This window comes from Nannobrachium achirus (assembly GCF_963921795.1).
Source record: "Nannobrachium achirus genome assembly, chromosome: 7".
Lineage (NCBI taxonomy): Eukaryota > Metazoa > Chordata > Actinopteri > Myctophiformes > Myctophidae > Nannobrachium > Nannobrachium achirus.
The window spans coordinates 66,704,956-66,774,504 of record NC_137816.1 but is presented as its reverse complement, the minus strand read 5'-3'; the positions used below and the strand labels follow the sequence as shown (position 1 = coordinate 66,774,504).

The 69,549-nt window shown below is 43.3% G+C and overlaps 3 protein-coding genes across 3 annotated transcripts in view; 1 reads left to right on the top strand and 2 right to left on the bottom strand.

Annotated features, from left to right (window-relative positions):
• Positions 1–9,269: 9,269 nt before the first annotated feature.
• Positions 9,270–38,315, top strand: slc7a6 (solute carrier family 7 member 6; the record flags this gene model as incomplete). Its single annotated transcript, XM_080729729.1, has 9 exons — positions 9,270–9,687; positions 12,164–12,289; positions 28,954–29,098; positions 30,280–30,403; positions 31,441–31,544; positions 34,598–34,694; positions 36,094–36,243; positions 37,249–37,432; positions 38,248–38,315. Exons 1-9 carry the CDS (start codon positions 9,279–9,281, stop codon positions 38,313–38,315), a joined length of 1,407 nt encoding a protein of 468 aa, XP_080585855.1. The 5' UTR covers positions 9,270–9,278.
• Positions 38,316–41,304: 2,989 nt separating this feature from the next.
• On the bottom strand, positions 41,305–58,262 carry slc7a6os (solute carrier family 7 member 6 opposite strand). The gene is made up of 5 exons (XM_080729720.1): positions 58,054–58,262; positions 52,834–53,175; positions 44,745–44,951; positions 43,079–43,211; positions 41,305–42,273 (listed from the first exon to the last, which is right to left on the bottom strand). The coding sequence occupies exons 1-5, from the start codon at positions 58,231–58,233 to the stop codon at positions 42,140–42,142; spliced, it is 996 nt and encodes a 331-aa protein (XP_080585846.1). The 5' UTR covers positions 58,234–58,262; the 3' UTR covers positions 41,305–42,139.
• Positions 58,263–62,765: 4,503 nt separating this feature from the next.
• LOC308288931 (adhesion G-protein coupled receptor G1-like) overlaps positions 62,766–69,549 on the bottom strand; it is a gene marked incomplete at both ends in the record, with an annotated part of 8,586 nt that continues 1,802 nt past the window's right edge. Inside the window, 9 exons of the mRNA XM_080730405.1 lie at positions 62,766–62,881; positions 63,640–63,962; positions 64,093–64,204; positions 64,425–64,705; positions 65,935–66,053; positions 66,478–66,569; positions 66,819–66,861; positions 67,994–68,161; positions 69,250–69,375. Of these exons, the coding sequence (XP_080586531.1) occupies positions 62,766–62,881; positions 63,640–63,962; positions 64,093–64,204; positions 64,425–64,705; positions 65,935–66,053; positions 66,478–66,569; positions 66,819–66,861; positions 67,994–68,161; positions 69,250–69,375 (1,380 nt within the window). The remainder of the gene's footprint in view (positions 62,882–63,639; positions 63,963–64,092; positions 64,205–64,424; positions 64,706–65,934; positions 66,054–66,477; positions 66,570–66,818; positions 66,862–67,993; positions 68,162–69,249; positions 69,376–69,549) is intronic.

Sequence of the window (69,549 nt, the reverse complement as noted above, 5' to 3'; positions counted from 1 at the left end):
GAAGATACGAGATTTCCACCCGACAACGACGATATACTAGTGTTGTTGCTGCTCTTATACCACCATTATTACTGGGGTTGGTGTGGGCCAGACAGTAGCCCCCCGCGGGCCACAAATGGCCCGCGGGCCGGGCCGCCTATTGGGGAACCCTGGTCTAGGGCTATGTCACTCTAATGACTCCTGTATGAAGTCATTATGTGACTGAGAGGTCAACTTCTAATTTGTGTTTCCTGTTTCTTCATGTTTGTCTTTCTTAAGCATGGCTACACACTGAACTGTGTTGTTCAGTCTACTAAAACAGATACTGATAGACAGACATTACAGACCAGGAACCATGAATGTGCGTGCGAGGCTGCGAGCCACGCAGCGATCACACATTCATCTCCGGCAGTTGAAAAGCACTTATAACATTCTCAGTATTCTCAGGCATGCAGGGAAAACCACAAGCATACACTAGGGTCACCCCTATCACAGGATATGTGACACCACAAGCATACACTAGGGTCACCCCTATCAGGATATGTGACACCACAAGCATACACTAGGGTCACCCCTATCAGGATATGTGACACCACAAGCATACACTAGGGTCACCCCTATCACAGGATATGTGACACCACAAGCATACACTAGGGTCACCCCTATCAGGATATGTGACACCACAAGCATACACTAGGGTCACCCCTATCAGGATATGTGACACCACAAGCATACACTAGGGTCACCCCTATCAGGATATGTGACACCACAAGCATACACTAGGGTCACCCTATCACAGGATATGTGACACCACAAGCATACACTAGGGTCACCCCTATCAGGATATGTGACACCACAAGCATACACTAGGGTCACCCCTATCACATGATATGTGACACCACAAGCATACACTAGGGTCACCCCTATCACATGATATGTGACACCACAAGCATACACTAGGGTCACCCTATCACAGGATATGTGACACCACAAGCATACACTAGGGTCACCCCTATCAGGATATGTGACACCACAAGCATACACTAGGGTCACCCCTATCAGGATATGTGACACCACAAGCATACACTAGGGTCACCCCTATCAGGATATGTGACACCACAAGCATACACTAGGGTCACCCCTATCAGGATATGTGACACCACAAGCATACACTAGGGTCACCCCTATCAGGATATGTGACACCACAAGCATACACTAGGGTCACCCCTATCACAGGATATGTGACACCACAAGCATACACTAGGGTCACCCCTATCAGGATATGTGACACCACAAGCATACACTAGGGTCACCCCTATCACAGGATATGTGACACCACAAGCATACACTAGGGTCACCCCTATCACAGGATATGTGACACCACAAGCATACACTAGGGTCACCCCTATCACAGGATATGTGACACCACAAGCATACACTAGGGTCACCCCTATCACAGGATATGTGACACCACAAGCATACACTAGGGTCACCCCTATCACAGGATATGTGACACCACAAGCATACACTAGGGTCACCCCTATCACAGGATATGTGACACCACAAGCATACACTAGGGTCACCCCTATCACAGGATATGTGACACCACAAGCATACACTAGGGTCACCCCTATCACAGGATATGTGACACCACAAGCATACACTAGGGTCACCCCTATCACAGGATATGTGACACCACAAGCATACACTAGGGTCACCCCTATCACAGGATATGTGACACCACAAGCATACACTAGGGTCACCCCTATCACAGGATATGTGACACCACAAGCATACACTAGGGTCACCCCTATCACAGGATATGTGACACCACAAGCATACACTAGGGTCACCCCTATCACAGGATATGTGACACCACAAGCATACACTAGGGTCACCCCTATCACAGGATATGTGACACCACAAGCATACACTAGGGTCACCCCTATCACAGGATATGTGACACCACAAGCATACAATAGGGTCACCCTATCACAGGATATGTGACACCACAAGCATACACTAGGGTCACCTTATCACAGGATATGTGACACCACAAGCATACACTAGGGTCACCCCTATCACAGGATATGTGACACCACAAGCATACACTAGGGTCACCCTATCACAGGATATGTGACACCACAAGCATACACTAGGGTCACCCCTATCACAGGATATGTGACACCACAAGCATACACTAGGGTCACCCTATCACAGGATATGTGACACCACAAGCATACACTAGGGTCACCCCTATCAGGATATGTGACACCACAAGCATACACTAGGGTCACCCCTATCAGGATATGTGACACCACAAGCATACACTAGGGTCACCCCTATCAGGATATGTGACACCACAAGCATACACTAGGGTCACCCCTATCACAGGATATGTGACACCACAAGCATACACTAGGGTCACCCCTATCAGGATATGTGACACCACAAGCATACACTAGGGTCACCCCTATCAGGATATGTGACACCACAAGCATACACTAGGGTCACCCCTATCAGGATATGTGACACCACAAGCATACACTAGGGTCACCCCTATCACAGGATATGTGACACCACAAGCATACACTAGGGTCACCCCTATCAGGATATGTGACACCACAAGCATACACTAGGGTCACCCCCATCACAGGATATGTGACACCACAAGCATACACTAGGGTCACCCCTATCAGGATATGTGACACCACAAGCATACACTAGGGTCACCCCTATCACAGGATATGTGACACCACAAGCATACACTAGGGTCACCCCTATCAGGATATGTGACACCACAAGCATACACTAGGGTCACCCCTATCAGGATATGTGACACCACAAGCATACACTAGGGTCACCCCTATCAGGATATGTGACACCACAAGCATACACTAGGGTCACCCCTATCACAGGATATGTGACACCACAAGCATACACTAGGGTCACCCCTATCAGGATATGTGACACCACAAGCATACACTAGGGTCACCCCTATCAGGATATGTGACACCACAAGCATACACTAGGGTCACCCCTATCACAGGATATGTGACACCACAAGCATACACTAGGGTCACCCCTATCACAGGATATGTGACACCACAAGCATACACTAGGGTCACCCCATCACAGGATATGTGACACCACAAGCATACACTAGGGTCACCCCTATCACAGGATATGTGACACCACAAGCATACACTAGGGTCACCCCTATCACAGGATATGTGACACCACAAGCATACACTAGGGTCACCCCTATCACAGGATATGTGACACCACAAGCATACACTAGGGTCACCCCTATCAGGATATGTGACACCACAAGCATACACTAGGGTCACCCCTATCACAGGATATGTGACACCACAAGCATACACTAGGGTCACCCCTATCAGGATATGTGACACCACAAGCATACACTAGGGTCACCCCTATCAGGATATGTGACACCACAAGCATACACTAGGGTCACCCCTATCAGGATATGTGACACCACAAGCATACACTAGGGTCACCCCTATCACAGGATATGTGACACCACAAGCATACACTAGGGTCACCCCTATCACAGGATATGTGACACCACAAGCATACACTAGGGTCACCCCTATCAGGATATGTGACACCACAAGCATACACTAGGGTCACCCCTATCACAGGATATGTGACACCACAAGCATACACTAGGGTCACCCCTATCACAGGATATGTGACACCACAAGCATACACTAGGGTCACCCCTATCACAGGATATGTGACACCACATTCTCCTGGAGAGGAGAGCCTGTCCATGAGTGAAGCAGGGCTGACATGGTGTGTATGGGAGGTGTGAGGAAGAAAGCCCTCAGGACAAGCTGAGCTCCGTTAGATATTAGAGCTCTACCTGTTGTCAACATCTGGTCAGAAGATTCAACACAGCAGATGGAGTATAGTGAGTGATAGCCCGGGGGAATGAATGACTAATCATTTGCGCACTGCAAACACACACACACACACACACACACACACACACACACACACACACACACACACACACACACACACACACACACACACACACACACACACACACACACACACTCATGCACAATACACATTAAAGGAGTAGTTCACCCCCAAAATGACTTTTTCTTCCCTATTGATCACTCATACCATGGAGACTTGAGTTCAACATTTTTGGGTTTTTGTCACATTCCTAAGACAATCTTTGATTACAATAAATGTACCCCCATTGATTCCAGATGGGGACCCAAATGCATTCGGGTCCCCATCCGGAATCAATGGGGGTAAATTCACTGTAATCAAAATGTAAATGTTGTCTTAGGAATGCGACAAATAGAAACACATATTATCTAACTTACGTCTCCATGGTGTGAATAATCAATAGAAAACTTTTCATTTTTGGGGTGAACTACTCCTTTAATGTGAGGGTTTTTTGGCCCCTTCCATACAATCATGATGTTCTTGTACAGTACATTGTTAACATTCCACTCACCTTATCTACCACACATAATGTTACAGTCTGCTCTCTCTCTCTCTATCGCTGCTCACCCAGGGAGATCATCCAGGTGTTTCTTTTTAACCAGAGTCAATTATATAAAGTTGGGGTCTGAGTAATTATATCTGTATTATATCCACGAGTTTCCAACGCCCCATAGTGCATTGCGCACAAGCTGTACCGAGCTTCCGGCGCCGCAGCCGAGTGTGATTTACAAGCTCACAACGGGCTGCATCTGCGACGCGACGTGAGCTTGTATGTCTACTGTTAAACCGGAAGTGTGGTCCAAACAGGTCCAAATAATCTCCAGTAAACTCCCGCGGAAACAGGTGGATACATTGCAATATGAGACTTAAAGGAGTAGTTCACCCCCAAAATGACATTTTTTCTATTGATTACTCATGCCATGGAGAGAGTTCAATAATATTTTTAGTTTTTTGTCGCATTCCTAAAACAAAAATGTGATAACAATAAATGTACCCCCATTCGTTCCGGAATCAATGGGGGGTAAATTTACTCGAATCAAATTTTTGTCTTAGGAATGTGACAAAAAACAAAGAATATTGTGAACTCTCTACTCTCCATGGCATGAGAAATCAATAGAAAAAGTCATTTTGGGGGTGAACTACTCCTTTAAGTGTTGTATTTTCCTGGTTTAAAGGATGGCTGCAATACTGTGAAGTGAGTTAAGGTTTGAGCGGTGCTCCTGGAAGGAGCTAAGCTCCAACATTTGTCTTTGTCGTAAGTTTGTTGTACGCCCAGGGTCATGTCACGGGACGCAAAGCTTGGCCTACATCTGGCCTACATCTGGCCTACATCTTTGCAGAGGCCTACATCTGGCCTACATCTGGCCTACATCTTTGCAGAGGCCTACATCTGGCCTACATCTTTGCACAAAGTGCCCAAAGTTTGTTGTACTCCCAGGGTCACATTGGCCAAGTTCGCGTGACGCTAAATGAAATTAACTCATAAATAGCACCGCTCACTTCACACTGGGCATGATTTATTTCTTACTTACCTGTCTGTTCTAGATGTTCCATTATGGGAGAGTGTTTTCTGCTGGTGATTCAGTCCGAGTGTATCAAAGGGTGCGTTCGTAAATGCGCACCGGGTGTGGTTAGGGTTAGGGGTTATGGTTAGGTTTAGGCATAGTTTTACTGAGGTTAGGGTTAGGATTAGGGTTAGGTTTAGGCACTCACTACACTGAGCACACACCCGGTGCGCATTTCCGAACGCACCCTTTGATACACTCGGACTGAAACACCAGCAGAAAACACCATCCCGTTCCATTATTTGCCTTCTTTACCCACTTAATTATTATAGAGACATGGCTGATGATGTGTAAATATAATTATTATAGAGACATGGCTGATGATGTGTAAATATAATTATTATAGAGACATGGCTGATGATGTGTAAATATAATTATTATAGAGACATGGCTGATGATGTGTAAATATAATTATTATAGAGACATGGCTGATGATGTGTAAATATATTGTGAAAGCATCAAGAGTCATCCCAACAATATCAGTCATAGTTATTTTTTGTATTGGAATGCCCACAGGCAAATCTTAGAACTTTGCTCCAGAAATAAATAAACCACCCATATGAAGCATCAACTGTAAATAAATAAACCACCCATATGAAGCATCAACTGAAAAGTGCAAATTAAACTATTCATTCATTCAAATTAAACTATTCATTCATTCATTCATGTGTTCATTCATTCATTCATTCAAAGGTAGAATACTGGATTTTGAGTCATTTCTATAATATCTATTTCTTCTGATACATTTCTTTTTCACATTGACGTGAAGTGGGCCATACAACATGCTTTGAGAATCCCTGTTTGAAGAGCTAGATTAGAACATCGTTACTCCAGAACCTGGTGTACCCTGGTTTCTTCTTGTCTTCCTCCTTACACTACCTCCTGTACATACAGGTCCTTTCCCATCTCTCTCTCTCCTGCACCTCACCCTGCTGCATGACATCACTCTTACACGCCACTCTCTGTCATATTAGAGTACGAATGTCACATCTCAAATCACAGTAGCATCAAAACCTGGGGCGGAGGAGGCACGATGATGTGGTCAAGGGAAGGGGCTGGGCTGCACAGCTGTCACTGTAAATCTACTCTCTCTTTACTCCTTTCCCTTCTTTATTGATTTTCTTTTTGTGTCTCCAAAGGGCAGGTTGCTTCGTTCCAGAGCTTGTCGGATCCGAGGCTGCAGTAGAGTGTCCACAGTAAGTATTATTACTTGTGTAATGATGAGATACTTATGTAGCAATGACTGTAAGGACACCTTTTTGGTTAGGGTCACTTTTCCTTTGTTGCTTGGCACTGCATTGATAAGTAGTTCTATAAGTATTACTATTCGTGTCATGACGTGATGACAGTGAGACACTTATGTAGCATTGACTGTTCTGGAGACTTTATTATTATTTTCTTTTCTCTTTTCTTTTCTCTTTTTTTTTTTTTTTTATGACTTTATTTTTCAATTTTCAAATTTTTCAACATCACATACAAACAACCCCTTCCACCCACCCGCCCCACCCCCCCTAGGCTAAAATGAAAACACAGAAAACAGACAATATACAAACAAAACATAAAAACAAAAACAAACGTAAGCAGTAGGACAGGATATTACACTCTTGGACAGGGACAACTCCCGCCACCTTCATACAACAGTGGCTTCAAAAAGACAGAGTAGATAAGCACAGTACAATCTGATATTTAGTTAAAGGGATGTTCCTCAGCAAAGGCAATAAGAGGGGTCCAAGCTAGGACAAAGTTCTTGCTGGCTCCCTTGACTTTATACCTGAGTTTCTCTAACGGTATGAAGGAGAGGACCTCCTTCAGCCATTGTGAGAAAGAGGGCGGCTTTTTGGATTTCCAATTAAGAAGAATTAGTCTGCGAGCCAGCAAGGAGGCAAATGCCACCGCATTCGATTGAGGAGGTGTGACTGAGCAATCGGGGGGAATTATGCCAAAAATGGCTGTGTGGAAAGAAGGAGTTATTTCTGTTCCACATATACGTGAGAGCATATCGAATATTTCTCTCCAGTAGTTCTCCAGCTTAGGGCATGTCCAGAACAAGTGGCCTAATGAGGCTGGGGTCTGGCTACATCTCGGGCAGCCAGGGTCCGGAATCTTTTCTCTTTTTTTACCTGCTAAATTTATGACTGCTCTGTATAGTTGATGTCTTTTTTTTTTCTTTTTTTTTCTTCTTTTTTTCGCTGTACACAACAGTACTTTTTTCTTTCTTTACATACTCCCCTGCAGCTTTGTACCCTTAACTCTGGGCGACTGATTTTCCCTCTTCACCCACCTTCACTTAGTGCGGCCCACAGGTTAATACTGGAATACCGATTTATTATTGATTACAATTCCAAACATGACCTGCTTTAATTCCTTCAGTCAATATTAGTAGCTTAATGACTAGTAGTATTAAAATGTATTTTGTTATGTCCAATGCATTTGTATTTAAGTTCATAAAGTTAACATGAGTATATCACTAAATGTGTTTGACATTAAATCAAAATGTTACATTCCAGGATTCCAATTAAAAAATAACTAGAAGCAGTGCTCTTCCGAGCACAGGTCTCCACCAGGTCAGGCATGTAATGTGTTTTACATAAGTCGGCCTCCTGATGGCGCTATAAAAGGCTGATGTAAAAAATGCAGGGGAGAGGTTTTACCTTGGCCTCTAAGGAGTGCGCATACAAAGTTTGACACTAATCGGTGGAGTTATAGGTGAAAACATGAATCGGCCTGTTATAGCGCCACCATGAGGCTGATTTGATTTTTCTTAAGTGGCATTTATTCCTCTGCCTATTGGGAATGTGCATGCACAATTTCACCAAAATCGCAGACTGCGTTCAGGATTTCAGGCATTTTATTCAAAACTGACCAATCCTGCAAACTTTGAAAGCCAGTTTTAGCCAATCAGGATGGAATATGGAAAATCTGACACATCCATGTCGATCACATGACTGTAGAGATACTGTCTACTGATTTACGTGATTTTTGGACAAAATCTGTAGGAGTACTGGCAAAAGTTAGTTTTGCAAAAGTCGGCCTCCTGGTGGCGCTAGAACAGGCCCATGTGAAATATTTGGGGCAGAGGTTCTGAATTGGTGTCGAGGGAGTGTGTGTGCACAGTTTGGCAGCGACCGGGCCAACGGCGCCGGAGATTAGCTGGTAACGGACAAACGGACGGACGGACGGACGCACGGACGGACGGACGCATGGACGGACGGACGGAGGGGAAAACATACTCTCCCTCAGCCTTCGGCTGGTGGAGACAACAAAAAGTTATTCAGGATTCCAATTCAAAAGAAGCAAAAAATAGCCGATCTGCGATGCGTTTTGAGCTTGTAGATCGGCTATTTTTTGCTTCTTTTGTATGAGATACTAGAATGACAAAGTAGGGCGTAGCAATATGTAATGTGGCCCTCTGGAGTGAGTGTGGAAATATAGTGGCCCTCGCCGTCATCACAGTTGCCCACCCCTGATCTACAGCATCTATCCATCTATCCACAGTCACAGCCCTGCACTCGTCGTGTTGGGGCTCCATCCAGCAGCAGACGGGCCCCTGTTCGGGCCCCTGTTCGGGCTCCATCCAGCAGCAGACGGGCCCCTGTTCGGGCCCCTGTTCGGGCTCCAGCCAGCAGCAGCCGGGCCCCTGCTGGAGGCCCCATGGAGGGCCACGGGGACACCAAGAAGCTGAGCAGCAGCTCGGACAGCTTGTCCCCGGCGCGGCCGGACGACGACCGGCCCAAGGAGAGCATGCAGCTGAAGAAGGAGATCTCCCTGCTCAACGGCGTCAGCCTGATCGTGGGCAACATGATCGGCTCGGGGATCTTCGTGTCGCCCAAGGGCGTGCTCTTCTACAGCGCCTCCTACGGCCTGTCGCTGGTCATCTGGGCGATCGGCGGCCTCTTCTCCGTGGTGGGCGCTCTGTGCTACGCCGAGCTGGGCACCACCATCACCAAGTCGGGGGCCTCCTACGCCTACATCCTGGAGTCCTTCGGCGGCTTCATAGCCTTCATCCGCCTGTGGACGTCGCTGCTGATCATCGAGCCCACCAGCCAGGCCGTCATAGCGATCACCTTCGCCAACTACCTGGTGCAGCCCCTCTTCCCCACCTGCGAGCCACCGTACGTGGCGGCCCGGCTCATTGCGGCGGCGTGCATATGTGAGTAGCAGTCAGTGGTGGGAAGATGTGCTCAGACGTTTTGTTCAAGTAAAAGAATCAATGCTGCGATTGTAGTTGTACTCTGTCACAAGTAAAAGTCTGGAATTCAAAATGTACTTGTGTAGAAGTACAAAAGCATTGGCATCAAAAGGTACTTAAAGTCCCATTCCAAGTTTTCAAATGTGTAAAAAAATCTTTTAAAATAGCACCATCCAATTTAGGGTCAGGGGTTCAATAGCTAGGTCCATTTGGAACCAGCTCCAAGTAGTTAGGATTTGGATTTGTTAAGTGTATTGGATTTAAATTCAGAATTTCAGATTCAGTGAAGTCCTTTCAACCCCCTAAGGGCTGGGAGGTTGGCCATTAGGGATGAGATAGCATGCTTTTATACAGTGTCCAGTGTAGTTAAGATCTGTGATAGGATGTTTGTTTTATGCTCATGTCACTTGATATTCAGTTTTGTCCTATTTTTTTACTGAATTATGTTCAGCACCCCCTCTGCTTCTTCTTTTTACATAATTCTACAGTTTGTCGATATTCTCATTATTTTATGCTTTAACTATTGAAAAATAGCAGATCTACAAGCTCGCAGCACCGAGTGCTGCGCTGCGAGCTTGTAGATCTGCTATTTTTGAAAAATCATGAAAATTAGAATTGTGACCCGATTCTATAAGTGTCTTTTGAATCCTTCTAAGACTTTTTGAAAAACCTGTGTTTCTATGTCAGCAATCTGGCCAGCCATCGTCAAAGAAAAGGTACTTTTCACTTAACTGGAGCTCAGTTAGTCTGTTCTTGAGAGACTACTGTGTCAGTGGCTCTCAAACCTTTTCATGTGAAGGACCCCCAAAATGATATTTATTTGGCCACGGACCACCATCTCAAAATATTAACTTCCAGGGACCACCCATAAGCAAAATTTGAGTTACAAACGTTCGCTTTGAAAATACATATATTTTGCACATAGATTTGCACACATTTTTACGACTTTTTTCAAAAATAGTGGATCTACAAGCTCGCAGCGAGCTTGTATATCTGCTATTTTTCACTGGTTAAAGCATTCAATAATTCTAACCCTAAATGGGTTAAAGTACACATTTTTCTTTTTTTTTACTGCTTTCTAGGATTTTAGCGATTTTGATTTCAGTGGGTGGGGGGCATGTTTACAAGTGGCTAAATATGTCTTTTTAGACACAATAAGCTGTAGATTTCTTTATTACTATTTACAGTAACACTACTAGCACATCTGCCCATGAACGATTGCGGTGCATCTTGGGTATGGGCTCATTGTGTGTCTAAAAATACATATTTTACGCATGTACGCATGCTACCACCCACTGAAATATAAATAATTAAAATTGCTAAAACGCTAGAAAGCAGTAAATGAAAACATTGCAACACTCATTTTTTTCTTTTCTCTAATTACAATCTAAAATATGAACCCTAAAATATGAAGTTCTTTAATGTTGGTTATTGTGCATTGTTGTCATATCAAACAAATGTACATGAAGCTGTTTGCTCACTTAACAGTGGGCTATCTGAAACACAACACTACTGAGGTTGATCGAGGTTTATCTCAATTGAACTTTGTTTTGTGTGCCTAAAATCCATATTGTGTTGAATGCGTCTACTGTGATGGTCTCTATCAGCTGAAAATAGACGATCTACAAGCTCACAATGCATTTGCATCAACAAATAAAAACTAGACTATGTTAGGGAGGGACTAATGGAGAAGAGATCCAGTATAACTAAAAGACAAGTCGTTTTATGTTTGGTTGCGCTCGGCTGTTGCGCTCTGAAAAAAGCCGATCTACAAGCTCTGCGACGCTTTGTGACTTGTGAGCTTGTAAATTTAGTCGACTAAAACTAGACTAATACTATAACATTTCAGATGACTCAAACTAAATTACATTTTTATTCAAAAGACTATAACTAAAACTAAATCAAAATAGGCCTATGCTGAACACTGCCCTCTACTCTGTTTCCCTCCCTGACTCTTTGGTGCTTCTGAATTCAAGGATCCACATGAGTGGAAAAAGCAGCACACCAGAGTGAAAATACAAGACGGCTCAGATATTAAGTTCCATTTTGTCCTGAACGCTGACACGTTTCAGCGTGAAGCCTTCTTCAGAGCAAGTTTAAAAATACAATTCAATATGAATCCATTTATATAGGATAGAAATAATAAACGTAATATCCCACGGCGTTGTGTGCTTGTAGATCGGCTGTTTTCACTAGTTTAAATCATTTTTGAAATGATAAATACAAAACAAACTGTTTTGGGAGCAGTGATGGCTAAAAGTGTGGTGTGCTGCTTTTTCCACTCATGTGGATCCTTGAGTTCAGTTGTACCTTAGAGCTAAAGCACCCACTGCCAATCAGTGGCAGCAATCAGAGGAAGCACTCCTGATCTTTGGTACTTCTTCTCCTAGGCTTGCTCACGTTCATCAACGCTGATCTTTGGTACTTCTTCTCCTAGGCTTGCTCACGTTCATCAACGCTGCGTATGTGAAGTGGGGGACTCGGGTGCAGGACGTCTTCACCTATGCCAAGGTGGCAGCTCTCATTGTCATCATCATTACTGGCATCGCCAAGCTCTGCCAGGGTGAGTGCTTGCACCATCACAGCACTGGCACACTGAGCTTATTATTACCATGTTCTTTTTTTACCTCCCCCTACCTCCCTACCCCACAACAAAAGTCACATACATACAGTGTGCATCACATTTACACCATTTTATTTAACTATCATCAATATTTAATATCAACAAGATCAAGAATCAAGATTCAAGATTAATTTATTTGGTCCTGAAGGAAATTTGTCTTGGACATGCAGGCTGCTACATAACATACAACAGGACAAGACAGACAGAAATAAAGTAAATTACAACGAATAGTGCACAACACACAGCGCTGACATACAGGTCAAGTTAGTGCATACATTACATTACATTACACTAACAGCCTGAGTTAGCAGAGTAACAGATATGGGAATGAATGAGTATTTGTATCTGTTCAGATGTCTTTTCTTGTTTTTAACTGGGACTCTGTAACGTCTACCAGAGGGTAGCAGTTCGTATTCTGAGTGAAGGACATGAGAGGGGTCAGCAATTATTCTCTTAGCTTTCTTAACTACACTTTCCTCAAATATTGCTTGAAGGGTGGGGTGCTCCCTCACACCCATCACCTTCAATGCAATCCATACAGTTTTCTGTCAGGTGTGTGCTCTGAACAAAACACACATAACTCAGCCTTATTTCACATTACTAAATGTAACCAGACGTGCAGGGTAAAGAATACAATAAAACAGCCTTTCTTTGACCCCTTCAGAATGAGACAACAGGGAACAAGGAATCCTGACAGATTATACTCTGGGGAATGAATGGTCGTTCTGCCCTGGAAGAAACTTCAATGTAAAACAGTCACATCCTGTTTGAACACAACCACTGAAATACAACATGTTTGATTGATTGATTGAAGACTTTATTAGACGTTTGCATAGGAAAAGGTACAGTTTCATGACGGTACAGTTCACTGGTACAAGGTCTACTAAAAGGAGATCCATGAAAAGACTAAGCTTATTTCCACAGGAAACCATTTAAGTATCTCATATAACATTGAATGACAGACGAATAGAACACAGTCAGTGCCATGACGATATATTATTTTTATTTTTCAAATGCCAAGCCACCAGGTGTTGTTACGACTGGTGTGTGTTTGACCCAAATGCACAGCAAGGAGGAGGCAGAGGAAGGATAAAGCCCACCCGGGCGCGTTTATTAACCTGGAGCACAGAGTTAAAGGCACGAGGGGGGCAAAAAGGGGGTAGTGGGCGCCGCTGCAGCTCCAACTCGGTCCGGGGTCTTGAGGAACTGGAAGGAGAGGAGAAGCACGGTCAGCAATAGATCCACAAGAATTAAAGGGCAATGCCACTAATTATAAAGTCAGTCTAAAGCTCTGCTAAACTGGGAAAGCTAGTCTGCAGGTTGTACTTTACCATACGAGTGGAAAGGTGAGGATCTGACGCAGAGCTGTGTGCTGGCCAGGATCTTGTAGACTCAGGAGCTGATTGCAGACTCGGCCCAGGTGAGGAGATTGCCAATGGGAGACTGGTGTGCAGATATCTGGAACTCAGAGGTCTGCTGTGACGTACTGTGCCACGAGAGGGTGCCACAGTGCCAAGTGAGGGCCAGGACGTAACAGGACCCCCCCTCCAGGGATCGCCACCTGGCGATTGGCGAGAAACGTCGGGGTGTGCCCGGCGTCGGCGACGGCCCTTAGGACGGGAAGGAACACGGGCAGAAAAATGCTCAGCCTGGGCGGAGATCGAGGCGGGCTGGAGGCAACAGACCTGGCAGGCGGCGCTCCAGCTGAGAATGCGCCTCGAACTCCAGCAGACGTGGGGGGTGTGACGCTCCAACCAGGGTCTGCCCAGGATGAACGGAGTGCCCGGGGAGTGAGTGACGTAGGGGCGTATGGCCTCCACATGGTCTCCCGAGACAGTGAGGGTGAGGGGCTTGGTCCGGTGAGTGACAGGACCCATGGAGTGACCATTCAGCGCGAAGGCAGAGAGAGGCCTCGGGAGCGCAGAGACCGGGATTCCCAACTTCAAGGCAAACTGGCGGTCAATAAAGCTCTCATCGGCCCCGGAGTCGATGAAAGCTGGAACTGTGAACGACTGTCCCTCCCAGGCGAGTGTGACAGGGAAACTGGCACGACTGGCGGTGAGGGGCTGGGGAGTAGAGAGACGACTCACCCGAAAACCCCGACTGGGAGAAGCTACGCCCCCTGGCGTCTGTGGAGAGGACACCTTGGAGCAGAGAATGGGACAGGAGTGAACGGTATGTGTTGAGCTGGCACAATACAAACAGAGCCCGTGTAGCCTGCGGTGCTTGCGCTCAGCTGGTGATAAGCGACCCCTGGAAGTCACACGGATCTGGCCCAGCTGCATGCAGTCCTCCTCTGTGGGACAGGAGACGGCAGATGGAATTCGCTCAGGCCGAGTGTGACTGGTGGGGAATGAGGAAATAGGCTTGGAAGCAACGTAATGCTGGGATGCCCTCTCACGCTTACGTTCACGGTGTCGCTCATCAATGGAGATGGAGAGAGAGATTAGTTTGGACAGGGTAGTGGGTCTCTCTCTCTCGGCTAGGGCGTCTTTCGTAGGCTCGCTCAGACCCTGAAGGAACGTGCTGAGGAGTGCAGGCTCGTTCCAATCACAGCGGGCGGCGAGGATGCGGAACTCAGTGGCATAATCTGCTACAGAGCTAGAGCCCTGCTTGAGAGTAGAGAGAGCTGTGTCGGCGTCGTGCCCCTGGACGTCGTGGTCAAACACAGCTTTGAACTCCAAAACAAAGTCCTTGTAATTCTGCATGTAGAATGCAGACCCCTCACGACTAGAGAAAATCCAACGGCGTGCCCTCCCAGTAGTCAGGTTAGTAATGTAAGCTATGCGGGCGGGGGAGGTGGAATACATGCTAGGCTGAAGATCAAACACGTACTCACACTGCATGAGAAACTCCCGACATAGAGAAAAAGTACCATCATAGGGGACCGGGGCAGTAAGGTGAGGCTCCCGGCTGGGCACAGGGGCAGGCTGGACAGAAACGGAGGCCAAAAGGCCTGGGGATGAAGTGAGTTGTGCGTTGAGCGCAGCAACCTGGACAGTGAGATTCTTAACTAAAGAAGTAAGTTCATTAACCTGGGCTTGTTGTTGAGTGGCCTGGGACTGCTGGAGTGTAGAAACCTCCCGGAGCTCCTGCTGTATACGCAAAACGGCTGTGGATGCCTCGGACAGCAGGCGGGAATGTTGATCCAAAACTTGTCCTTGGGCCTGGAGTGGTGTGAGAGGTGGGGGCTTCTCTGCCATGCTGGCTGGGTCTAGGTGGTCAGATCCTACTGTTACGACTGGTGTGTGTTTGACCCAAATGCACAGCAAGGAGGAGGCAGAGGAAGGATAAAGCCCACCCGGGCGCGTTTATTAACCTGGAGCACAGAGTTTTTTTTTTGTTATCAATTATTTTTATTTTCCATAACATGAAATTAGAGACATACATATGAATAGAACAAGAAAAAGTAAAACATTAATCAAAAGAAAAATGCAATTAACAGACAAACAACACAAACAATAGCAAAACAAGAAAAGGAAAAGAAAACCCACCCACCCCCTTTCCCCGGACCAACACGGAATGTACAATAGTGCATGCCTGTGCTAGGCTGTTACCACTATATAGTGATTTCTTGAATCATAGCCTTAAGCTTATCTGCAATGTCCGACCACATATTAATGTTTTCTTCTTTTGCTCCGTGTAACCTTGCTATCGACTGCTCTAAATATACTATATCTAGAAAGGTCAAGGCCCACTGGCGAAACGTTAACGTATGAGGAGGTTTCCACCGCGTAGCTACCATCTTCTTCGCCGCCGTTAATCCAGCAAAGAAGATGCGCTTGCGTATATTGTTTAGTTGCAACTGTGAGACATCATTTAATAAAAATAAAGAAGGAGAAGATATGATATTAATACTAAAAATAGTTGAAAGTTTGGAGGCAACCATATTCCAGAATGACGACACATTTGGGCATTCCCAAACCATGTGAAGGAAGGTACCAATACTATTTGAGGCGCAGAGAGTGCAGTTGGGATTATTCAAAATCCTCATAGCACATAGTCTGCGGGGAGTTAAATAAGTCCGATGAACAAAATTTAAATGAATTTGTTGATGGTCTGGATTTCTAGAAGATAGCCTAATGTTAGACCATACTGTGTCCCAACAAAAGTCAGGGTCCAAATTTGGTACATCATTCCTCCAAACAGTATCAACAGATAGGGGCCCATAACTACAGTCTAATAAAAAACCATAGAGGGTGGAAACCAAACCTCTTGTTCTGTTACCATCACAGATAAACTCATGGAAGGGGTGCAATCTAAGGGGAGCTTGCCATGGGACCCCGTAGGTCCTCATGGACGTTCTCAGTTGGAAGTAGAAAAAAAGGGTATTTCCAGGCAGATTGAAGATGTCACACAAATCTCGAAAAGGTCGTAAACCATTTCTATCAAATAAGTCCCCTAATGTACGAATCCCCTTAGCCCTCCACCTTGGAAAGCGAATGGGGCGATCCTCGATTAAAAGTCTTTGATTATTGAACACTGGGGAAAATAAGTTCCATTTACAATCAATCTTACACATCTTTTCAGCTGCCCTCCATACTGCCACTAAATGAGAAATGATAGGTCCAAAGCGAACTTTGCATTGATGTGTAGTTATGTTTGAATAGATAAGATCTCTCAATTCAACAGGCTGCACTAAACTCTCCTCAAGCTCTCTCCAAGAAACCTTATTTGCTGGGTTAAACCAATTTAAAAGGGGGCGGAGCGTGAAGGCCCAATAATAAAATTTAAAGTTGGGCAATGAAAGGCCGCCATCATCTCTAGCACGTTGTAATAGAGAAAGTTTAAGACGAGGGCGTTTCCCTTTCCACACAAACTTAGATATCGAAGAGTGAAGCTTATTCCAGTATTGCGGCGGTGGTGGCAAAGGGAGCATAGAGCTTACAAAGTTAACCCTAGGAAGAACATTCATCTTTATGATTGAAACTCGAGCTTGGAGAGAGTTGGGCAAAGATGACCATCTATCTAAATCAAGACAAATCTTATTTAGAGTGTCACCATAGTTGTTCTTAACAATAGCCTGAAGAGAGGGGAAAATATCTATGCCAAGATATTTGAATTGGCTTACTACTGGGATTATGGGCGGCAGGATAGCAGATCTCATCTGATCATTTAGAGGTAGAAGGGCTGACTTCGTCCAATTAATTTTGTAGCCGGAAATGGAACTGAACTGATCAAAAATTTGAAGGACGTGAGTAATTGACTGTGGTGCATTCTCAATGAACAGTAGAATATCATCAGCATATAGGGAAATGCGATGCTGTGTGTTGTTAATCGAAACAGGAGTAATATCTGCAGACTGACGCACTGTCTGAGCCAAGGGTTCGAGTGAAAGTGCGAAAAGGAGAGGACTAAGGGGACAACCCTGCCTTGAAGATCTGCCAATCGTGAATAGCGGCGAACAGATCTTACCGGTTAGGACCATCGCTGACGGATTAGAATAAAGTACTTTAACAAAATGTATGAATGAAGCACCAAATCCCATTTTATCTAGTACAGCCCACAGGTAAGACCATTCCAGACGATCAAATGCTTTCAACGCATCGAGCGACAACACTGCGGCGGGGGTCCTCAGCTCCTTAGCCCTATCGATGATATGCAATAGTCGTCTAGCATTATCAGAGGCTAGTCTAGTTCCTATGAAACCTGTCTGATCACAGTGTACTAAGGTGGTCATAAAACCCTGCAAGCGACGCGCAAGCACCTTAGCAAAAACTTTTAGATCAGAATTCAAAAGTGAAAGCGGTCTATAGCTTGCGCAATCTGTGGGATCCTTGTTCTTCTTCAACAATAATGATATAATAGCTACATTCACATCCCTGGAGAAAGAGCCACTTTCAATTGCATATCGAAACATGTCTAGCATCAGCTGACCTAGATCTTCCCAAAAGATGGCATAAAGTTCAGGGGGTATCCCATCCAAACCAGGCGACTTGCCCCTACGCATTGCGAGCACAGCTTCCTGTAATTCCGCCAGATGGAGCGGTCTATCTAAGGCTTCCGCATCCGCCTCGCTAAGGGTTGGTAACTGTATGTTGGATAAAAAATCATTGCATACTGCATCATCGTGAATGACCTCGGAGGTGTAGAGCTCATCATAAAAAGCACGAAACGTGGCATTGACCTCTTTGGGTTCTGTAACCATGGCTCCCGTTGTTGATTTGACACTAACAATATCAGCAAAATGCTCATTGGATCTAAGACGTAAAGCCAGTAAGTGACTGGGTCTTGCACTATTAAAATAGTAGTTTTGCCTTGTGCGTTTCATTTGAAATTCTGAGCGGCGCTTGAGAATGGAGTTAATTTCTTTCTTAACTAGCTCTCTCTGGGTTGCTGTACTAACATCAAAGTTATTTTGGAGAGAATTATCCAAAGTAGAAAACCGAGATTCCAATTCCACCAGTTTGGCTGACCTTAATTTTCTCTGAGTGGACGCATAGAGGGTTGTATTACTCCTGATAAAGCCTTTAATTGCATCCCAAAGAATTCTGGGATCCTCAACTGAGCCTGTATTGATATTTATAAATTCGCGCAAACCAGTTTGAAACTGAGCTACAAATGCCGCATCGCGCAGCAGTGTGGTGTTAAACCGCCATCTAGGAGCTCTATCTATAACCTGTTTCAGTGAAGCAACACACAGCACCGCCTTGTGATCCGAGAGTGACATTGGGAGCAACTCTACCTTGGCAATTTTATGAAACAAGCTAACAGGGGCAAAAACGTAATCGATCCTAGAGAATGAAGCATGCCTACCCGACAGAAAAGAAAAATCTCTAACCGTTGGGTTCATTAAACGCCAGATGTCGAGTAAGCCAGTTGAGTTTGCCCAAGCACGTAGTTCTGCAGACGCTAGTGCTTGTTCTCTGCTTTCTACCCCAGTGGATCTATCTAGGTTATGTTGCCATGTTGCATTGAAGTCAGCACCAACAATGATTTTGAAATCCGTCAGTTCCAATAAGGTTTTAGTTAGTAATTTGTAAAACTCTTTGTCTAAAACATTTGGAGCATACACAGAGACTAGTGCTAGCATTTTACCCTCCAAGCGGATTTTAGCAACAGCTATCCTCCCGTCACCGTCAGACCAATCACCCAAAAAATCCAACCTAAGGTTACGTCTAGCCAATATGGCTACTCCCTTGGTTTTGGAAGAAGCAGCTGAAAAGGCTAAAACACGATAATGTTTATTAGCCAATCGGTTGGAATGCTCTTTTAAAAGATGAGACTCCTGTATAAATGCAAAGTCAATTGATTTAGATCGCAAAACCCCCAAAATGCTGGTTCGCTTATGCGGTATATTCGCTCCCCTTACATTGAAACTTAGAAATTTATATTCTGTCATAATTGTGGTTCAAACCATACGCACAGCAAGCACAGTAGAACATTTTAGAATTTCCTAGTTGGTCCCTCACAACAAACCTTCCCCACAGAAAAACAAAACAACCCCAAAAGGAACAGAAAGGAAAAAACAACATCAAACGAACATAAAAAAACACATAACATTGAAGCTTGAGGGGGAAAACCCCATTAGCATCAGAGTGCACAAAAACAGTTCCCCACCCCATCAACCTATTAGTCAACCTTCATTTCACTCTGTCAGAGAGTGCAAACAAGTAACTGCCCAAAAGTAACCATACATTGCCCTCTGGTGATTATGTAAATATATAACAGATCACCAAAGTAAAAACAACAACAACAAAAAAGTGCCTTCTTGTGGCTGAATAGCTCTCAAACATTCCATCCGCTCAAATTATGATCAATCTCCCCACTTCATATCACTTAAATAAATGAGAATGGTATGTTAACATTTCTAGTAAAGAAGGGGGAGAGAAAAAAGAAAAGAATAAAGGGAAAAAAAATGAGGGGACTATAACAACTGTAATAATAATAATCAGTCCAGCACTAGGCCCACTTAGAATGTGATAAAGCCCTATAAGCCACGTTAATGCAAATAACCAAACACTTGTGACAGATAAGTGGAAATAAGGCTGTCACCACGACAAGGCACTAATATAATATTAATAATAAAAATAAATAAAAAGGAAATCAGTGTATATGATATAAAAAATATATGCACTTATATATGTAGTTAGAAATAGAAATTAAAAGCACATCCGGGGGGCCATATGCAGCAAAGCACACACAGTGTTAATGCATACTGCGCCACATACAGCCCCCCCCATGCATCCATGTATACAAACCACAATTACTAATTAGAAGGGGGAAAAAAAGAAAGAAAAGAAAAGTCTGTATACATAAGTATTTACATAAAACACAGTTATGTATGATCAGGAAACCATATACAACACAGCACACATAATGCATACTGCGCCATATACAGCTCCCTGTACATGCCCAAAAGGCCAGTGCAAACTTAGATAAATGTCAATCATATTAGTTAAGTCTGTTTCCGTCTTAAACAGTAAACTACCATACTTCAAACAGTGAACCTACCCAATCACGACTACAAAATAAATATCCCAATACAGAGCTCCCCTCTCCCCCCATCAAGAAATTAACATTTTAGAAGACAACAAGTAAAGTAGGTAAATAACTACCCCCCCCCCCCCCCCCCCCCCCCCCAGACAGCGGATCCACAAGCACGTAGAGCCAACGCGCCACGAGATCGTACATCCGCCAGCTATTGAGATTAGAAAAAAAAGGAAAAAAAAGAACGAGTCAATGAGCCAGGGAGAGAGAGAGAGAGGAGAAGCAGAGATAGGCAGAGAGACATAGAGAAAGGGCGGGAGAGCGAGTGGTCTCTGGAACCGCGGAGCCTTCACAATTTAGACCATATTATTTATATCTGTTTCACCTTAAACAGTAGGCTACATTACTCAATACAAAGGCCAAAGCCCAGTCTCGCCCTCCTACCCGAGAAAGTAGCGTTTTAGGAGGCATAAACGAACCATAAACTAACAACCAACATAGCCGCCATTACCTAACAGAAAGAGAGAGAGAGAGAGAGAGAGAGAGAGATAGAGAGACACACACACACACACAGCGAGAGAGAGAGCCATAGAGAGAGAGAGAGAGAGAGAGAGAGAGAGAGAGAGAGAGAGAGAGAGAGAGGGAAAGCCGAGATAGATAGAGAGACATAGAGGGAAGACGAGAGAGAGAGCAGGCTCCGTCTGAACCGCGACACGGAACCCGTTAGACAAAGCTTAACAGAGAGAGATAAAACCCTCTAGACCTATATAGTAAGCAGCACAACGCTCAATAAGAGCAAAGAAAAGGAATACAATAATAACAAGAACAATGTCCATTATATTCAAACAAAAAAGACAGTGAATTATGCTTATAGCTTTAGCAGCCCTAAATCCTCTCTCCTTGCGGTAACCTAAATTAAAACGAGTAACACCCATCTGCTTACAGATCTTGTTAAAAAATAAAATATATCTTATTCTTCGATACAAATAAAATAGGTATTATGAAACGAAACACTTGAAAACACAACGTCAGGTCAGATGATGAGTCCAAAACAATAAGTAGGCTTACATTAACAACTCACCCTTTGGGGAGGAGGAGGAGGAGAGAGTGAGGAAAGAAAGACGCTGCGTAAAAGTCATCTCCAAAGTCTCAGCCAGCTTACCAACAGTCCATTAAAGGCAAAAGGATATCACATCGGCAGAATGTGTTTGAAAGCACGCGATCACGAAAGCAAAAGTGTCCCTGGTAAAAGTTAGTTCTCTGTAACTGTCGTCTCATCATCCTGCGTAGCTAGAGTCTCGTCCGCAGCACCTGGAGTCTTGAACTTATCCTTGCAAAAGGCCAGAGCTTCCTTGGGTGAGTTGAAAGTAGAAGTCGCCTCATCCACGGTTATCCAGAATTTGCTCGGGTGCCTTATTCCGTATTTCACTCCTTCCGCGGTGATGGAACGTAGGAATTCCTTTACTGGCCCGAAAGCTGCCCTTCTCTTTGATGTTTCAGCAGACCAGTCGGGGAAAATATACACCTTTTTGCCATTGTATGTCAGTTGGCCTGCTTTCCTGGAGAGCTGGAGTATGCGTTCCTTTACCCGGAAAAAATGGATCCTTGTCAGGAAAGCCCTTGGCTTATCAGAACGTGGATTGCCGGTCCGATGAGCACGATCCACCTCCGGGGGGGAGTCGGGAAACTCGTCGGGGAATGTTTTCTGCAAAAAAGACTGGATAAAGGCCACTGGGTCAGCCTTTTCTAGCCCAGGAGAGATCCCAATCACTCTTATGTTGTTCCTACGACTCCGGTCTTCTGCTATGACGAGCTTCTCCTCCAGATTAGCACATCTTCTCTCCAATTCAGTGATACACATCTGCAAACTGTCCATGGAGGAACCAAAGTTCTCAATGGCCTCCCCATGTTCAGCCACGGTCGTGTTCAGCGTGGCGACTGCAGGACGCAGCTCCTTTCCGAAGTCATCAATCTTCTTCAGTAATTTCTTCTCCAAGCCAAGCATCATGGGTTGAATAAAACCATCCATAAACTCTTTCAGTGATTCCTTGAGGACCTCGCGCAGCATGCTCTTTGTAACCGGAGCGTCAGCGTCGCCCTGCATTGCGCCGGCCATGTTGTCAGCGTTTGCGGTCGGAGACCTGGTACTCCTCGACCTCGTGTTAATCGTATTCGGCATGAAACACGAAACAACTGCAAAAACAGACGCTCACCAGTGTTTTGGGCGTTTAAAGTCTCAAAAGAACTATAAAGGCAGTAAAAAATGGGCTTAAAAAATGTGAAAACTATGCACCTCCACAGAGCTCAACAAACGCGTCCTACTCGGTCGCCATCTTGTCGGAACTCCCCTGGAGCACAGAGTTAAAGGCACGAGGGGGGCAAAAAGGGGGTAGTGGGCGCCGCTGCAGCTCCAACTCGGTCCGGGGTCTTGAGGAACTGGAAGGAGAGGAGAAGCACGGTCAGCAATAGATCCACAAGAATTAAAGGGCAATGCCACTAATTATAAAGTCAGTCTAAAGCTCTGCTAAACTGGGAAAGCTAGTCTGCAGGTTGTACTTTACCATACGAGTGGAAAGGTGAGGATCTGACGCAGAGCTGTGTGCTGGCCAGGATCTTGTAGACTCAGGAGCTGATTGCAGACTCGGCCCAGGTGAGGAGATTGCCAATGGGAGACTGGTGTGCAGATATCTGGAACTCAGAGGTCTGCTGTGACGTACTGTGCCACGAGAGGGTGCCACAGTGCCAAGTGAGGGCCAGGACGTAACAGGACCCCCCCTCCAGGGATCGCCACCTGGCGATTGGCGAGAAACGTCGGGGTGTGCCCGGCGTCGGCGACGGCCCTTAGGACGGGAAGGAACCCGGGCAGAAAAATGCTCAGCCTGGGCGGAGATCGAGGCGGGCTGGAGGCAACAGACCTGGCAGGCGGCGCTCCAGCTGAGAATGCGCCTCGAACTCCAGCAGACGTGGGGGGTGTGACGCTCCAACCAGGGTCTGCCCAGGATGAACGGAGTGCCCGGGGAGTGAGTGACGTAGGGGCGTATGGCCTCCACATGGTCTCCCGAGACAGTGAGGGTGAGGGGCTTGGTCCGGTGAGTGACAGGACCCATGGAGTGACCATTCAGCGCGAAGGCAGAGAGAGGCCTCGGGAGCGCAGAGACCGGGATTCCCAACTTCAAGGCAAACTGGCGGTCAATAAAGCTCTCATCGGCCCCGGAGTCGATGAAAGCTGGAACTGTGAACGACTGTCCCTCCCAGGCGAGTGTGACAGGGAAACTGGCACGACTGGCGGTGAGGGGCTGGGGAGTAGAGAGACGACTCACCCGAAAACCCCGACTGGGAGAAGCTACGCCCCCTGGCGTCTGTGGAGAGGACACCTTGGAGCAGAGAATGGGACAGGAGTGAACGGTATGTGTTGAGCTGGCACAATACAAACAGAGCCCGTGTAGCCTGCGGTGCTTGCGCTCAGCTGGTGATAAGCGACCCCTGGAAGTCACACGGATCTGGCCCAGCTGCATGCAGTCCTCCTCTGTGGGACAGGAGACGGCAGATGGAATTCGCTCAGGCCGAGTGTGACTGGTGGGGAATGAGGAAATAGGCTTGGAAGCAACGTAATGCTGGGATGCCCTCTCACGCTTACGTTCACGGTGTCGCTCATCAATGGAGATGGAGAGAGAGATTAGTTTGGACAGGGTAGTGGGTCTCTCTCTCTCGGCTAGGGCGTCTTTCGTAGGCTCGCTCAGACCCTGAAGGAACGTGCTGAGGAGTGCAGGCTCGTTCCAATCACAGCGGGCGGCGAGGATGCGGAACTCAGTGGCATAATCTGCTACAGAGCTAGAGCCCTGCTTGAGAGTAGAGAGAGCTGTGTCGGCGTTGTGCCCCTGGACGTCGTGGTCAAACACAGCTTTGAACTCCAAAACAAAGTCCTTGTAATTCTGCATGTAGAATGCAGACCCCTCACGACTAGAGAAAATCCAACGGCGTGCCCTCCCAGTAGTCAGGTTAGTAATGTAAGCTATGCGGGCGGGGGAGGTGGAATACATGCTAGGCTGAAGATCAAACACGTACTCACACTGCATGAGAAACTCCCGACATAGAGAAAAAGTACCATCATAGGGGACCGGGGCAGTAAGGTGAGGCTCCCGGCTGGGCACAGGGGCAGGCTGGACAGAAACGGAGGCCAAAAGGCCTGGGGATGAAGTGAGTTGTGCGTTGAGCGCAGCAACCTGGACAGTGAGATTCTTAACTAAAGAAGTAAGTTCATTAACCTGGGCTTGTTGTTGAGTGGCCTGGGACTGCTGGAGTGTAGAAACCTCCCGGAGCTCCTGCTGTATACGCAAAACGGCTGTGGATGCCTCGGACAGCAGGCGGGAATGTTGATCCAAAACTTGTCCTTGGGCCTGGAGTGGTGTGAGAGGTGGGGGCTTCTCTGCCATGCTGGCTGGGTCTAGGTGGTCAGATCCTACTGTTACGACTGGTGTGTGTTTGACCCAAATGCACAGCAAGGAGGAGGCAGAGGAAGGATAAAGCCCACCCGGGCGCGTTTATTAACCTGGAGCACAGAGTTAAAGGCACGAGGGGGGCAAAAAGGGGGTAGTGGGCGCCGCTGCAGCTCCAACTCGGTCCGGGGTCTTGAGGAACTGGAAGGAGAGGAGAAGCACGGTCAGCAATAGATCCACAAGAATTAAAGGGCAATGCCACTAATTATAAAGTCAGTCTAAAGCTCTGCTAAACTGGGAAAGCTAGTCTGCAGGTTGTACTTTACCATACGAGTGGAAAGGTGAGGATCTGACGCAGAGCTGTGTGCTGGCCAGGATCTTGTAGACTCAGGAGCTGATTGCAGACTCGGCCCAGGTGAGGAGATTGCCAATGGGAGACTGGTGTGCAGATATCTGGAACTCAGAGGTCTGCTGTGACGTACTGTGCCACGAGAGGGTGCCACAGTGCCAAGTGAGGGCCAGGACGTAACAGGTGTACAGTCTCTACTGAACCATTCAGTGTTTTCCTCACGTGACCATCATCGCCACCACGTCAGAGTATCAAACATAAGTAGCAATAGGGAGCAATTCTTGCAAGTAGCAATTCAAGTTTGATTGAAAAACAATTTAGTAACAAAGCCGTGAGCCGTATAAAATACGTCCTCTGGCCGCAATTGGCCCCCGGGCCGCACATTGGACACTCCTGTCCTAGGATATCTTGCGATAGATGGGATTTAATCACTATATCATTACCTTCTCCATTCCAGGGGTCTACCTGTTTGTTATTTGGATTAGGAAGGAGTCAGAATAGTCAAAGAACAGCTGATTAAATATTTCCAATGGGTCGTCTGACGAGGCTTTTTCTTTTGCAATGTTTGCTTTATTTACATAGGAGAGTGTAGAGAGGGGGAGACATGGCGGGAGTTGGATTCAAACTGGGGTCCTCTTACATGTGGTGGTTAGTGCATTGACTGGCTACTCCACCAGGCACCCTATAGTCGTTACAGGGTCCACCCTATGTTCCCCAGGTTCTATGTTCCCCACCCACCCTCCCCACAAAAAGGTTCTATGTTCCGCTCTCAACCAAAAAAAGGATCTGCTGTATCTTCCCAACTCAAATGCAGGAAATGGTGGGACATCTGGGCACTAAGAACATGTGGGCAATCCTAATTTAGGTGCCCAGTTGCCCAGGTGTCTCCACCCCTAAGTGCCCACACGTCCAAATGCCCACCAGATGCCCAATCATAACAAAGGTATGGTGTCCAGATGTCCCTAGTGCCCCCTCTCCCACTAGTATTCCTAATTCCTAATTTCCTAAGTTGTTATTAATCATTAGAAATGAATGTTTCCTGCATTTTTGGATAAGTGGGGAACATAGAACCTTTTTTAAGTTGAGCGGGGAACATAGAACCTTTTTTTGAGGGGGTAAGTGGGGAACATAGAACCTGGGGAACATAGAACCTGGGGAACATAGAACCTGGGGAGCATAGGTACGGTCCCGTTGTTACAACATACTACACAACATACTACACTGTGTAGAGATGTAAAACAGACCAATATGCTGTATGTCCATACAGAATATGTATTATCTTGCCCGTTGTGAGGGTGTAGGCTGAGGCGGCGCCGTTTGGTTTCCTTGGTTAATCTCTTGTAATTACTGTTTTTATTTCACACTGCACTTTCTGCAATGCTATGTTGTCTGGTTGGATTCTCCTCCAGGTTTATGTACTTTGTAACTTTGTTTCGATATGTACACTATGAATAACGTTCATATTGTTGTTGTTGTTGTTGTTGTTGTTGTTGTTGTTCAGAAAACTCACAACTAGTCGACGTTGAAAAGAATAGACTTTTGAACATGCCTGCTCTCAGTGGTTGAAGAAGTACTCACATTATTTACTGAGTAAAAGTATCAATACCACAATACTCTGAAATACTAAGGGTGCCCTCACACCAAAATACCTAGAGTGGAATCCACCAATGCATTTCAATGAGAATTGAGTGTTTTTTTGCCAGTAGAGGATTTCTGAAAAAAAACGCTCCATTCTCATTGAAATGCATTGGCGGATTCCACTCTAGCTATTTTGGTGTGAGGGCACTCTTATACAACTAAAAGTATGGTTTTCAGGATTTACTTAGGAAAAGTACAAAAGTATTGGCATAAAAATATACTTAAAGTACCAAAAGTAAAAGTACTCATCATGCAGAACGTGTGTTAAATGTGTGTTACAATCTTTTGAAAATAGACTATCTACAGTATATGACACGTGAGCTTGTATATCAGTTTTTTTTTTCACATAGACAAAGTTTAAATAGGGCTGGAGTGGGAAATGTACGTTTTGTAATAATCTATAATTACAAATCTACAAAGTAACTAGTAAAAGTAAAAGTACAATATTTGCCTCTGACATGTAGGGGAGTAGAAGTAAAAGTATTGAAATACTTGAGTAAATCGTCAATGTCGGGCAGAAACCTCGTATCTCCAAATTTCTAATTTTAGATAGATTTGCAAAATAAAGCCCTGCTTCATAGATAGATAGATAGATAGATACCTTTATTATTTCATATTTTATAATTTCATACAAGGCCGTCTCACAAAAGTAGTGAAAACAGCCGATCTACAAGCACACAACGCCTCGCACCTTGTGTGCTTGTAGATCTGCTGTTTTCACTAGTTTAAATCCTTTTTAAAATGATAAATACAAAACAAACGGTTTTGGACATACCAGGTTGAGGTCTGCCCATAAGTCCGAAGGTTCATTAGTCTGAATTTAGTTAGGGTAAAGCCCTTGGCACACAGGACAGTTGCGTTTTTTTTTTTTTCGTTTGCGGCATGAATAAAACGCATTGGATTTGGTGTGCAAGGCTGTGCGGAATCGGAGTCATAAAAGGAGTGATGAGTTTTTTACCGCATGCGACAAGACGCACAAATCGAACTGGGTTCGATCGAGAAGAAAACGCACGGCCGCAGCCACTCGTCGCACGGCTAATTCGGATCCGGTGTGCATGAGGTCATAGAGAATCATTGTTTTCTTTTTAAAAAATGAAATTGTCCGTTTTATCCGTGTGGATAAACGCGCCTGTGTGCAAAGAGCTTTACTGAGGTTTACCCCTCTGTGTGCAAAGAGCTTTACTGAGGTTTACCCCTCTGTGTGCAAAGAGCTTTACTGAGGTTTACCCCTCTGTGTGAAAAGAGCTTTACTGAGGTTTACCCCTCTGTGTGAAAAGAGCTTTACTGAGGTTTACCCCTCTGTGTGCAAAGAGCTTTACTGAGGTTTACCCCTCTGTGTGAAAAGAGCTTTACTGAGGTTTACCCCTCTGTGTGAAAAGAGCTTTACTGAGGTTTACCCCTCTGTGTGAAAAGAGCTTTACTGAGGTTTACCCCTCTGTGTGCAAAGAGCTTTACTGAGGTTTACCCCTCTGTGTGCAAAGAGCTTTACTGAGGTTTACCCCTCTGTGTGAAAAGAGCTTTACTGAGGTTTACCCCTCTGTGTGCAAAGAGCTTTACTGAGGTTTACCCCTCTGTGTGCAAAGAGCTTTACTGAGGTTTACCCCTCTGTGTGCAAAGAGCTTTACTGAGGTTTACCCCTCTGTGTGCAAAGAGCTTTACTGAGGTTTACCCCTCTGTGTGAAAAGAGCTTTACTGAGGTTTACCCCTCTGTGTGCAAAGAGCTTTACTGAGGTTTACCCCTCTGTGTGCAGGTTACACGGCCAACTTTGAGGCGTCCTTCCAGGGGTCCTCCACAGACCCAGGGGACATAGCGCTGGCCCTCTACTCAGCCCTCTTCTCATACTCTGGCTGGGACACACTCAACTTTGTCACCGAGGAGATCAAGAACCCAGAGAGGTAACCACAACCTCCACAACAGGGGTCTCCGACGTTTTCAGGCCAAGGACCCCTTATTTAGTTGAGAGAGTGATAAAGCAGGGACCCCCACAACGAGAGATTCCATATCGTTTCATTGTTTGACAGCACGATCCTCAGTATTTTTTGGATTCATGTCAATTTCAGATATTTAACCACTTGAACCGTCAATACTTAATTAACTTGACCTTTCAATTTGTTCTTAGTCTGCTCTTTTCCCCCTCTACACCAAACCTATTTGCCGAAAATAGCAGATCTACAAGCTCACAACGCCAAAGCGCGAGGCGTTGTGAGCTTGTAGATCTGCTATTTGTGGCTAAAGTTCTTGGAATATATTATGGACGGTAGGGTTCAAGTGAGAGAGAGAAAAAGGTTTCTATCACACAAAGATTTGGAGGACCCCCTGTAGTAACTCTGAGGACCCCCTAGGGGTCCCTGGACCCCCTGTTGAAGACCCCTGCTCCACAAGTTAGTTTTCTTTTTCTCACAAAGAACAGCAATAACAATGCAGAAAGTATGCATGTGAAAAGCCACAAACAGAGGGGTTCGGTCTTTGAAAATGAAATTGAATACCTTTTTACCTATGAAAAGGTATTCTACCTATTCATAATGCCTGCTTTTTAGACTTCCAAACACGATGTATTTGTTGATTCTGTAAGAGGGCGAGTCCATTCACTATCATTGTATGGCAAAACAGGTCTCATAATCACAATTTTAACATGAATGAACTTAAAGGAGTAGTTTTTTCTATTGATTTCTCATGCCATGGAGAGTAGAGTTCAATAATATTTTTAGTTTTTTGTCGCATTCCTAAGACAAAAATGTGATAACAATAAATTTACCCCCATTCATTCCGGATGGGGACCCGTTTCGAAACGGGTCACCATCCGGAATCAATGGGGGTAAATTTACTCAAATACATTTTTTGTCTTAGGAATGTGACAAAAACCCAAAAATATTATTGAACTCTAGTCTCCATGGCGTGACTAATCAATAGAAAAAAAAGTCATTTTGGGGGTGAACTACTCCTTTAAAGAAAGCTGATTTTGTGTGTGATGATCGTCTATATTTGGCAGCAATAGTCCTCAATGTTCCAACCAAAGTACAACACGGCTTTAACCTGGCTACTAATCAGGCTCCTCTGTGTACTGTGTCTGTCAAAGGAACCTGCCTCTGGCTATTGCCATCTCCATGCCCATAGTCACCACCATCTACATTCTAACCAACGTGGCTTACTACGCTGTTCTGGACATGAGTGCTATACTGGCCAGTGATGCCGTGGCTGTGGTGAGTACACTGTGTGTGTGTGTGTGTGTGTGTGTGTGTGTGTGTGTGTGTGTGTGTGTGTGTGTGTGTGTGTGTGTGTGTGTGTGTGTGTGCGTGCGTGCGTGCGTGCGTGCGTGCGTGCGTGCGTGCGTGCGTGCGTGCGTGCGTGTGTTTTTGGAAGTGGCATATCGTCGTTGTCGGGTGAAAACCTTGTATGTCCAAAACCGTTTCTTTTGCATTTTTCATTTTAAAAATGGTTTAAACTAGTGAAAACAGCCGATCTACAAGCACACAACACCTCGCACCGCGAGGCGTTGTGTGCTTGTAGATCTGCTGTTTTCACTACTTTTGTGTGACGGCCTTGTACGATGAAGCAGGGCTTTACTTTGCAAACGTACAAATTTGAAACTTGGAGATACAAGGTTTCCACCCGACAACGATGATATACATCTGGAAGAGGCATTCCTTACCAAGGTGCTTAAGTACCAACGTCTTAAGAATGCCATTATACAGCATGGTTACAAATGTAAACGGCTTGTGTTCATATTTGGAAGTCTCTGTAATGTCCATCAATCAGTTGTGAGAGGCCTGCGGATCGCAGGAATGTCCAAGCCAAGAGCTACTGTACTGTAAGGCACTGGCAACATTCTGTTCAGTGTCTGTGATAATTGGCAGTTGACATACAGTATACTGTATGGAGGAGGTGTACCCGTGATCTGTATCCCCAAATAGGATGAGTTTCACAAGTTTGTGCATCTACTGTTGTTTGTGTTCAAGTATTTCTTGTTAAATGTGAACGCAGATAAAGATGTTAAATGTGTGTGTGTGTGTGTGTGTGTGTGTGTGTGTGTGTGTGTGTGTGTGTGTGTGTGTTTTTACAGTATAAACACAGCAGAAAGTGTGTGTCTGTGTGTGTGTGTGTGTGTGTGTGTGTGTGGTGTGTGTGTGTGTGTGTGTGTGTGTGTGTGTGTGTGTGTGTGTGTGTGTGTGTGTGTGTGTGTGTGTGTGTGCACGCATGTACCGGTATGCTGCTGAAGCTCTATCCTTCTGTGTTTCAGACATTTGCAGATCATGCTCTGGGAGTGATGAGTTGGATCATCCCCATCGCTGTGGCTTTGTCCTGCTATGGAGGCCTCAACGCCTCCGTCATCGCTGCGTCTAGGTACGATACACACCTCCGTCATAGCTGTGTCTAGGTACGACACACAACTCCATCATAGCTGTACGACACACACCTCCATCATAGCTGTACGACACACACCTCCATCATAGCTGTACGACACACACCTCCATCATAGCTGTGTCTAGGTACAATACACACCTCCATCATAGCTGTGTCTATAGGTACAATACACACCTCCATCATAGCTGTGTCTAGGTACAATACACACCTCCATCATAGCTGTGTCTAGGTACAATACACACCTCCATCATAGCTGTGTCTATAGGTACGACACACACCTCCATCATAGCTGTGTCTAGGTACAATACACACCTCCATCATAGCTGTGTCTATAGGTACGACACACACCTCCATCATAGCTGTGTCTAGGTACAATACACACCTCCATCATAGCTGTGTCTAGGTACAATACACACCTCCATCATAGCTGTGTCTATAGGTACGACACACACCTCCATCATAGCTGTGTCTAGGTACAATACACACCTCCATCATAGCTGCGTCTAGGTACGACACACGCCTCTGTCATAGCTGTGTCTAGGTACGATACACACCTCCATCATAGCTGTGTCTAGGTACGACACACACCTCCGTCATAGCTGTACGACACACACCTCCATCATAGCTGTGTCTAGGTACTTGAATGATTGATTGAAGACTTTATTAGAAGTTTGCATAGGAAAAGGTATAGTTTCATGACGGTACAGTTCACTGGTACAAGGTCTACTAAAAGGAGATCCATGAAAAGACTAAGCTTATTTCCACAGGAAACCATTTAAGTATCTCATATAACATTGAATGACAGACGAATAGAACACAGTACTATGCAGTAGATATGTAAATAAAATAAAATGAAAGAACCAAAAAAAAGAAAGCAGTAAGTCTAAACAAACAGTAAGTATATACAAAGACACACACCTCCGTCATAGCTGCGTCTAGGTACGACACACAAAGACAGCAGGGTTTCTCAACCTTTTCAGGCCGCGGCCCCCAAAATAATCATATTCTAATTTGGGACACCTCCCACCCTGACGAGCACTAAGAGTTGAGGCATTACATTTTGTATAACATAGTTCTTTTGTGAAAATAGCAGATCTACATTCTCACAACGCCTCGCGTTACGAGGCATTGTGAGAATGCAGCTATTTTCACAATTTCAGCCTGTAATATCCTTTACCATTATTTTATGCTTCAACTATTGAAAAATAGCAGATCTACAAGCTCACTGCGAGCTTGTAGATCTGCTATCTTTGCTATCTTTTAAAGAAAATGAAAATTTGTGCAAGTCTTTGAATATTTTTGACCCGATTCTATAAATATCTTCTAAATCCTTTTTCTAAATCAGTGTTTCTCAAACCTTTTCATGTCAAGGACCCCCAAAATAAGATGTATGTGGCCGCAGACCCCCATCTCAAAATATGTTGTTTCCAGGGACCCCCCCAGAAGCAGAGATTTGTTACAAAAGTTTGCTTTGAAAAATATATATTCAAAGATTTGCCCAAAAAAAAAGATTTTTCAAAAATACATATACATATGTTTCAATAGCTAAAGTATAACATAATTACAAAGGAATCAGTGGTGTCAGTTCAGCAAAAGCTAGGGTATGGCAAAGATGGGAGTCCTCATGGAAAATAGGCATTACATTTTGTATAACACGGTTCTATTGTGAAAATAGCAGATCTACATGCTCACAACGCCTCGCGCTGCGAGGCGTTGTGAGCATGTAGATCGGCTATTAGTATTTTCACAATGTCTGAAAAAACTACACAGGTTTCTACGGTTTCTTGGGCTGGATATGGCAGCCTGGAATGTTTTTTCAAGTGCAGCTAAACTTAGCATGTTAGTAAACTTGCCACAATTACTGTAACAATAATGCATTGCACCTGTGCAGCTGACCTGCGGAACCTGGGAATATACCATTCTGTCAAGATGGGGAGAATACTAGTGTGGAGAATACAACCAGTAAGACTCCCTAATCTGGAGATAATCGGGAGATAAGCGACCGTTGGTCGCTTATCTCCACAAATAGGCCAAAAGTTTGTTTTACCAAAATCGTCCTGATGGTGGCGCTAGATGGGACAGATGCGTTTTGATTACATGACTGTAGAGATACTGTGCGATTTGTGTGATTTTAGGGCAAAATCTGTAGGAGCAGTGTCCAAAAATGTGTTTTAAAAAATCGGCCTGAAGGTGGCGCTAAATGGGACAGATCCATGTTGATGAGATGAGTGTAGACATACTGTGTACCGATTTGCTTGATTTTAGGGCAAAAATTGTAGGAGCAGTGTCCAAAAATGTGTTTTGCAAGAATCGGCCTCATGTTGGCGCTAGAAGAGGGCCATGTGAGAAATGAGGGGTGGGGTCTCCGCGCCGCCGAGGCGGACGAATAGGTACCGGTCCCGGCTCTCCCGGTCGCTCCTAGCCCGAGTTAAGGCATTTTATGTGAGCTGCAGTGGAGGGGGTCCTCCACTGGGGGCGCCACCACTTTTGCATCCGTTCTGGAGCACCAGGAGTCGGAGGTCCCCGGGAATTCCCCGTGAGCAGCCATTTTTGCACATTTGGTCATTTTTTACACCTGGGGGTCCCTGGAGCTCCGGGGGTCCTTGGAGGTTGTAGTTTGGCAGGCAAGGAGTTTGTGTGGAAATTTTGGCATGGATCGGGGCAACGGTGGCGGAAGTGTGACGTGTGACGTGTGACGAGTGACGTGACGGAAGGAAGGAAGGAAGGACAGACAGCTGGTGGAGGTTTGGATAGTATGAGAGTGTAAAAGTAACTGCGACCTACGGTCGCAATTGTTAAAGTGACCATGTTGTAAAATTTTGCATTGATTTGTAGTTATTTTACTGTAATTTAACAACATTATAACCAACGCAGATAGACAAAGAGACATTCATGGATTTATATTTCAAAAGTAACTTTTATTTTCCCCCCTGGACCCAGGGTATGGCAGCTGCATACCCCTGCCATACCCAATTGACGCCCCTGAAAGGAATGTTAAAGCCACTGTTTCCATGTCTGTGTGTCCTCTGCAGGTTGTTCTTCGTGGGCTCTCGGGAAGGCCACCTGCCTGATGCTCTGTCCATGATCCATGTGACCAGGTTCACCCCGGTGCCCGCCCTGCTCTTCAATGTGAGTGGAACGCCCGGGATTCTAAAGCCCTTTGCACACAGGACAGTTGCGTTTTTATTTTTCGTTTGCTGCATGAATAAAACCCATTGGATTTGGTGTGCGGAATCGGCGCTGCGGATCCCAAAAGGAGTCATAAAAGGAGTCATGAGTTTTTTTCCCGCATGCGACGTACAAGACGCACAAATCGAACTGGGTTCGATTGAGAGAGAGAAAACACACGACCGCAGCCACTCGTCGCACGGCTAATTCGGATCCGGTGTGCATGAGGTCGTAGAGAATCATTGTTTTCTTTTTAAAAAATGAAATTGTCCGTTTTATCCGTGCGGATAAACGCGCCGGTGTGCAAAGGGCATAACCCGGGTCTCCCGCGTGAAAGTCCAACATCTTAACCACCAGACCAAAGGGATATCCCTATGGACTGGGGGAGACATTAGACTTTCTGAGGCTGAGGCAGTGAGTTAAGCCCTTTGCACACAGGCGCGTTTATCCGTACGGATAAAACGGACAATTTCACTTTTTAAAAAGAAAACAATGATTCTCTACGACCTCATGCACACCGGATCCGAATTGGCCGTGCGACGAGTGGCTGCGGCCGTGCGTTTTTTTCTCTATCGAACCCAGTTCGATTCGTGCGTCTTGTCGCATGCGGTAAAAAACTCATCACTCCTTTTATGACTCCTTTTGGGATCCGCAGCGCCGATTCCGCACAGCATTGCACACCAAATCCAATGCGTTTTATTCATGCCGCAAACGAAAGAAACGCAACTGTCCTGTGTGCAAAGGGCTTCACTCTGCTACATGAGCTCACAGCTCAGTAACATCCTTTACATTTTGTATTAAACTCTGTTCATGTGCACTGTGAAAGTGTTGAGTGAGAACTAGATGCATCACGTTCCTCAGAACAGTGATGCAAAAGGTTGAGGAAGGCACAAACAACCTCAAATAACTTGAGTGAATTGACATGCTCTCGTCTATCCTGTCATTTATTATTATTGTATTTATTTATTTTTTATTATTTATTTACTAAAGAAATACAGGGAGTTAGATTTTGGAGATAAGAGGTTTCTTCCCGATATGATAACACAGGGGTTCTCAAAGTGGATTCCAGGGACTCTGTGGGTTCCTTTAGGCCGGGGGTCTAAATTGACCCATACAAGTCTGTAACTCTGACAGTGTACACAGGTTCATTTGGTTCCATTTGTACACTGCCAGAGTTAAGGGGAGACCTTGAAATTTGAAATGTTGAGAAACTGTGATAACACAATGTTGTTTGTGGCAGCGATGGGCAGTTGTCTCCCTCTAGTGGAGGCCATCATACACACAGTGGGATGTGTCTGTTTTATAATGGTGTTTCTAGACATCACAATGTGACATACAATATTACCTCTTTGTTTCCCAGTGTGTCATGTCTTTGATCTACTTGACCGTGGAAGATGTATTCCAGCTCATCAACTACTACAGCTTCAGCTACTGGTTCTTCATGGGCCTGTCCATCGCTGGTCAGATCTACCTCCGCCTGAAGGAGCCAGACAGACCCAGACCACTGAAGGTAGGAGCAAAAGGAACACACTGGAGAATCAACACCGGAACTGACGTGATACTGACCATGGTACTGGCATGATAGTGACATAATACTGACCACGATACTGACAGATAATATTGACGATAATACTGACCTGATCCTGACGTGATACTGACCGTGATACTGACCATGATACTGACAATAATACTGACCTGATCCTGACATGATACTGACCATGATACTGACCATGATACTGACGTGATACTGACCATGATACTGACCATGATACTGACGTGATACTGACCATGATACTGACCATGATACTGACGTGATACTGACCATGATACTGACGTGATACTGACCATGACACTGACATAATATTGACGATAATACTGACCTCATCCTGACGTGATACTGACCATGATACTGACTTGATACTTTTACGTTATGCAGACACCTGTTATTAAGTTATACGTTATGCGCTCGTGATGTTATTACACTATGAGCATATTATTACATTATGAGAATGTATTTACAGTACATCAGGGGTCTTCAACATTTTCAGGCCAAGGACCCCTTTGTTGAGAGAGAGATGAAGCAGGGACCCCCACTACCTTATCATAGATTCCATATAGTTTTATCGTTTGACAGCACAATCATCAGTGTATTTTGGATTCATGTCAATTTGTGTTTTCAGATATTTAACCACTTGAACCGTCAATACAATACACTTTACCTTTCACTCTGCTCTTTTTCCTTTCCTTTGAGCTTGTAGATCTGCTATTTTTGGCTAAAGTTCTAAGAATATGCACACTAGGGTTCAAGTGGTTAATTTAAAAAAAAGAAGACAAAAACATTTCTAACACTCAATGATTTGGAGGACCCCCTGTAGTAACTCTGAGGACCCCCTAGTGGTCCCGGACCCCCTGTCGAAGACCCATGCAGTGCACAATTGAAAGTACAGAGCGCTTAAAGATTGTAACGCGTGTCACTTGGTCCGCCTGTCTGTCTGTCTGTCTGTCTCCTTTCCAGTTGTCCTTGGTGTATCCGGTGGTGTTCTGTTTGTGTGCCCTCTTCCTGGTGGCCGTGCCTCTCTACTGTGACACCATCAACTCCCTGATTGGCATCGGCATCGCCCTATCAGGGGTGCCCGTCTACTTCATGGGCATCCACCTGCCTGAGTCCAAGCGCCCGCCCATCGTCACCAAGCTACTGCGTGAGTTTATACCGTGACGGTGCCAACACTCACATTAGTGCTTTTGACTGCCACTAGCAAGCACATAGATAAGCACACATAAAACATTTTTTTCACATAAAACGTTTTATGTTCTTCTGTTGCACAGTATATGCATAGTTATTACCCGGCTTGGTAGAATGCTTGATTCTGATTGGTCTTGCGCTGAAATCAGCAGTGAATTATAGGCGTATAATGACCGCTCCGCTCTATAATTCACCGCTGCTCATCAACGGCTCAGAGCAGCTGCTGCAGTCAGGATGCACTGCGTGGATTTAGTACCGTATCCAACATGTCAGCCATCTAAACAAACACACAGCGTCATTTACAACTAAACGTTGCTCTGAAGAATGTTTTTAAAAACATTTGAGGCGAGAAATAGACGACGTAGTAACAGAAAATGGATTTATTTGATCAGCACTTCCTTGTTTTCCAAGGCGACCCGCGAACACTTGTGGAACACTTTCAGCCGTCTGTAAACAAGGAAATACTTCATTTTGTTTTTAGTTTTGAGTCAAATCATTAATTGTATTTATTAGCCGGGTAATAAGTGCTATAAGGTCTTGCTGCTTGGTCATTATGGCTTATATGGACACTTCAGGCTGATAATTATCAGCCCGTCGTGTCCATATACGCCATAATGACCGAGCATCAAGACGTTATCGCATACTTAAATGCCATCCATTTAATTGCATGATCTGTATTTTTATTCTTGATGACATACATAGAGCAAAAACCTAAATTCTGTGACGTGAACTGGTCTCATCTCTCCTCTCCCTGTGTCTCTCCCGCTCCAGACTGCATCACTCATCTCACTCAGTACACCTGCTTCTGCGTCCTCACAGAGCTGGACAAGAGCGAATAGCCTCACACTCACATTCCAGACATGAACCAGAGCCTCCTGCAACCCGACGGCAGACAATCCCCTGAGGACCACACAAGGGACGTTAACCTGTGTTGATGTGATGAGGAGGAAAGGTTTATCATTTATCAGATGAATTGATGTGACACGTTGACAATGTATGTCTGTTGGTAGTAGAGATGGTGGTTGGGGGGTGGGGATGGTTGGACGGTGATACTGTAGGAATGCATACTTCCATACACTACCAAAAAAAAAACATAGTGCTTAAAGAGGAATTTTGTTTATTTTAACCTTTGAATGACATTCAGCAAAAATGTCCTACATTTCTCCTGCTAGTTTATTTTTTTGTTAAATTAGTTCTCATGATCAAGGGGAAATGCACTCATAACATCAGAAAGAAATAACTAGAAATACTCGATATTGAGGAAGGTACAAAGAGCCTGGTATGCGTATGTACTGACAGTATATGGTTTTCCTTTTTCAACTTGTTTTTAATAAGTATATTGTTATTGTTTTTAATAAGTATTATGTTTTAGCCATTTTAAACAAGAAGGGTCAGCCATCTATTACCCCAGGGGCGTATCTATGTGTTGACCAGGTCCGGGGCTAGAACATTTATTGGTTGGCTCGTCCGTGCTGAAATGCTGTTCTGCCTAGACCTACGTTCCATTTCATTTTGCCTCTTTTCATGACTACCAAAAGCGCTTAAATTGAAATGTATTTTTTAATTCCATTTCCCTTCAACCCTGCCTCTGCTGAAATATGTTCACCGACTCCACACCGTGGTTCATAACTGGTTATGAACTCATATAGTTAGGAGTCAGAAAGTGACTCATCGGAATATGGTTGCCTCCAAACTTTCAACTATTTTTAGTATTAATATCATATCTTCTCCTTCTTTATTTTTATTAAATGACGTCTCACAGTTGCAACTAAACAATATACGCAAGCGCATCTTCTTTGCTGGATTAACGGCGGCGAAGAAGATGGTAGCTACGCGGTGGAAACCTCCTCATACGTTAACGTTCCGCCAGTGGGCCTTGACCTTTCTAGATATAGTATATTTAGAGCAGTCGATAGCAAGGTTACACGGAGCAAAAGAAGAAAACATTAATATGTGGTCGGACATTGCAGATAAGCTTAAGGCTATGATTCAAGAAATCACTATATAGTGGTAACAGCCTAGCACAGGCATGCACTATTGTACATTCCGTGTTGGTCCGGGGAAAGGGGGTGGGTGGGTTTTCTTTTCCTTTTCTTGTTTTGCTATTGTTTGTGTTGTTTGTCTGTTAATTGCATTTTTCTTTTGATCAATGTTTTACTTTTTCTTGTTCTATTCATATGTATGTCTCTAATTTCATGTTTTGGAAAATAAAAATAATTGATAACAAAAAAAAGAAAGTGACTCATCATATTCATAACTACTTTCTGTGGATTGCTTCTGAGGTTGACTCCTCATAAAAAACGTTAGGTCCATAATGTTAGTTGTCTAGCTAGGAGGCTGCAGTTTCAGTTCAAATGATAGCATTTACAGTTTCACTCAATGTAAAAACAGGTGATAACATATTCCGTCCACCATTCCCTGCCAACATGTGCTCTTGCCATATGTTCAAACGGTCACAGTCAACTGGGGTCCTCCAAATGCAGCGTCTGGCACTGCAGGAATCCAGTGTTACACTGAGGTGACACGGCTGAATGAAACATCTCTTATTCCTCTCGTATTGTTGCTTCTCCCTGTTAAGAGAGTACAATATGACACTACATTATTTGTGGTTTTGCATTTTGGTAGATATTGAGTACTTTGTAAAGTTGTAATAAAATGTCTGAGTTGCCACCTATATGCAAATATGCATTGGTGGAACTTCCTTTTCAGAAGCTCATGAGCTGGATGATCTTAAAACGGGGACATCGTGCACTAACTGCATATCCTCTGGCTATTTGCTAACCCTAACCCTTTGATAGTTACACCTTTTATCTGCCATTTAAAGTAGTAAAATGTCGTTTTAAATCTGTAAGTTAGTTCCAGCAGCGCTGTGTATCTTCAATACCAGTAAGATACCAATAAGAGATGTTTCACCTAGCTTTTCTGGTGTGTACAAAGAATACTTTTCGATGATGAAACATTGTAGTCGACCGGTGAAGAATCTAGACCGGTTCCTTGAACGGGGGAACAGAATATTGTATGTCTGCTGCTGTGTGGTTTTGGGCCACCGTCTAATATTGCTGCCTGAGTCTCGACTTTGAATCCACTCTGCCTTGGGCTCCAGAATGTCTGAAGTGTTGTACCCTAAATGTACATGTTACCTAACAAGTCTATGAAATGTAGCAATGCCCTGATTATGCAATTATCTATGAGTTCAATCAGTTGAACCTTATTCAGGTGTTGACATTTTGTGATGCATGGTGCAAAATAGTACTATTCTTCACCAGATTACTTTAAAAAAAATGTGGTTCCAGCCGTTTGCACTGCTGTGAAACTTGCTCATCTGTGATTACAAAGAATTAATTTTATATTTGTTATTGACGCTCATAGTGTGGATCTGAGATCCAGTGTTTACTATACCTGACCTCACTGGCCCAACTCGCAGAAAGCAGTGCACACACACTAGAAGTACTGAATATGGTAGGGCTCCAACTCTGTGCAATATACCTGCTGTGTCTTTATGGTAGCCAGCTGTACTCCTCCTCCTAAAACAAAGTTGTGTATGACTACTATCCATTTCATCTGTGTATGTTTACAACTACACTGATAAGAAGAAAAAAAAACTTTGTGAACTTTACAAGTTTCTTCTGCAACAGAAGCAGTTCTGGCTGCTCAGTTCACTGAAATGTTTTAGTTTCTTCAATCTCTGGGATTAAAGATGACCTATCAATGTTCTAACCTAATTTATTACAGAGTTTATCAATAAATACAAACATTTTGACAATGTGTTACATTTCCCACCTCATTAAACAATGTCACAGTTTGAGATGTTTTACATTTATTTTGAAAGCTTTTTTTTATACACATCTACATATTTACAAAAAAAGAGTTAACTTCACAAGCATTCAAGAGAACAATCATAAAGAGGAATGTTGAACAAAAGAAACGCGCACACACACACACGCTCACACAAGAACAAATCCTATCATGCACAAAAATGCAAACACTCTGAAATGCAAACGCATTGACATGTCTCACTAACTTAAGAGTGTTAACTGCACAAAGCATACAAGGCATACCACACTAATGTGCAAAGTGTCTAACGCACATCCACTTTGGAACAAACACCCACACATATATTCACTCCACCACAGTAAAAAAAAAAATATGCCAGGCCCCATCCAGAAATAATATCATTGCTGTCAATCAGAAACCTTGATCTCCAAATTCCTTTGTCATATTGTCGCACAAAAGTTAAAAGAAATGCAGATCTACCAGCTCACAACACATCGCAATGTGACGCGTTGTGATCTTGTACATCTGCTCTCTCTCTCTATATATAATTACAATCAAGTGAAAGTGACCAAGTGTGTCTTTTTGGTTTAGAGGTTTGATAACACACTGTTATCTTAATGTTATCGTACATCTGCCATTTTTGAATTAAATGTAATATAATTACGTGGAAGTGGTCAAGTGTGTTTTAGTTTTTTTTAATACATATTGAACCAATGAAAGGCATTAACAAGAGTTGTAACTAAATCATAAGTACATTGGATCCGTTGGGAAACATTTTATTTCCCCCTCATGTCCTGAAAAGTAACGGGGCTGGACATGCAGGGTTTCCAGGTGACAGCGAGGATATAAACTCCCCTAACACTACAGGTATCATTGCAGTACGTATGGCTCAGTCAGAGGCACCACCATCCTCATCATCATCATGGTCTTGGTCTTCCCCGTTGCCACTCAGCTGGTGCACCACCTCCCTCTGGTAGCTCTCCCAGCTCCTCCTGCTGTACGAGTGCTCCTCCTCCCAGTAACCTGCAGCACAGGTGAGGAACTTTATAGCAGGGTTTCCCCAAAGTGGGTGCCGTGATGCATCAACATCACTTCAGTTTAACCACTTAGACCAGGGGTTCTCAGGCCACAAATCGACCAAGCATCAGTAAAGCGCCTACAGTTGGTCCAGAATGCGGCCGCACGCCTACTCACTGGCACCAAAAAGCGGGACCACATCTCCCCTGTCCTGGCCTCTCTTCATTGGCTCCCCGTCAAATTTAGAATTGATTTTAAAATCCTTTTAATTGCTTTTAAATCCATTAACGGGCTGGCCCCTACCTACCTGGTTGAACGTTACAACCCAGTTAGAGCCTTACGGTCAGCTGACCTTTCTTTATTGGTCCCTACTGCTACTGCCCGACTCATAACTAGGGGCGACCGCGCTTTTGCCGTGGCCGCCCCTAGGCTGTGGAACGACCTTCCTCTTTGTGTCAGGTCTGCCCAGTCTATTGAGGTTTTTAAGTCCCTCCTTAAGACTCACTTTTTTAATCTGGCTTTTAACCACAGCTTTTAATTTTCAACATTGATATTTTTCTTCTCGCTTGCTTGTTCATTTGTTTGTATTTTGGTTGTATTGTTTCGATTCCACTGTTTTTCTTATGTTGTAAAGCACTTTGGTCGACAACATCGTTTTTAAATGTGCTATATAAATAAGGTTTTGATTGATTGATTGAAGATACCGATATATATCACCACGTTAAATTACATGGCTAAAAGTGTGGTTTAAAGCCTCATATTGGCCGATGTTATCACTTGGGCTGAAACTGTGTCACAAATGTGGACGTACCGCCATAGCGCTCCTCTCTGTCGCTGTCTCCATCACTCTCCTCGTCTGGGTATTCGTTCCTCCAGTTGCCTTCCTCGTTCTCATCGTCCTCATCCTCATACACCTCCTCTTCATGGACCACCTGGTCAGGGACCTGCCATGGAAACAAACACAAAGCTAAAACCTCTCCTTCTGGTGACGTGTTAAAGAGGGTTCCATCAAGCAAAGTAGATTACTTCAATCTGCGCGCCTAAATTAAAGGACAACTTTAGTTTTTTACAACAAGAGTTCATATTTTAGATTGTAATTAAAGAATATAAAAGATGAGTGTTAAAATTATTTAATTTACTTCTTTCTATTGTTTGTGTTCCATGATAGGCTTGGGCAATAAATTAAAAAGATATATTGAAACTCGAGGTTTAGAACCAATAACCAAATTATAACTGAATAATCTAGCAATTTAATGCTTTTTTTAACTTTTTTTTTTCCTTAAAGATCGACAAATCGTCCGGAAATGACATTTTTTATAATCTACTTAATCAATGTTTAACCACTTTACCTTGTATTCTACTTTGTTATACAATGGTGGCACAAATAGTGAAATTGTGAGCTTGCAGGGCAAAAGTTTCCAATCTGATTTAAAGTCACAGCCCAGCCTTAGGCTACGACCAAGCCCACATTCACTGTGATTCGGGGTGATACCAGTGGCGTAACGGTTGCAGAACGGGGTACCGCGGTGTGCGGTGTGGCCAGTAACTTTTCACGCACAGGTATGGTACAGATGTGCATGCTAGTACGTGTGTGTCCCTCGATTCATGAGCCAAGTAAATGGCTACTACGAACGGCTGCATAACAGGTTTACAAGTGAGTGTGCAAATGCAGCTTCAGTAGTGCTGCTGCTAGTATTCTATATGCATTCTGCACGCAACAATGCCTCAGCCACCATCGAAGCAGGAGAGGTAGGATATGCTCGTTCAAATGAACTTTTAGTTTCAGCTCCTATGATTTTCCAAGACTAAAACTAAGCTATACAAACATGTTTCCTACTAATATTTATACAAGATGATATAAATGATACAAATGATATACAAGCTCACAGCACAGCACTGAGTGCCGCGCTGCAAGCTTGTAGATCTGCTATTTTTGAAAAAGTCGTGAAAATGTGTGCAAATCTTTGAATATATGTATTTTCAAAGTGAACCTTTTCCAATTCAAATTTTGCTTCTGGGTGGTCCCTGGAACTAAATATTTTGAGATGCGGGTCCGTGGCCAAATAAATATCATTTTGGGGGTCCTTCACATGAAAAGGTTTGAGCACCACTGACATAGTAGTCTCTCAAGAACAGACTAACTGAGCTCCAGTTGAAGTGAAAAGGACCTTTTCTTTGACGATGGCTGGCCAGATTGCTGACATAGAAACATACATTTTTCAAAAAACCTTAGAAGGATTCAAAAGACTCTTATAGAATCGGTTCAAAATTCAAATTTTCACGATTTTTCAAAAATAGCAGATCTACAAGCTCGCAGCGCGGCACTCCCCCCATCATATGCTCACTGCTTCACCCATGGATCCGTTCATTGGTTTGCTCGCTCCCCCATCATATGCACACTCACTCGCTCCAATTCTCAAGGCCGTCAGTCACTCATTCATCTGCCTGTCCATCCATCATCCAGCCCATCCACACACCAGTTCTCCCTCGTCTGCGTACGCCCTGACGGACAGGATGTCCTGGATCCAGCCGGGCGTGGCCGTTTCCTGATAGTAAAGGTCGTAGACGTAGTCGTCCTCCTGCTCCCGGTGCTCCGCCCCTTGCTGCTCGGCGGACACGCTCAGACGCTCCCGCAGCATCTTCACGTTGTTGCACAGGATCTCCTCTGGGTCCGAGGACAGGGTCTGTGGACACACCCACATGACAGGGGAGGAGTTACTTTAGATCTCCTCTGGGTCCGAGGACAGGGTCTGTGGACACACCCACATGACAGGGGAAGAGTTACTTTAAATATATAGGATCTCCTCTGGCTCCGAGGACAGGGTCTGTGGACACACCCACATGACAGGGGAAGAGTTACTTTAAATATATAGGATCTCCTCTGGGTCCGAGGACAGGGTCTGTGGACACACCCACATGACAGGGGAAGAGTTACTTTAAATATATAGGATCTCCTCTGGGTCCGAGGACAGGGTCTGTGGACACACCCACATGACAGGGGAAGAGTTACTTTAAATATATAGGATCTCCTCTGGGTCCGAGGACAGGGTCTGTGGACACACCCACATGACAGGGGAGGAGTTACTTTAAAGAAATATATATATATATATATATATATATATATATATATATATATATATATATATATATACAGTATATACAGACGCTGTAAGAAGGAGGTAGGGAAGTCCATCCTGGGAACTTTGTGGCTGACATACTCACAACAAGGTGTGCATTGGCACTGGCCTCACGATTCAATTCCATTACAATTCACCAGGTACGAATTCGATTCTACGATGCATCACACTTTCCTATATTACTGCACAACATGGCACATTTTTCTTCAGTCAATCTTCATTGCTGAACAACATATTCGATTATCGATTATGTCACATTACTGCATCGATGCAAAATCGAGCACGGCCAAATTGTGATGCATTGCTGAATCGTTTCTTTTTTTACACCACTATGGTGACACACTATCCGGTGGGTTATCGTGCACCTCCAGTCAGGTACAAGCTACAAAGATGGCCTGGTACTAGCCATATGGACAAGCAGTAATTTAGAGATCACTTTACTTACTTTACTTGATCAAATTAAACATATATAGGGGTTAGGATACAAAGACAGATGCCCCGAGACAGGACACATTTATTACAAGTCCTGCTGATACACTGGACTTTGGCATTTGACCACACACACACACACACACACACACACACACACACACACACACACACACACACACACACACACACACACACACACACACACACACACACACACACACACACACACACACACACACACACACACACACACACACACAGAGTGAGCGTTTTGTCAGCTAATTGTCTACTGCTCAATTTCCTGTTGCACTAATAGAAGCCCTACATTTCCATCAATGTCAAGTCTCGTTTCATTTATTATGTTTTTTATTTTGTTAGACTGTCATCACATGTTAACACTGCTGAGTGAATACAGAGCTAAAAGGGTATGGAAAGGGACAGAGAATGAGTGAATACAGAGCTACAAGGGTATGGAAAGGGACAGAGAATGAGTGAATACAGAGCTACAAGGGTATGGAAAGGGACAAAGAATGAGTGAATACAGTGCTACAAGGGTATGGAAAGGGACAGAGAATGAGTAAATACAGAGCTACAAGGGTATGGAAAGGGACAAAGAATGAGTGAATACAGAGCTACAAGGGTATGGAAAGGGACAGAGAATGAGTGAATACAGAGCTACAAGGGTATGGAAAGGGACAGAGAATGAGTGAATACAGTGCTACAAGGGTATGGAAAGGGACAGAGAATGAGTGAATACAGTGCTACAAGGGTATGGAAAGGGACAGAGAATGAGTGAATACAGAGCTACAAGGGTATGGAAAGGGACAAAGAATGAGTGAATACAGTGCTACAAGGGTATGGAAAGGGACAGAGAATGAGTGAATACAGAGCTACAAGGGTATGGAAAGGGACAAAGAATGAGTAAATACAGAGCTACAAGGGTATGGAAAGGGACAGAGAATGAGTGAATACAGAGCTACAAGGGTATGGAAAGGGACAGAGAATGAGTGAATACAGTGCTACAAGGGTATGGAAAGGGACAGAGAATGAGTGAATACAGAGCTACAAGGGTATGGAAAGGGACAAAGAATGAGTGAATACAGTGCTACAAGGGTATGGAAAGGGACAGAGAATGAGTGAATACAGAGCTACAAGGGTATGGAAAGGGACAGAGAATGAGTGAATACAGTGCTACAAGGGTATGGAAAGGGACAGAGAATGAGTGAATACAGAGCTACAAGGGTATGGAAAGGGACAAAGAATGAGTGAATACAGTGCTACAAGGGTATGGAAAGGGACAGAGAATGAGTGAATACAGAGCTACAAGGGTATGGAAAGGGACAGAGAATGAGTGAATACAGTGCTACAAGGGTATGGAAAGGGACAGAGAATGAGTGAATACAGAGCTACAAGGGTATGGAAAGGGACAGAGAATGAGTGAATACAGAGCTACAAGGGTATGGAAAGGGACAAAGAATGAGTGAATACAGAGCTACAAGGGTATGGAAAGGGACAGAGAATGAGTGAATACAGAGCTACAAGGGTATGGAAAGGGACAGAGAATGAGTGAATACAGAGCTACAAGGGTATGGAAAGGGACAGAGAATGAGTAAATACAGAGCTACAAGGGTATGGAAAGGGACAAAGAATGAGTGAATACAGAGCTACAAGGGTATGGAAAGGGACAGAGAATGAGTGAATACAGAGCTACAAGGGTATGGAAAGGGACAGAGAATGAGTGAATACAGAGCTACAAGGGTATGGAAAGGGACAGAGAATGAGTGAATACAGAGCTACAAGGGTATGGAAAGGGACAGAGAATGAGTAAATACAGAGCTACAAGGGTATGGAAAGGGACAAAGAATGAGTGAATACAGAGCTACAAGGGTATGGAAAGGGACAGAGAATGAGTGAATACAGAGCTACAAGGGTATGGAAAGGGACAGAGAATGAGTGAATACAGAGCTACAAGGGTATGGAAAGGGACAAAGAATGAGTGAATACAGTGCTACAAGGGTATGGAAAGGGACAGAGAATGAGTGAATACAGTGCTACAAGGGTATGGAAAGGGACAGAGAATGAGTGAATACAGAGCTACAAGGGTATGGAAAGGGACAGAGAATGAGTGAATACAGAGCTACAAGGGTATGGAAAGGGACAGAGAATGAGTGAATACAGAGCTACAAGGGTATGGAAAGGGACAAAGAATGAGTGAATACAGTGCTACAAGGGTATGGAAAGGGACAGAGAATGAGTGAATACAGAGCTACAAGGGTATGGAAAGGGACAGAGAATGAGTGAATACAGTGCTACAAGGGTATGGAAAGGGACAGAGAATGAGTGAATACAGAGCTACAAGGGTATGGAAAGGGACAGAGAATGAGTGAATACAGAGCTACAAGGGTATGGAAAGGGACAGAGAATGAGTGAATACAGAGCTACAAGGGTATGGAAAGGGACAGAGAATGAGTGAATACAGTGCTACAAGGGTATGGAAAGGGACAGAGAATGAGTGAATACAGAGCTACAAGGGTATGGAAAGGGACAGAGAATGAGTGAATACAGAGCTACAAGGGTATGGAAAGGGACAGAGAATGAGTGAATACAGAGCTACAAGGGTATGGAAAGGGACAGAATGAGTGAATACAGAGCTACAAGGGTATGGAAAGGGACAGAATGAGTGAATACAGAGCTACAAGGGTATGGAAAGGGACAGAGAATGAGTAAATACAGAGCTACAAGGGTATGGAAAGGGACAAAGAATGAGTGAATACAGTGCTACAAGGGTATGGAAAGGGACAGAGAATGAGTGAATACAGAGCTACAAGGGTATGGAAAGGGACAGAGAATGAGTGAATACAGTGCTACAAGGGTATGGAAAGGGACAGAGAATGAGTGAATACAGAGCTACAAGGGTATGGAAAGGGACAAAGAATGAGTGAATACAGTGCTACAAGGGTATGGAAAGGGACAGAGAATGAGTGAATACAGAGCTACAAGGGTATGGAAAGGGACAGAGAATGAGTGAATACAGTGCTACAAGGGTATGGAAAGGGACAGAGAATGAGTGAATACAGAGCTACAAGGGTATGGAAAGGGACAGAGAATGAGTGAATACAGAGCTACAAGGGTATGGAAAGGGACAGAGAATGAGTGAATACAGAGCTACAAGGGTATGGAAAGGGACAAAGAATGAGTGAATACAGAGCTACAAGGGTATGGAAAGGGACAGAGAATGAGTGAATACAGAGCTACAAGGGTATGGAAAGGGACAGAGAATGAGTGAATACAGAGCTACAAGGGTATGGAAAGGGACAGAGAATGAGTAAATACAGAGCTACAAGGGTATGGAAAGGGACAAAGAATGAGTGAATACAGAGCTACAAGGGTATGGAAAGGGACAGAGAATGAGTGAATACAGAGCTACAAGGGTATGGAAAGGGACAAAGAATGAGTGAATACAGAGCTACAAGGGTATGGAAAGGGACAGAGAATGAGTAAATACAGAGCTACAAGGGTATGGAAAGGGACAAAGAATGAGTGAATACAGAGCTACAAGGGTATGGAAAGGGACAAAGAATGAGTGAATACAGAGCTACAAGGGTATGGAAAGGGACAAAGAATGAGTGAATACAGAGCTACAAGGGTATGGAAAGGGACAGAGAATGAGTGAATACAGAGCTACAAGGGTATGGAAAGGGACAGAGAATGAGTGAATACAGAGCTACAAGGGTATGGAAAGGGACAGAGAATGAGTGAATACAGAGCTACAAGGGTATGGAAAGGGACAGAGAATGAGTAAATACAGAGCTACAAGGGTATGGAAAGGGACAAAGAATGAGTGAATACAGAGCTACAAGGGTATGGAAAGGGACAGAGAATGAGTAAATACAGAGCTACAAGGGTATGGAAAGGGACAGAGAATGAGTGAATACAGAGCTACAAGGGTATGGAAAGGGACAGAGAATGAGTAAATACAGAGCTACAAGGGTATGGAAAGGGACAGAGAATGAGTGAATACAGAGCTACAAGGGTATGGAAAGGGACAGAATGAGTGAATACAGAGCTACAAGGGTATGGAAAGGGACAGAGAATGAGTAAATACAGAGCTACAAGGGTATGGAAAGGGACAAAGAATGAGTGAATACAGTGCTACAAGGGTATGGAAAGGGACAGAGAATGAGTGAATACAGAGCTACAAGGGTATGGAAAGGGACAGAGAATGAGTGAATACAGTGCTACAAGGGTATGGAAAGGGACAGAGAATGAGTGAATACAGAGCTACAAGGGTATGGAAAGGGACAGAGAATGAGTAAATACAGTGCTACAAGGGTATGGAAAGGGACAGAGAATGAGTGAATACAGTGCTACAAGGGTATGGAAAGGGACAGAGAATGAGTGAATACAGAGCTACAAGGGTATGGAAAGGGACAGAGAATGAGTAAATACAGTGCTACAAGGGTATGGAAAGGGACAGAGAATGAGTGAATACAGTGCTACAAGGGTATGGAAAGGGACAGAGAATGAGTGAATACAGTGCTACAAGGGTATGGAAAGGGACAGAGAATGAGTGAATACAGAGCTACAAGGGTATGGAAAGGGACAAAGAATGAGTGAATACAGTGCTACAAGGGTATGGAAAGGGACAGAGAATGAGTGAATACAGAGCTACAAGGGTATGGAAAGGGACAGAGAATGAGTGAATACAGAGCTACAAGGGTATGGAAAGGGACAGAGAATGAGTGAATACAGTGCTACAAGGGTATGGAAAGGGACAGAGAATGAGTGAATACAGAGCTACAAGGGTATGGAAAGGGACAGAGAATGAGTGAATACAGAGCTACAAGGGTATGGAAAGGGACAAAGAATGAGTGAATACAGAGCTACAAGGGTATGGAAAGGGACAGAGAATGAGTGAATACAGAGCTACAAGGGTATGGAAAGGGACAGAGAATGAGTGAATACAGAGCTACAAGGGTATGGAAAGGGACAGAGAATGAGTAAATACAGAGCTACAAGGGTATGGAAAGGGACAAAGAATGAGTGAATACAGAGCTACAAGGGTATGGAAAGGGACAGAGAATGAGTGAATACAGAGCTACAAGGGTATGGAAAGGGACAGAGAATGAGTGAATACAGAGCTACAAGGGTATGGAAAGGGACAGAGAATGAGTGAATACAGAGCTACAAGGGTATGGAAAGGGACAGAGAATGAGTAAATACAGAGCTACAAGGGTATGGAAAGGGACAAAGAATGAGTGAATACAGAGCTACAAGGGTATGGAAAGGGACAGAGAATGAGTGAATACAGAGCTACAAGGGTATGGAAAGGGACAGAGAATGAGTGAATACAGAGCTACAAGGGTATGGAAAGGGACAAAGAATGAGTGAATACAGTGCTACAAGGGTATGGAAAGGGACAGAGAATGAGTGAATACAGTGCTACAAGGGTATGGAAAGGGACAGAGAATGAGTGAATACAGAGCTACAAGGGTATGGAAAGGGACAGAGAATGAGTGAATACAGAGCTACAAGGGTATGGAAAGGGACAGAGAATGAGTGAATACAGAGCTACAAGGGTATGGAAAGGGACAGAGAATGAGTGAATACAGAGCTACAAGGGTATGGAAAGGGACAGAGAATGAGTGAATACAGAGCTACAAGGGTATGGAAAGGGACAGAATGAGTGAATACAGAGCTACAAGGGTATGGAAAGGGACAGAGAATGAGTGAATACAGAGCTACAAGGGTATGGAAAGGGACAAAGAATGAGTGAATACAGAGCTACAAGGGTATGGAAAGGGACAAAGAATGAGTGAATACAGAGCTACAAGGGTATGGAAAGGGACAAAGAATGAGTGAATACAGAGCTACAAGGGTATGGAAAGGGACAGAGAATGAGTGAATACAGAGCTACAAGGGTATGGAAAGGGACAGAGAATGAGTGAATACAGTGCTACAAGGGTATGGAAAGGGACAGAGAATGAGTGAATACAGAGCTACAAGGGTATGGAAAGGGACAGAGAATGAGTGAATACAGAGCTACAAGGGTATGGAAAGGGACAGGGAATGAGTGAATACAGAGCTACAAGGGTATGGAAAGGGACAGAGAATGAGTGAATACAGTGCTACAAGGGTATGGAAAGGGACAGAGAATGAGTGAATACAGAGCTACAAGGGTATGGAAAGGGACAGAATGAGTGAATACAGAGCTACAAGGGTATGGAAAGGGACAGAGAATGAGTGAATACAGAGCTACAAGGGTATGGAAAGGGACAGAATGAGTGAATACAGAGCTACAAGGGTATGGAAAGGGACAGAGAATGAGTGAATACAGAGCTACAAGGGTATGGAAAGGGACAGAATGAGTGAATACAGAGCTACAAGGGTATGGAAAGGGACAGAGAATGAGTGAATACAGAGCTACAAGGGTATGGAAAGGGACAGAGAATGAGTGAATACAGAGCTACAAGGGTATGGAAAGGGACAGAGAATGAGTGAATACAGTGCTACAAGGGTATGGAAAGGGACAGAGAATGAGTGAATACAGAGCTACAAGGGTATGGAAAGGGACAGAGAATGAGTGAATACAGAGCTACAAGGGTATGGAAAGGGACAAAGAATGAGTGAATACAGAGCTACAAGGGTATGGAAAGGGACAGAGAATGAGTGAATACAGTGCTACAAGGGTATGGAAAGGGACAAAGAATGAGTGAATACAGTGCTACAAGGGTATGGAAAGGGACAAAGAATGAGTGAATACAGAGCTACAAGGGTATGGAAAGGGACAAAGAATGAGTGAATACAGTGCTACAAGGGTATGGAAAGGGACAAAGAATGAGTGAATACAGTGCTACAAGGGTATGGAAAGGGACAAAGAATGAGTGAATACAGTGCTACAAGGGTATGGAAAGGGACAGAGAATGAGTGAATACAGAGCTACAAGGGTATGGAAAGGGACAGAATGACAGTAGGTGACACATGTGGATTAACTCACCTTGCCAGGGGTTTTGTTCTGGTCCTCTTCATCCTCGTGTACAAGGTCAACCACTTGCACGTCTCCGAGACCCCAGCATTTATCCTGCTCTTTCCCGTCCCGCTCCGTCTCGTCTGCCCTCTCGGAGGAGTCTCTCACGGGGTTCTGCTGCCGCGCTGCAGGGCTCGACAGCCCCGCGCGGTGGCTGGAGAGGATCCGGTAGCGCTCTTCTCGCCGAGTGCTCCATTTGGCACTCCGTAGGTCCCCGAGGACCCGTTGGGAGCTGGCTGCAGAGGGACGCAGGGCATGGGCCACGCGGGGCCGAGCAAGAGCCTCGCGGACCTGTGTCTGGACCGGAGCGTCCTGGAGATGAGAGGGGAAGAATTATTATACAACAGGTAGTCGGGCTCTCAATGGAAAACAGGCTCTCCAACCGTGCATATAACGAGCACTACTGCACTGTCTCTCATCAAGTAAAGAAATCAGCTGCGTTGGTCACGAAAGACAGCAAGCGCGCCTCTCTCCCCACACTATGCTAGGCGGCTGGCTAGCGGTTTTCATGTGACGTTCAGGGACACAGTAGCTAAATGTGGCATTAAAACATTACAAATTCCTATCGAATATCTTAAATAATTACAATGAAATAAAGTTGAGGTGTTTTTTTTAAGGGCAACAGTTGTATCACCCTCTCGTGTAATATTGCTTAATTATGAAATGTCACAAGTTCACAACACACAGAGTCTGAATGGAGCCCGATCATCACAATACAACCTGTGTGTAATTAATTACCCCTTAAAAACTGTGTAGGAGCTTAAATATTTACAGACATGATTAATCAGCTGTGATTTGCTATTTTCCTCATTGACAGGTCAAATATTTACTAAAAAAGAAAAAGAAAACATGTCTAATTTAAGGGTGTTAGAAATTCTATATCAATCATAGCGATTTAGCGAATAATGCAGTCTAGGTGGTTGCAGTTGTGGCCAGTTCCACTATTCTATTTTTCAAACCAGAATCAGGCAGCATACATGTTCGTTAGATAAATTCGTTGGTGCAGCTTATACTTTAAAATGGTATTTACAGGTCACCTATAATGATACTTGAGTTTGTCTTCTGATTTGATGGCATGATTACAACACAAAATGGGAGAATATTGTAATTATTATGATCATAATTGAACATCTGACCCATCATATTGATATTCATGCAAGTAAAGAACATATATAACATACATGGTTTCCAAGATTTGACCAGCATCTACTTTATCCACACTCAACTTTTACTATTTACAGGGTTCCCACACATCTTTACCAATTAATTTCCAAAACTTTTCCAGAATATTTAACCCAATTTCCAGGACTATATAACAATAATTCAGCTCAATAACGAGTCGCTTACTCCTATGCGCAATGCCCAAAGACAGGTGGTGTATGCCAGTGGTTCTCAACTTTTTCAGGCCGTGACCCCCGAAATAATCATATTTGAACTGGGGACCCCCCACCCTGACGAGCACTTATGCTACATTCACACTGAGAGAAGCCAAGCTAATGGTTTGCTTGGTAATTCAATGTATTCTCTATGCAAACCAGCTTTAAACATTTCCAAGCTTTTTTTCCAGCTTGGAAATTTTAAAAGCTGGTTTGCATAGAGAATACATTGAATTACCAAGCAAACCATTAGCTTGGCTTTTCTGTATGTGAATGAGGCATAAGAGTAGAGGAATTTTGTATAACACGGTTGTATTGTGAAAATAGCCGATCTACATGCTCACAATGCCTCGCGTTGCGAGGCGTTGTGAGCATGTAGATCGTCTATTTTCCCAATTTCTGCCTCTAATATTTGACAATTTGGTCAATGTTTAATTTGTCATTTCAGAGGTCTTAACATCAATAACCAAAAACAATGCCAGTGATGTCATTACGTGCGCATCCCGCATCAAAAACTCATTCAAGTCGCCCAGGGACTCATTCATGTCATGGTCCTGGGGTCCCGGGGATGCGCCTCCATTGGAGTCCATGTTAAAATAATTTACCGGGTCGCGGTAAAATAAAAACATTTTAAAATTCCACAGACACCACCATTGTTCATGAGTGAAAGCATCCTACTTTACCCTACGTTAACACAAATAAAATCCACATAGAAAGTCTTAAACAGGCGATAGAAACGTCAATGTTTTGATTCCACCGACGTCTGACGCCATTTTGCGCGCCCGAATTCATTAGGGGCACATGTTTTAGTAGTTTTAGTAGTTCTAAGTTCAAACATTAGCCAAAGTGTAAAATAAATATAAGAAATAGGCAAACATTTTGAAAATAGCCGATCTACAAGCTCACAGCGCTCGAAAACATTGTATTGAGGACTCATAAAACTTTTCTGGGACCCATTTGAATGACCACCTGTGGGTCCCGGGACCCATTACATTGAAAACCTAGTAACATCACTGCAATGCATAGCTATTTTTTCCAGGACCCTTGATTAATTCCAAAACTTTTCCAGTACTACTATTTACAAAGTCAAAAAACCTGGAAACTGCTGTACATTTTGCAGTGTACGAAAAGTTACAACATGTATACAGGCAAATTGTCTGGTAGGTAGCAGAATGTATGGGCAATAGTTATAGGCATACAAATTACCATTACATTAAATCTTGATAGTTTTACACCCTGATGTCTTAGCCTTGGATCAACACTATCATAGATGCATGATATCAATTCTTACATACATAGATATATGCAATGTTCACATCGATAACACATCTATGCTAATCTTGATACTAATCCTGCTACTAGACTGGTGAGTGTGTTTTGATTGTAGCATAGTAATATTTAAATAAACGTATTAATGCCAAGTCAAAGTCTAGATCAATGGTTCTCAAAGTGGATTCCAGGGACTCTCTAGGTTCCCTTTACTGGGATCTAAATTGACCCTTACAAGTCTGTAACTCTGACAGCGTAACGGGTCCATTTGGTTGCATTTGTACACCGTCAGATTTAAAGGAGCTAATAGTCAACTCTTTCTTGAAAAACCGACACTAAAATAAAAATAAAATAAAAATGTTTCGAAAATATTTTATAAAAAAAAGATTAAAGTTCATATATCCGTTTCTATTCAAAAATGACCACAAAAAGCGTAAAACAATGATAAAATAATCATTTTGGCAGTTGTCAGGCTGACTTTGTTTATATCTCTCTTCTATTCTTTTATATGGATTGATAAGGGATGTAAACAAAGTCGGCCTGACAATGGCCAAAATGATTATTTTATCATATTTTATGCTTTTTGTGGTCATTTTTGAATAGAAACACATATATGAAGCTTAATCTTAATTATAAGATATTTTTAAAACATATTTTTTTTTGAAACAGTTGACTATAATGTAGCTCCTTTTAAAGGGAGACCTTGGAATTTAAAAGTTTAAGAACCACTAGTCTACTAGTAAATATTTCTAAAAGGTTGATATGTTGTTACAAATTTATCTATGGGCAATCAAAATCAGCTAGATATAGGCCTATTGATTTTTTATGAGGCGTCATAATTAAACTTGATGTTGACATGGCAGTGCGACGCGTTTTGAGCTTGTAGATCTGCTATTTTTTAATGTATTATGTGAAATGTGGCCCTCTGGAGTGAGTGTGTAAATAAATATAGTGGCCCTCTCCATCATCAAAGTTGCCCACCCCTGGCTTAGAATGACTAAATGTAGATTGATTGACTGATTGAAGACTTTATTAGAAGTTTGCATAGGAAAGGTACAGTTTCATGATGGTACAAGGTCTACTAAAAGGCGATCCTAGAAAAGACTAAGCTTATTTCCACAGGAAACCATTAAAGTATCTCATATAACATTGAATGACAGACGAATAGAACACAGTACTATGCAGTAGATATAGTCAGAAAAAGATAATAAGAAAGAACAAGGAACAGTAAGGCAAACAGAACGTATATACAAAGGGGCAGGGGAGGGAGATTTGTGGATATGAAATATTGCCCTTGCACCTCGGGACACGCTGGCTGAAGTGACGTATGAATAGATGGCATGATAATGACGTCTCCATTAGCTCGACAACGGCTAACTAACTGTGCCAGGAATGTTTCAGCATTTGTTTTTTGTTTTTTTATAAATCAGTCTCAACTAGTTACTTAGAACTGGTTGGCTTACGCGAATCAGACAACGTGACTGCGCGTCCCGTGTACACGATAGTAGAGTTGTACATTTGGAAAATTAAAATAAAACGTCATTATCTGCTATCCTAGCTTAAGCTAACACCCAGCACTACCAAGGATTCGACAGTGACGTCTGGCTTGCGGAAGTCGTTGGGACTCGAGGGTCCTTGAACCGCGTTGAAGTTGCAGATTTTTCCAAGACATCTTGAAATAAAATGTGGAATATTTGGAACATTCTAACAACACAACAAACCTGATATGGGGGCCACTCCTGAGTCCTGCCACAAGCCCACAACACGTTTTCAGAATTGATTCATGGCAAATACATAATTCATTGTTTGGGGGGCTTTTTAACCTCTATAGTTAAAACGATTTTAAAATTGTGAAACAAGCCCAAATAAAAACAACTATTATAAGAAAACAAGCCAAGAAACTGCAACCATGACCAATATTAACAGTGGTTCTCAAAGTGGATTCCAGGGACTGTGGGTTCCTTTAGGGTAGTATAAATTGACCCATACAAGTTTCTAACTCTGACAGTGAACAAATGGAACCAAATGAACCCGTTAAAGGGGAAGACCACCCATTTCCAATATTGAACTATGTCATTAATGTCAATGTTAAATGTCAATTTGGAGTTGTGTGGAAATAATAATAAAAAAAGGTTCCCCCTCTTCTGTGTTGCCTAGAACTGGAGGATTGATTTTGGGGTTTGTATTGTAAAGTACAACTTGATGACATCAAACCGTTGTACTTTACAATACAAACCCCAAAATCAATCCTCCAGTTCTAGGCAACACAGAAGAGGGGGAACTTTTTTTTTTAAAATTCCACACAAAGTATATAATATATTTTTTACACCTCTAAGGTATATTAATGACATAGTTCAATATTGAAAATGGGTGGTCTTCCAGGCCGGGGAGACCTTGAAAATGTTAAACTTTGAGAAACAGTGGCTTATAATAATCGGACATGATGGCACCAGTGTGTGTGACGTCACTGACGTATCCCGGTGCCTTCTTCTTTGTAAAGAACATGGACGGCCCTCTGTGTCTCTGTGTCTCTTTCTCTCCTCACCTGTGTCGCTACCGTCGCCACCAGTTTGAACACAGAGTTCTCCACCTCCTGGTCGCCGGGCTCCGGTATCGTCTCCGCCGGGCTCTGGGGACGCCTTTTCTTGCATGCCAGCAGTAAAGCGTCGGCGGGGTCGGTCCCCCGCTTCCTTTTGACTCGAAGGATGGTGGTGTTTGGGTCCATGTTGTTGGCTCTCTCTCTCCGGTCTAGTCTCCGCCTCGCTGTCGCTGTGTGTGACTGACTGTGACTGTGTGTGTGTGTGTGTGTGTGTGTGTGTTCTAGTAGGCGTGTATCAAAACAACATCCCGGTTCCAACAATGGAACAACAAGGGTGGAGGCGGAGCGCTTGTTTTTGGTGGAGATGACGGAGGCGCGCCGGCGTTCTATTATAAACACAATCTGATCTAGCTACTACATAGGGCTGTTAAGTATGACATCATTTTGTAGGCAGAGGAGAATTTCTGCCCCCAGTTTCCGTGAATCTTTTTACTATTTTTACTATTTACACATTTTTCTTCTCTTTGTTGTTGAAAGGAAAGTGTTAGAATTATACTTTAGTCGTTATTTTTTAGTCGTTTTTTGAAATAGCGAGGGACAGAAAATGCTCTGGGGGCAGATTCTCCTCTGCCTACAAAATGATGTCACGGCTTAAAAGCCCCATAACAATCACGACATAGGCTGTTTATTATAATCACTATTAAGTCACTATGAAGTGTCTTTAATTATAATTAAAGTAAAAATAGTCAAATAACAAGGACAAAATGTTCCGCCCACAACCTTATCAAACCAAAATGCCTAAACTACTGTAAATGTAGGTCTAGTCTCAATTATTAAGTAGAATACTTGACCTTATAAATATAGAATGTTTATAAGTGTTACGATTATTTCTTGTGTTATAGACTATGTTATGAAACATCGCATGTAGGCCTATTATATTACCTATAACCAGTGAGCTCTCGGCACCTCCGCGCGGTCCAGGCGAACACAACGGAGCGCTCCCTACCTCCGGTTCAGCCAATCACAAGCTTCCACTGCTGGAAGCGGGATGTTGTTTTGATACACGCACAGCAGAGCAGTGTTCATTAATTGCTTGCCGTAAGGTTTCAATAAAAAAAATAAAAAAATAAAATTAAAAAAAAGCTTGCCGTAAGGTTGTGCGCATATGTCGCAAAAATGAAAAAGGGGCGCGGCCATCCAGTTCTTGCAAGGAATTTACATCATTTCCATAACAGTCTGTCTTTCAATGTTATATGACAGGGGTCTTCAACGTTTTCAGGCCAAGGACCCCTTAGCTGAGAGAGAAATGAAGCAGGGACCCCCACAACCTTTTCAGATATTTAACCACTTGAACCGTAATGTCTTAATACTTGACCTTTCACTCTGTAAAGGTCAAGTATTGCTATTTTTCCCCAAGTATTGCTCTTTTTCCCAGAAAGTCAGAATAAGGACACTAGGGTTCAAGTGGTTAATATAAAAAAAGGAGAGAAAAAAGTTTCTATCACACAAAGATTTGGAGGACCCCCTGCTCTGACTTTGAGGACCCCCTGGGGGACCCCCTGTTGAAGATATCTCGATGAGAATAATCTGATTTACGAGTTCCAATCTGGATTCAGAAAATCTCATTCCACTGACACATGCCTTCTCTATTTGACTGACCAAATCAAACGCGAAGCGGATGACGGCAAATATAGCGGCATGGTCATGATGGACCTCCAGAAGGCATTTGACACCGTAAATCATTCTATTCTGATTGAGAAACTAAAAGCCATCGGTCTTGACAACGCAGCAGTGAGTTGGATGCAATCTTACCTGGTGGGGAGGGAACAGGTGGTGGAGATTAACGGTACCCTGTCCCCCCCCCCCCCCTCCCAGTAAGCTGTGGTGTTCCTCAAGGTAGCATACTGGGACCTCTGTTGTTCCTAATATACGTGAACGACATGGCATCTGCTTGTGACTGCAACCTGTTCCTGTTCGCGGATGACTCGGCTCTCCTAGTCTCGGGCAAGGACCACTTGCAGGTTGAAAAGACACTTAACTCTGAACTAAACACCCGGTAAAAACTGAGTCCATCCTCTTTGGATCAAATCATAACCTCAAAAAAGTCGATAACTTCACAATCAAAGTGGGTGACAAGGTCATAACACGAAAAAACGAAATCTCTTACTTAGGATGTATCCTTGAAGCTAATCTTTCCAGTGAAAAGATGACTTCTAAATTAATAAATAAAATCAACCAACGAACTCGTTTCCTACAGAGGATCGCCCCAATGGTCAATTTCAACACACTGAAGACCATAGCTGGTGCAATAATCCAGCCCCTCTTTGACTACGGAGTCCACGTATGTTATCGTGACGCCCCACAAGCCCTGAAAACTAAACTCCAAACAGCCCAAAATAAACTAATTAGGGTCCTACTTCACCTTCCCTATCAGACTCACCTCACCGCTACTCACCAGTTAAGAGTGGGGTGGCTCAGAGTACAGCAACTTGCAATGGGCCTGCTGGTGTACAAGATACACTACACCACTATGATACCCAAGTACCTGTCAAAATACTTTATAAACATTAAGGATGTCCATAATTACAACACCAGAGGCAGCGCCACAGATCACTTTCAACCCAGAGTCAAAACCAACAAAGGGTCAAACTCTTTTTTCTGCTATACCACCAACATGTGGAAAGCCTTACCGAAGGTCATAAAGGAGTGTGGATCACTAGCATCCTTTAAAATTGCCCTGAAAAATCACTTACAGGCAGCAGCCGTTCGCAACTGGTAAAAAACTAACCTAGCCCAACCCTACCCTCCCCTGCCCCTTCTTTGTATATACTGTTTGTTTAGACTTACTGTTTTCTTTTTTGTTTTTCTTTACATATCTACTGCATAGTACTGTGTTCTATTTGTCTGCCATTCAATGTTATATGAGATACTTCAATGGTTTCCGTTGGAAATAAGCCTAGTCTTTTCATGGATCTCCTTTTAGTAGACCTTGTACCAGTGAACTGTACCGTCATGAAACTGTACCTTTTCCTATGCAAACTTCTAATAAAGTCTTCAATCAATCAATCAATCAAGACCCCTGTTATATGAGATACATAAAATGGTTCCTGTGTAAATAAGCCGAAAAGCTTACTAGGATCTCTGTTTAGTTAACCTTGTAGGCTACCAGTGATTTGTACTGTCATGAAACTGTACTTTTTCCTATGCAACCATAAGCAAATACATTTTTCAATCAATCAAACATTCACAGATACATAACTGTTTTATATCACTGGTTATAAGCGGCCTTGTATGGCTATAATTGACTTCTTTAACTAAAATAAAACATTTTAAAACACCTTTATTTTAAGAAATAGTTCATATTTTCATCACATGGGGGATCCATTGAAGTTTGATCCCATGGTAAGTTTTCTACCAGTACCAACATGTTTATTTAGGCCTAGAACTATTGAATGCTTTAACCAGTGAAAAATAGCAGATATACAAGCTCACAGTGCGGCACCGAATGCAGCGCTGCGAGCTTGTAGATCTGCTATTTTTGAAAACGTCATGAAAATGTGTGCAAATCTTTGAATATATGTATTTTCAAAGCGAACGTTTGTAACTCAAATTTTGCTTCTGGGTGGTCCCTGGAACTAAATATTTTGAGATGGGTGTCCGTGGCCAAATAAATATCATTTTGGGGGTCCTTCACATGAAAAGGTTTGAGAACCACTGACATAGTAGTCTCTCAAGAACAGACTAACTGAGCTCCAGTTAAGTGAAAAGTACCTTTTCTTTGACGATGGCTAGCCAGATTGCTGACATAGAAACAGGTTTTTCAAAAAAAAACCTTTGAAGGATTCAAAAGACACTTATAGAATCGGGTCAAAATTCTAATTTTCACAATTTTTCAAAAATAGCAGATCTACAAGCTCGCAGCGCTTGTATATCTGCTATTTTTCAATAGTTAAAGCATAAAATAATGATACACAAAATGTGTACCCGTTCTAAATGGGTTAAAACAACAGAGGACACTTTGCTAGAGGTTTGGATTGTGTCTGCCTAGTTACCTTGCCATGATGTCGCTCCAAAGGTGGGTGACATTTCAAAACTGTTACCTTATTGGTTAAAAAATGATCAAATATGATCCTCAATGACCAACTCTGCCAATAACATAAAACCAGTGGTGGAAAAACACATTTTCTTACTGCAAAGCAGAAAGACCACACCAAAGTATTGTCGCCAGCTCAGCGTATAAACTCTTTTTGTGCAGGACTGACTAAAAACGTAGGGAAGTGGCCTTAATGAGAACATTGTATTCACATTTGTTCCCACAAATCACTGAAAAATATGATTTCAATGTATTTCTCCTTATATAAAAAATTGCATCTAATCTTCTCTAAATAAATAAAAAATCATATAGGTGAACACGTTGGCATATAAATAATAATATAATAATAATAATAACAATACACAGCTTGCGATTACTGTGACATTTTTCACCCACATTCCCACTAGGTCGAGAAACAAATGCCATCCTTTTCACATTGCCCTCTTATAGCGCCACCAGGAGGCCACAATAACCTACCTGACCTGGCGGAGACCTGTGCTCGGAAGAGCACTGCATGCTTCTAGTTTATTATTTATTTTGTCATTGTCGTTGAAGCTGCTTACAATATTGAGGTATTGAGTCATTTGAAATTGCATTTGTTTTCACATCAGCTGAGCCCCAAATGTCATTTCCTTAAGCTGGTGGTCTCCGTGGTCCTGTGAGTGGAGGGGTCGTTCACCGACAGGTTGTCTCGCTGAGACTTACGAAGCAAAGCCAAGGACCACAGGAACATGAACACACCTGAGGAAACACAAGAGCAATGGGTCAAAAAGTGTTCACATTTTGTACTTCAATGTAGAAATACTCTGTTAAAGATCTGGAATTCAAAATGTATTTGTACCTAAAGGCCTACCAAAAGTAGAAAGTAGCCTACTCATTATGCAGAATGCAGAATTTCACAAGTTAAAATAACATGTTTATGTTACAGTACGATTGAAAAACAAGTCAGATTGAAAAAGGAAAGTAGCGCTTGTTTTCTCTGAGTTCACCTCCACCGTTTGCTCCGCCCTGTCATATATTGTTATCAATTCACTTTGATTGTGATTAGTCTGATCTGTGTAATTCTGTGTAATCAACACACGAGGAAGATAGAAGCCAAGGTATCTCAATCTCTGTGTGTGACAGCCAAAACTAACCTGACACAACACATACACCCCCCCCCCCCCCCCCCCACACCCAAACTATATATAGTCAAAAAAGTGTTTTCAAACACAACAGATCTACAAGCTCGTAGCACGGCACAAAGTGAAGCGCTATGAGCTTGTAGATCTGCTATTTTTGAATAGCCAAAGTAAAAAATGTGGTTACAATCTAAAATGGCACAGATACATTCCTGGTTTTAATGTTAAACATTAATGTTGTATTATCATTATAGTGTTTTGACAATTATTTGGGGGCCCACTTGCAATAAATTGGCTAGCCCACCAGAGGGCCCTGGCCCCCATATCGGTTGGGAATCACTGGGTGCAGTGTAGAAGAAGATTAGAGACACCACTGACCCTGCAGAGAGTTGAATATGGTGAACAGGTAGAGCCCTGGGAGGGGGACAGAGGAGGTGTAGGTGGTGAGAGCCAACGCCCAGGGTAGTCCCAGCACACAGCTGAGGCCCAGGACGGTGGCACAGTCCCTCCCAAGCCTGGCCCTCTTCTCTCTGTTCATCTTCCAGCCACCACCGCCGGTGTTGTTGTCCCTCCTCAGCCCCCACAGTTTGACCACCACCACCCCCAACATGGCCCAGTTGAACAGCATCACCAGGGCCAGGTAGCCCACAGTGAAGTAACCCACCAGTAGCCTCTGTGGGAAACCGCTGCTCAGCCAACATCTGCAGAGAAAAAATAATGCAGGAAAATCTATGAATGCAAATGGGTTTTTGATTTTGTTTTGATTTTGGCGGACCTTGATGGATGATCTACAAGCTCACAACGGGCGTCGATAAAACACCAGTTTCTTACATGTCAACTGTTGATGTGTTGTTGTTGTTGTTAGGGACATCCAGATGTGTCAAAGTGTATTTGCCATAGACACCTGAGATCCAACAAACCACTGCTATCACTGAAGGAAGACCTGCATACAGAGAGGATCGACACCTCATTATAAATACTTGCAGCTTATTCTAAACACTTTATTCATTAAATAATTAACTATTCCTATGGATCAACAATGACTGTATAAGAATAATAATTGGCATTCAGGCACGCATTTACATTTTCTTCAGGACTAAACACGTTCAAGTAAACCAGTAGGCCCACTACTCTTCCATTCCATCCATCCAGAATCCACTCACCCCATCCCACTGTGCTGAGCTTGAGCAGGTATCTTTTGACATAAATGTTGAAAACTCTGATTAGGAGGAGATAGAGGTGGAAGCCCTCCAGCGCGGTCCAGCTGAAGGCGGCCAACAGCGACCAGTGGAGGAACAGTCCCAGGACCTGACAACCCCAGCCTGCTTGGTCTTCCATCTTCAACCAGGACACCAGTCCACTGAGCAGGAAGCTGAGGTGCAGGAGGAGGAGTGACCCTGTCAGCTGCATGTGGACACCAACAGTCTTCTCCGGACGCTGCCGTCTGTAAAGACCACCAATATAGAAATACGTTTTATTTTCTGTATGTTAAAATACAGTGGGATTAATTGGTCCGACAGTCAATCAGCTGATTGGCTGTCAGACTATCTCTAGATCAAACTTTTTAGCTGGAGACCCAAAAGATAATTTAGACATTTGCCCGGGGCTCAAACTAGTGAAGACAGCAGATCTATTTTCACTACTTCTTAATTATTATATTTTTTTATTCATGGAATTTCTCAGCTTTGTTTGCTTTATTGTTTTTAATATAATACATTTATATATTTATTTAAATTATTAATACAAACATTTTGAACAATCTATATTTTTTAAATGTAGGAAAAGAAAATGGGAATTTGACTAAAGTCGTTAAGTCATAAAAATTGGTCCGTCACCCACAAATAGGTCCCAACCCACTGTTTGGGAATCTAGAGGAGTCACAATTGTCAAGTAAGGAAATGGTTGAGGTGCGATATCTAGATATCTAGACTGGCTTTAGGCCTTCTGAAAGAATGTGGACCATTTGAATTAGACTGAAGTCTGACCTTCTGAGAGTATCATGGGCTTTATTGTATTTTGCACCACAGTATGCAATTCCAGGCAGTATAAGTAGCAATAACACAGCAGTGTAAAAATACTTTGTTACAAGTAAAGGTCCTGCATTCAAAATCTTACTTCAAGTCAAAGTGCAAAGATATTAGTATCTAAATATATCTACGTACTGTGAGTAAGCTACAGAATGGCCATTTCAGAATCATATCATGTCATTGGACTCACTTAATCCCTACTACACTATAACACAATTTGAGAATTACGGATCTACAAGCTCACACAACGCATCGCATCGTGACACATTGTGAGTTTGCAGACATGCTATTTAAAATAATCTGCAAAGTAATTAATAACTAAAGCCTAAAAAGACTAAAGCCAAATATTTGCAGCGGAGTAAAAAGTTAAATATTTGCATCTGAGATGGAGTAGAAGTATAAAATAGATTTAGTTACTTTACGCCACACGCGCACGCACGCACACACACACACACACACACACACACACACACACACACACACACACACACACACACACACACACACACACACACACACACACACACACACACACACACACACACTGTTCACTTCCTCTCTTCTGTTTGCCACTTACTTGAAAGAATAAGTCACAGGGAACTGAGAAATGTAATGTTGTCTAAATTTAGGTCAGAAACATGCTTACTGTAGACTTGTGTAGATGAACAAGCTTATGGTTGTAGAGATGACAGAGAGAACCGATCCAATGTAGGAGATGTAGCTGAGGTTGACAGCATTTTGTTTGTCCACTGAAACACTGGGGTTCTGTGGGAGTTGTGGGAGAGCAAGCATGTTAATTATATGATATATATGATGTATATATGATGTGTGTGTATATATACACTGTATGCTGTCAGTCCAAATCTAGTGAAAATGTTCATTTTCTTAGAAAATTTAAAAACATCCAGCTCAAGTGGAGTTAGGTGGTTTTGGCCGAAGCACTTTTCACAACCTTTCATTGTTTCAATATTTTTTTAACCAACGCACAGAAGTAAAGGTTGTCCAATAGCACTGATCTATGAAAAAAATATAGACAGATATGGATATAGATGTATGACTATATACGGTAGATGTATAGATATATGACTGTATAACTAAACAAAACCTTAACGAAGTTATGACTTGTTTTTTGTCTTCATATTTAGTAGCAGTAGCTGCTGAGTTCCATAGAAACATTACATCACTTAACCACAAGCACAGCAAAGAAACTGAGATGATTGCAGCTGCAAATAAAATCACTGTCATTGCGGCTCGTAGCACAGCCCTGGTTGCTCCAGTAACCTACACGCATACGTCACACACACGCACGCACGTACACACACACACACACACACACACACACACACACACACACACACACACACACACACACACACACACACACACACACACACACACACACACACACACACACACACACAAATACACACACATAAATCATCCCGAAGGGAAATGATAGTGAGTCATTAGGAGATGACACACTAACTAACATTTAAGAGAAAGATACAGAGATGTGTACAGTATACTTACCAGGTCCTGTCTCCTTCCAGAATACACATGAAGCATGAACCAACTGAAGCAATGACAGAGCAGGTTATTACCGTATACAACATGAGTAAATATTGACACAATGACAATTACAATATCCCAATATTTAATGCACAATTATTCATGACTTTTTGATGATTAAACCATCGGGATGAGTTAAGTTATCCTTTTTAACCTGCAACTAAACCCTGTTCGGATCAGAGCACTGACTAAGTTCACTCACTCAAGTACTGTACTGAGAAGAGCAATTTATACACCACTAGATCTCAGAGGCAACTGTTGTACTTATGATATGCTTTAGTTATGCTAAGCTTAGCCGGCTAAAATGCTTTCACTTTTAGACCAGTTATACTGTATATAACCCAGACCAGTTCTACTGTATATAACCCAGTATTAGCCCAGTATTAGACCAGTTCTACTGTATATAACCCAGTATTAGCCCAGTATTAGACCAGTTCTACTGTATATAACCCAGTATTAGCCCAGTATTAGACCAGTTCTACTGTATATAACCCAGTATTAGCCCAGTATTAGACCAGTTCTACTGTATATAACCCAGTATTAGACCAGTTCTACTGTATATAACCCAGTATTAGCCAAGCCTTTTAGACCAGTTCTACTGTATATAACCCAGTATTAGCCCAGTATTAGACCAGTTCTACTGTATATAACCCAGTATTAGCCCAGTATTAGACCAGTTCTACTGTATATAACCCAGTATTAGACCAGTTCTACTGTATATAACCCAGTATTAGACCAGTTCTACTGTATATAACCCAGTATTAGACCAGTTCTACTGTATATAACCCAGTATTAGACCAGTTCTACTGTATATAACCCAGTATTAGACCAGTTCTACTGTATATAACCCAGTATTAGACCAGTTCTACTGTATATAACCCAGTATTAGCCAAGCCTTTTAGACCAGTTCTACTGTATATAACCCAGTATTAGCCAAGCCTTTTAGACGTCTAAATAGCCTGAAAAATGCTCAGTGGGAATGGAGGCTATAAATTCCATTCCCACTGCAATAAATAAATCATAACCAGTTTCATTTACACAGAGCATACTGTATGTTTTACAAGTTCCATTTAAACTTACACAGCACCAAATGTGAAATGTGTTCAAACAGCACGAAGGTAAAGAATTCAACTCACACTCTTGTTGTTGTTTTTGAACCTGATCTTGATAGGTTGGGACAGATTACTGAGTGAGTGTTTCCCAACCCTTACTGACAGGACGTCACCTCCCAGAACCTTGCCCTCCATCCAGGCAGAATCCTCTGGCTCTGGGATGAGCTGCCCTGCCCGTGGCCTTGGACTGGGCTGAGGAGAAGAAAAGAAGAGAGATTAGTTTAGGAGACAAGGGTAAAGACTTATTAATAGCATTAATAGCAATATTAATATTCAGTTAGTGTGAATTAACTTTCAACACATTTAACATACAGTACATTACTACAGTGGTTTTCAAAGTGGGTGACGGGGCACCCTGGGGTGCCGTGACGGGAGTCCAGGGGTGCCGCGAGATAATTTGATAATATTTGGAATTTATTTGGACACACATTTTAAACTTGAAGTACTAAGTTATTTTCAGTCAGTTCTAACCAAAATGGCTATTATCTCAACGTTTTCCTCGCAAATAATCACTGAAATATCGCCAATGTCGGGCAGAAACCTTGTATCTCCAAGTTTCAAATCTTTTGGTAAAGCAAAGCCCTGCTTCATCATACAAGGCTGTCGCACAAAAGTAGTGAAATCAGCCGATCTAGGCGTTGTGTGCTTGTAGATCTGCTGTTTTCACTAGTTTAGATCATTGTTAAAATGATAAATACAATACAAAAGGTTTTGGGCATACAAGGTTTCTACCCGACAACGACGATATGCTAATATAAGGTTGCTGGGAGTGAAAATTATAATGTAGGGGTGCCTCGGATTAAAAAAATATTTATGAGGTGCCCTGAGACAAAAAAGTTTGGGAACCCGTGCATTACTAGACCTTTTTATCTGGCAGCAGCTTTGTGAATTTTAACACAATATGCATTTATGTATACTGTACTGTACCACAACTCATGCATGTCTGACTAAATCCAAATAAGCCTATGATTTTGGCTTGTATAGGATCCATCATGACTTAACCAGGTACCAGTGCGATGCATTGTAGGCTTTTCAACAGGTTTTTATACATTTTATATTAGAAAACGCGTGAAATGTTATATTCTTCATAATGATGCTTTCTAGTTTTGGTACTTAAAGTACATTTTGAAACCAATACTTTTATACGTTTACAGAAGTAAATTCTAAATTCTAGACTTTTACTTGTGACAGAGTATTGCAGTATTAGTAGTAGCTACATTGCATATTATTGATACTTTTAAGTGAAATATTTGAGTACTTTCTCACTGTCAGATACAGACCGTGAAGTAAGAGCTGCTGAGCACAGAGATAAGCACCAGCACATCCTTCCCAGAGCCAGGAGAACCTTTCTGGAGAGCTGAAGATGGGATGTGCACACTGTGATAAAGTGTGGGACTCTCTGTAGCCTATTAGGAGGGAGGGATACACACATGAACACATGACAATACCTGCACACTTCAGCCAAGCCAACAAGTTCTCTGTCTGTTCTCTGTCTGATCTGATTAAATTGTTCTCCCGACCTGAAAAGGTATTTTCTGTTTTATTAAACAGAGCTGGAGAAACAGGGAGACGCCTACTGA

Bases quoted from the DNA above. Each gene is read 5' to 3' on its own strand.
- slc7a6os (XM_080729720.1), bottom strand. From the start codon at position 58,233: ATGGACCCAAACACCACCATCCTTCGAGTCAAAAGGAAGCGGGGGACC. The intron at 44,952-52,833 runs GTGAGTTAATCC...GTGTGTCCACAG, and splicing joins AGAACAAAACCCCTGGCAAG to ACCCTGTCCTCGGACCCAGA. The intron at 42,274-43,078 runs GTACGTCCACAT...CCTGTGCTGCAG, and splicing joins CAGAGAGGAGCGCTATGGCG to GTTACTGGGAGGAGGAGCAC.